Source organism: Oncorhynchus kisutch, linkage group LG30, assembly GCF_002021735.2.
Source record: "Oncorhynchus kisutch isolate 150728-3 linkage group LG30, Okis_V2, whole genome shotgun sequence".
In the NCBI taxonomy this organism is placed as follows: Eukaryota; Metazoa; Chordata; class Actinopteri; order Salmoniformes; family Salmonidae; genus Oncorhynchus; species Oncorhynchus kisutch.
The window spans coordinates 36152765-36224853 of record NC_034203.2 but is presented as its reverse complement, the minus strand read 5'-3'; the positions used below and the strand labels follow the sequence as shown (position 1 = coordinate 36224853).

The following is a 72089-nucleotide window of genomic DNA, read 5'->3' as shown; positions in this document are numbered from 1 at the left end:
CATGACTGGGGTGGCTGGCGTCTTTGACAATTTTTAGGGCCTTCCTGTCACGTCTGCTCCCGCTCTTCCCCCACTGGCACTTGAGGGCGCCTTCCCTCGTCACGCGCATCAGCGATAGTGGACTCACCTGGACTCACTCATCACCTGTTTACCTCCCCTATATTTGTCAGTTCCCCTGCTCTGTTCCCCACTGCTGCATTAATTGTTTGTTGTCTGTATTACTCGTTTACTGACGCTGTTCCTGTCTCGTTCTATATTAAATGTTTGACTCCCTGTACCTGCTTCGTCTCTCCAGCATCATGCATGTGACACTTCCTCTGACACCACCTGGTGTAGAGGTCCTGGATGGCAGGCAGCTTAGCCCCAGTGATGTACTGGGCCGTTCGCATTTCCCTCTGTAGTACCTTGTGGTCAGAGGCCGAGCAATTGCTGTAGCAGGCAGTGATGCAACCATGCTCTCGATGTTGCAGCTGTAGAAACTTTTGAGGCAAATGGTGGTCATATAAGGAAATCAGACAATTAAAATATATTCATTAGGACCTCCTCGAAATATTTCACATGACTGGGAACACAGATATGCATCTGTTTGTCACAGATACCTTAAAAAAAAGGTAGGGGCGTGGATTAGTAAACCAGTCAGTATCTGGTGTGACCACCATTTGCCTCATGCAGCACAACACATCTCCTTTGCATAGAGTTGATCAGGTTGTTGATTGTGGCCTGTGGAATGTTGTCCCAAACCTCTTCAATGGCTGTGCGAAGTTAATTAATATTGGCGGGAACTGGAACGCTGTCCAACACATCGATCCAGAGCATTTCAAACCTCAATGGTTGACATGTCTGGTGAATATGCAGGCCATAGAAGACCTGGGATATTTTCAGCTTCCAGGAATTGTGTACAGATCCTTGCGACATGAGGCCGTGCATTATCATGCTGAAACATGAGGTGATGGCAGCAGATGAATGGCAGGACAATGGGTATCTCACAGTTCTCTGTGCATTCAAATTGCCATCAATAAAATGGACGTAAAAATTGTGTTCGTTGTCCATACCTTATGTCTGCCCATACCATAACCCCACCGCCACCATGGGGCACTCTGTTCACAAGGCAACCATACTGTTAAACAGCCACCACTAGTACATTAGATGCTGCTGCCTATACCCATAGACTAGAAATCATTGGTCACTATAAGTAATGGAACACTAGTCGCTTTGATAATGTTTACATATCTTGCATTTCTCATCTCATATGTATATACTGTATTCTATACTATTCTACGGTATCTTAGTCACTTTAATCATGTTTACACATCTTGCATTTCTCATCTCATATGTATATACTGTATTCTATACTATTCTACGGTATCTTAGTCACTTTAATCATGTTTACACATCTTGCATTACTCATCTCATGTATGTCCTGTATTCTATATTATTCAACTGTATCTGAGTCCATGCGGCTCTGACATTGCTCATCCATATATGTATATATACTTCATTCCTTTCCTTAGTTAGATTTGTGTCTATTGGGTATATGTTGTGAAACTGTTAGATATTACTGCACGGTCGGAGCTAGAAGCACAAGGATTTCACTACACTCGCAATAACATCTGCTAAACACGTGTATGTGACCAATACATTTGATTTGATTTGACATCAGCAAACCTCTCACCCACACGACACCATACACACTGTCTGCCATCTGCCCAGTACTTGAGACATCTGTGGCATTGTGTGACAAAACTGCACATTTTAGAGTGGCCTTTTATTGTCAAATCAAATCAAATCAAATGTATTTATATAGCCCTTCGTACATCAGCTGATATCTCAAAGTGCTGTACAGAAACCCAGCCTAAAACCCCAAACAGCAAGCAATGCAGGTGTAGAAGCACGGTGGCTAGGAAAAACTCCCTAGAAAGGCCAATACCTAGGAAGAAACCTATAGAGGAGAACCAGGCTATGTGGGGTGGCCAGTCCTCTTCTGGCTGTGCCGGGTGGAGATTATAACAGAACATGGCCAAGATGTTCAAATGTTCATAAATGACCAGCATGGTCGAATAATAATAAGGCAGAACAGTTGAAACTGGAGCAGCAGCACAGTCAGGTGGAAGTTGAAACTGGAGCAGCAGCATGGCCAGGTGGACTGGGGACAGCAAGGAGTCATCATGTCAGGTAGTCCTGGGGCATGGTCCTATTGTCCTAGCATAAGGTGCACCTGTGTCATGATCATTCTGTTTTAACATCTTCTTGATATGCCACACCTGTCAGGGTTATATTGGCAACTGAGAAATGCTCACTAACAGGGATGTAAACAAATTTGTGCAGAAATGTAAAGAGAAACACATTTTTGTGTGTATGGAACATGTCTGGGACCTTTTGTTTCAGCTCATGAAACATGGGACAAACATTTTACATGTTGCTTTTAGAATTTACATTAACATGAAAGATGTATAGGGTGATTGATTTTGAGGTGAACTATTCGTGGGCAGTGCTTAATTTGTCAATTGGGAGGTGCCGGGAAAAAACAAGCCGAGCCCTGGTGGCTCTGATGTAACTGAACGTATGAAAGAGAGAAAGAAATCACCTTTATAATAAAGCATTCCATGCATAACATCCCTTTTGCGCGCTGGCATAGTTCACTAGAGTAGAGGCGCTTGGAGAAGATGCACGCATAGTGATTTTTTTTAAAGCCTATGTTCCGGGATAAAGGTTACCTTTTATAAACGCATTTCATGTAATTCTACATAATATTTATTAGATGACAAGAGACTTTAGCAGAATCTTTTTTAATACCTAAAAAATGTAGAATCTGAGATCAATAAAAAAATACCTCTTGCATCTATCAATAGCCTAGGCCTAGGTGTGTGGAGACATATATTGTACAAAATGAAGAGAAAATTATAGTCCTAAAAGAGCTTTCCAGTTTCACTGACTTACCAAATAATGCGCAGCTCACTCACCGGCGATGGACGATGCGCTCGTGCCAAAAGCCTCTCTCTCTCTTGTTTTACTTTCTAAAACTATGTTTTTCGCTTAACAGACCTATTTGAAAGTTGCAAACGTATTTGGTAGCCCAATAGATTGTTCCAAAATGTAACCTGAATTTTTTTTCTCCTATTAATGAAGTCGCGCAAAAACGTGTGTATTTTCCTACGAATTAAGTCGCACGAAAATGTGTCTTTTCACACGAATTTAGCCACACAGAAACGAACGAAATATGCTGAAATATTTTATAAATATTTGCACGAATTGAGTGTGGGATTATGTTTGCAAACGCATGCAGCCAAAACAGGCCTTTTGCAATATTTAAAATAGAAACATCGCGGGAAAACACAGGGTTGAAAGCAAATGGATTCCGTTGAAGAGAGACGAATCTGTCTGTAGGCTACTAGGGCAATGCTGTTCTACACTGTCTTTTTTTATGTCCCATATTTATTTACAGTCTCAATCAAACGTTTGGACACACCTACTCATTCCAGGGTTTTTCTTTATGTTTACTATTTTCTACATTGTAGAATAATAGTGAAGACATCAAAACTACGAAATATGGAATCATGTAGTAACCAAAAAAGTGTTAAACAAATCAAAATATATTTTAGATTCTTCAAAGTAGAAAAACTGTGCCTTGATGACAACTTTGCACACTCTTGGCTTTCATTGACAATTACATGAAGTTGATGCAAAGAGTCAATATTTGCAGTGTTGACCCTTCTTTTTCAAGACCTCTGCAATCCGCCCTAGCATGCTGTCAATTAACTTCTGGGCGACATCCTGACTGATGGCAGCCCATTCTTGCATAATCAATGCTTGGAGTTTGTCAGAATTTGTGGGTTTTTGTTTGTCCACCCGCCTCTTGAGGATCGACCACACGTTCTCAATGGGATTAAGTACTGGGGAGTTTCCTCGCCATGGACCCAAAATATCACGGTTTTGTTCCCCGAGCCACTGAGATATCACTTTTGTCTTATGGCAAGGTGCTCCATCATGCTGGAAAAGGCATTGTTCTTCACCAAACTGTTCCTGGATGTTTGGGAGAAGTTGCTCTCGGAGGATGTGTTGGTACCATTCTTTATTCATGGCTGTTTTCTTAGGCAAAATTGTGAGTGAGCTCACTCCCTTGGCTGAGAAGCAACCCCACACATGAATGGTCTCAGGACGCTTTACTGTTGGCATGACACCTTGTCTTCTCTGATGAATCCCCTTTCAGATTGTTTGGGACATCTGGGAAAAAAAGCTTGTCCGGAGAAAATGACTTTACCCCAGTCCTCAGCAGTCCAATCCCCGTACTGATGTTTTTCCTGGAGAGAAGTGGCTTCTTTGCTGCCCTTCTTGACACCTGGCCATCCTCCAAAAGTCTTCACCTCACTGTGCGTGCAGATGCACTCACACCTGCCTGCTGCCATTCCTGAGCAAGCTCTGTACTGGTGGTGCCCCGATCCTGTAGCTGAATCAACTTTAGGAGACGGTCCTGGCGCTTGCTGGACTTTCTTGGGTGCCCTGAAGCCTTCTTCACAACAATTGAAGTTCTTGATGATCCAATAAATGGTTGATTTAGGTTTTATTTTTATTTCACCTTTATTCAACCAGGTAGGCTAGTTGAGAACAAGTTCTCATTTGCAACTGCGACCTGGCCAAGATAAAGCAACGCAGTGTGACACAGACAACAACACAGAGTTACACATGGAGTAAACAATAAACAAGCCAATAATACAAACAAGTCAGATTCTACACATTAGAGAAAAGAAAGTCTATATACAGTGTGTGCAAAATACATGAGGAGGTAGGCAATAAATAGGCCATAGGAGCGAATAATTACAATTTAGCAGATTAACACTGGAGTGATAAATGAGCAGATGATGTGCAAGTAGAGATACTGGTGTGCAAAAGAGCAGAAAAGTAAATAAAATAAAAACAGTATGAGGATGAGGTAAGTAGATTGTGTGGGCTATTTACAGATGGACTCTGTACAGCTGGAGTGATCAGTAAGCTGCTCAGATAGCAGATGTTTAAAGTTGGTGAGGGAAATAAAAGTCTCCAACTTAAGCGATTTTTGCAATTCGTTCCAGTCACTGGCAGCAGAGAATTGAAAGGAAAGGCGGCCAAATGAGGTGTTGGCTTTGGGGATGATCAGTGAGATATACCTGCTGGAACGTGTGCTACGGGTGGGTGTTGTTATCGTGACCAGTGAGCTGAGATAAGACGGGGCTTTACCTAGCAGAGACTTGTAGATGACCTGGAGTCAGTGGGTTTGGCGACGAGTATGAATCGAGGGCCAGCCAACGAGAGCGTACAGATCGCAGTGGTGGGTAGTGTATGGGGCTTTGGTGACAAAACGGATGGCACTGTGGTAGACTGCATCCAATTTGTTGAGTAGAGTGTTGGAGGTTATTTTGTAAATGACATCGCCGAAGTCGAGGATCGGTAGGATGGTCAGTTTTACGAGAGTATGTTTGGCAGCATGAGTGAAGGATGCTTTGTTGCGAAATAGGAAGCCAATTCTAGATTTAACTTTGGATTGGAGATGCTTAATGTGAGTCTGGAAGGAGAGTTTACAGTCTAGCCAGAGACCTAGGTAGTTGTCCACATATTCTAAGTCAGAACCGTCTAGAATAGTGATGCTGGACGGGCGGGCAGGTGCGGGCAGCGATCGGTTGAAGAGCATGCATTTAGTTTGACTTGCATTTAAGAGCAGTTGGAGGCCACGGAAAGAGTGTTGTATGGCATTGAAGCTCATCTGGAGGTTAGTTAGTTAACACAGTGTCCAAAGAAGGGCCAGAGGTATACAAAATGGTGGTGTCTGCGTAGAGGTGGATCAAAGAATCACTAGCAGCAAGAGCGACATCATTGGTGTATACAGAGAAGAGAGTCGGCCCAAGAATTGAACTCTGTGGCATTCCCATAGAGACTGCCAGAGGTCTTGACATACTGAACGCTATCAGAGAAGTAGTTGGTGGACCCGGCGAGGCAATCATTTGAGAAACCAAGGCTGTTGTCTGCCAATAAGAATGTTGTGATTGACAGAGTCGAAAGCCTTAGCCAGGTCGATGAATACGGCTGCACAGTAATGTCTCTTATCGATGGCGGTGATGATATCGTTTAGGACCATGAGCATGGCTGAGGTGCACCCATGACCAACTCTGAAACCAGATTGCATAGCGGAGAAGGTACGGTGGGATTCGAAATGGTCGTTAATCTGTTTGTTAACTTGGCTTTCGAAGACCTTAGAAAGGCAGGGTAGAATAGATATAGGACTGTAGCAGTTTGGGTCTAGAGTGTCTCCCCCTTTGAAGAGGGGGATGACCACGGCAGCTTTCCAATCTTTGGGAATCTCAGACAATGCGAAAGAGAGTTTGAACAGGCTAGTAATAGGGGTTGCAACAATTTCGGCAGATTTTAGAAAGAGAGGGTCCAGATTGTCTAGCCTGGCTGATTTATAGGGTCCAGATTTTGCAGCTCTTTCAGAACATCAGCTATCTGGATTTGGGTGAAGGAGAAGTGGGGGAGGTTTGGGCGAGTGCTTTTGACGGGGGCAGGGGTAGCCAGGTGGAAAGCATGGCCAGCCGTAGAAAAATGCTTATTGAAATTCTCAATTATAGTGGATTTATCGGTGGTAACAGTGTTTCCTAGCCTCAGTGCAGTGGGCAGCTGGGAGGAGGTGCTAACCTTAGCTTTCCTAACAGCCTGTGTAAATTTGTTCCTAACTTCCCTGAAAAGTTTCATATCACGGGGGCAGTTCGATGCGAATGCAGAACGCCACAGGATGTTTTTGTGCTGGGCAAGGGCAGTCAGGTCTGGAGAGAACCACGGGCTATATCTGTTCCTGGTTCTACATTTTTTGAATGGGGCATGCTTATTTAAGGTGGTGAGGAAGGCACTTTAAAAAATAACCAGGCATCCTCTACTGACGGGGTGAGGTCAATATCCTTCCAGGATACCCGGGCCAGGTTGATTAGAAAGGCCTGCTAGCTGAAGTGCTTTAGGGAGTGTTTGACAGTGATGAGGGGTGGTCGTTTGACCACAGACCCATTACGGATTCAGGCAATGAGGCAGTGATCTTGGTTGAAAACAGCAGGGGTGTATTTGGAGGGCAAGTTGGTTAGGATGATATCTATGAGGGTGCCCGTGTTTACGGATTTGGGGTTGTACCTGGTGGGTTCATTGATAATTTGTGTGAGATTGAGGTTATCATGCTTAAATTGTAGGATGGCCGGGGTGTGAAGCACGTCACAGTTTAGGTCACCTAGCTGCATGAGCTCTGAAGATAGATGGGGGGCAATCAATTCACATATGGTGTCCAGGGCACAGCTGGGGGCAGAGGGTGGTCTATAGCAATTGGCAAACAGGTGCAATCTTACTGGCAGCAATATCCTTGCCTTTGAAGCCCTTTTTGTGCAAAGCAATGATGACGGCATGTGTTTCCTTGCAGGTAATCATGGTTGACAGGGAAGAACTGTGCCGGCCGTTAAAAGAAGAGGACCAAGGTGCAGCGTGGTGAGCGTACATATTCTCTTTATTTGGAAAATGATGCCGAACGAAACAATAAACACTACAAAACAAACCGTGAAGCTAAAGGCTATATGCCCTAAACAAAGTCAACTTCCCACAAGACAGGTGGGAAAGGGCTACCTAAGTATGGTTCTCAATCAGAGACAACGATAGACAGCTGTCCCTGATTGAGAACCCTACCCGGCCAAAACATAGAAATACAAATAATAGAACATAGAATACCCACCCCAAATCACACCCTGACCAAACCAAATATAGACATAAAAAGGATCTCTAAGGTCAGAACAATGACTCCAAGCACCACCCTCCTTTTCAAGCTTCCAGTCTGTTATTCGAACTCAATCTGCATGACAGAGTGATCTCCAGCCTTGTCAACACTCACACCTGTGTTAACGAGAGAATCACTGACATGATGTCAGCTGGTCCTTTTGTGGCAGGGCTGAAATGCAGTGGATATGTTTTTGGGGGATTCAGTTCATTTGCATGGCAAAGAAGGACTTTGCAATTAATTGCAATTCATCTGATCACTCTTCATAACATTCTGGAGTATATGCAAATTGTCATCATACAAACTGGGGCAGCAGACTTTGTGAAAATGAATATTTGTGTCATTCTTTTGGCCACGACTGTATATAAAAAATAAAAAGACGTGCTAACAACAACTGCCTGATTTAGCTTTTGGTATATTTGGCCTTTTTATACATGTTCTGTATTTTCACTGAAGAAAGCAATAATTAATCAACACACTACTGTGAATAAATGGACACTAGGTGTTATAAAACGGAAACTGCTGTCCATAAATAAATTGTGAGAAATGCTCAGTCTGAAGCCATTTGGCTATGGGTTTCACAGCCTTACAATAATAATAATACAAGTTATATCGCATTAAAAAGGGTTTATTTACAACCTATGGGGTATAAGATATATATAAGATAGAGAATAGTGGCATAGGAGAGTCTGAAATGAATGAAATACCCTAACCCTAAGATGTGTCCAATGTCAGCAGCAATTTCCATTGAGAAAAGCTCAGTATGAAGCCATTCGGCTATGGGTTTCACAGCCCTATATTAATGATATAAGTTATATCATCTTAAAATGATTTATTTATAACCTCTGGGGTATAACATGTAGAGCAAAGTAGTATAGGAGAATCAGACATATAACCCCTAACTTGAGTTCAGTCTTCACCAATGAGAACCAAGAGGGGCCTAGCTTCGTCCTTTATGAATGGGAAAGGCCTTGATTCTAGGCCGTAGAAAATTCTCCATCCATCTCATTAGATCAGAACAGGATGGATCAACAGTGATTCATATAACTGGTTTGCATCCTAAAAAAGTATAGTTGTGTTTTGCTGCATAACACATTATTTTGTCTACCCATATGATGTGGATCATCGTCAGGTTATTAGATGTATAAGCTTCTGTAACAAAAGATAATTGGGCATAGGTGAGGATAACAGAGCAGAGAGAGGGAGAGAGAACATAGACAGTTAATCTCATTCTAGTTCTGCGAGTGATACAGGTATGCTTCTCTCTCTCACCACAGCAATGGCCACACGTTGGTCTATGCAAGCTACAATGTTGCGCAAACCATAAACACGGGCCGGCCCAACACAAATCAATTCTTAGAATGCCAGGCACGTTTTCACATTACGTGTTTTAGGGGGCAGGAGAATTACAGAGAAGTCAACTTGAATTAACTCTGATTGATTTTATTATAATTTTTACATTGCAAACAGTGACAATTATTTTTCATGCCAAGAGAGGTACTGATCCTGGCAAAATGGGTTCTGGAACAAAGCAGTCTAAAATTGAGAGGTGCCAGATCCTGTTCTGGCAAGATCCGTCTCAAATTAAGCACTGGGAGTGAGCATAGGGAGAGAGGCGAGCTGTTTTAAACTCTTTGACACAACATTTATTTGAATTCTGAACACATTTGTGTGTGTGTGTCTTGCCTGCTCTGAGACCGCTATCCCCTTCTTTATTAAGTCGAGGAGACAAGAGTTGTCTTTGTTAGGAAGTGTGAAAGGGAAAGTTGGTCCCTTCTGGTTCATGACTGTACTTTGTACACAGACCCACAAAGAATTGGAAAACAAATCCAATTTTGATAAACTCCCATATCTATTGGATGAAATACCACAGTGTGCCATCAAAGCAGCAATATTTGTGGCCTGTAGCCACAAGAAAAGGGCAATCAGTGATGAACAAAGACCATTGTAAATACAACCTATATTTATGCCGATCCCTTTTTGTACTTTAACTATTTGCACATCGTTACAACACTGTATATAGACATAATATGACATTTGAAATGTCTCTATTCCTTTGGAACTTTTGTGACAATAATGTTTGCTGTACATTTTTTATTGTTTATTTCACTTTTGTTTATTTTCTATTTCACTTGCTTTGGCAATGTAAACAAATGTTTCCCATAGCAATAAAGCCCTTTGAATTTAACTTTGGATCCCTACAGGGGTGATAGTCGATAGTTGGTGAAAGATCTACCCCCCATCTAGAATAACAAAGATGTGACCATCCCCCACCTCACGGAATGCAATGTGGTTCACACTGGGGCAGATGGCTGTCCCATTCACAGTAAACTCTTGATTGTGTGGATGGAAATGAGAATTCTGGCCATGTGACCAAGATATATCCCCATGTAAATGAACAGCAAAACCCCCACAGAAGACACAGTAAATGCAAAGTTGTTGGGTGCTAGGGCACGCTATACGTGCAGCATAAGGGATAGTGTTTTAAATGGTGCCAAAATCATCAATTACAATGCAGGCCCTGAAGTTTTGAAGTATTGAATTAATTTTCAATTCTCTATCTAACTCGTTACATGTGGAATGTGGAGTATTTCCATTCACGCTGTTTCCACAAAGTACAACGGTTAGAGTATAATCAGTGTTCCTCTCCATAACCCAAAGTGTGCAACACCGCTATCTGCTGGCTTGAAAAGGTAGATTTTTCAGTGTCCTTAGAATTTCTATATAATGTTGACATTATATTTAAAATTTCAGTCAGTTAGCAGACGCTCTTATCCAAAGCGACTTACAATTAGTGCATTCATCTTAAGATAGCTAGGTGAGACAACAACACATCACAATCGTATCAAGTACCCTCAAGTTCCCTTAACAAATTATTTATCGGCAAAGTCAGTGGTCCCTTCTTCCTCCTCCTCCTCCGGTCCTTTATGGGTTCTATTTCTACAGGTTTATTTTTTCTTAAATTTTCTGTTGAAATAACATTGTATTTAAACGTACCGCCACATGTTATCCTCACCTATGCCCAATGAGCTACTTGATGGGGAAACAATTTACTGAGACCAGAAGAGTAATTAGATAAAACACCTAGCTGTTTCGACCTTTGAATGCCCGGCTATGAAAAGCCAAGTGACATTTACTCCTGATCTACTGACCCGCTGCACCCGCTACTGTCACCCCCCTCCAGGTGTCGCCCATCTTCCCCATTATCCCCAGTGTATTTATACCTGTGTTCTCTGTTTGTCTGTTTCCAGTTCGTCTTGTCTCGTCAAGCCTACCAGCGGTATTTCCGTACTCCTGTTCTTTCCTTTAGTCCCTGTTTTTTTCTCTAGTCCCTGTTTTCACCATTCTGCCTGCCCTGACCCTGCCGTTCTGTACCTTGTGACACTACCCTGGATTATTGAACTCTGCCTGCTCTGAGCCTGCCTGACGTTCTGTACCTTTCGGACTCTGCTCTGGATTACTGACCTCTACCTGCCCCCTGTTTTTATAATTAACCTTTGTTACTTTGAACTCTGTGCATCTGGGTCTTCTCCTGAGCCATGATACTCTACAATTATTTTATTATTTGACCCTGCTGGTCATCTATGAACATTTGAACAACTTTGAGAACGATCTGGCCTTAAACTGTTATAATCTCCATCCGGCACAGCCAGAAGAGGACCGGCCACCCCTCAGAGCCTGATTCTTCCAGTGGTGGGCCGTCAGGGCCAGCAAGGCCTTCTCTGCTGGCCTAAACATAATCAGAATATAATTTTTAAAAATATATATTTTCCCACAAATATGTATTAAATTATTCCCCAGAGTAAGAGTTATACTCTTCATTTCATAGCTTACTCTTGGTTGCACTGCTTCCAGCCCCAGGTTGAGATTTGGAGGGCTGGTCTTTATGTTAGATCTTTTATCCAATCATATTCAGCCATCATGTGTTGCCAGGGGTCTAAAATCTGCCCTCAGGCCTTCAGAATCAACAGTGCGGGGCGCTTGTAGCTTAAAGTGAATGGAAATTAAAATGTAGTGTCAACCAATCAGCTTTAGAGTTGGCTATTGTACGCCTGCTGGCTGGCTCCAGTGTTACACAGGAGTGTTACACAGGAGCCAGCTAGCAGGCGTAGTGCGTGCACGTCTTTTGATTGGATTACCAATATTGAGAGGCAGGTCCTATATGGGCAGGTATATGCAAACCTCAGAACTAGGAAACTGAATTTGATAAACTAATTCATTTGCGTACTACTAAGCTGTATTTTTTTAACCCACAATGGTGGAAGGAGGAGAAGATATCGATTTGGTCGAGGATATAACGCCATTCTCAAGACAAACTTTTCAAGAAAAGTTAGACATTGTCAGGAGAGGTCGCCCGACGCCGACGCTACAAAGCCTGTCACAGGTGGGAAAGGGGTTCGTTCGCCACATTCAAAGTTCCAACTACGAGCGCTATCAATGGCTTACAGGCTCCGAGAAGCACTGCCAACTGTACTGCTGGGAATGCCTATTATTTGCAAGTGATAGATTTGGTGTTTGGAGCCACACTGGCTTTGCAAACTTGAGTTGTCTAACCAAGGCAGCAATGAGACACGGCTGGGCACTTACAAGCAATGGTGCTTTTGAAAACTTTTGGGGAGACCCGAGTGGATCTACAGCTCAATGAACAAGCGCGCAGGACAATGGGAGCTGCACAATGAAAAGGTATTGTACTCTTCCCCTGCAATTCTATGAATAAAAATGTCAATTTTAAGGTGACGCAACGCCTGGTTTTATACTGCGTTTCTGTCTAAATGTATAGTGTCTAGAGCCATGGCATCATAATGATGGTAATAAGAGGTGGATTAATTCGGGTGGGACTGTGTTGGACCTCACTGAAGGCCCAGCCCCCAGGCCCACGGCACGCCACTGGATTCTTCTCTAGGTTTCTTTCCTAGGTTCCTGCCTTTCTAGGGAGTTTTTCCTAACCACCGTGCTTCTACATCTGCATTGCTTGCTGTTTGGGGTTTAAGGCTGGGTTTCTGTATAGCACTTTGCGACATCTGCCGATGTAGAAAGGGATTCATAAATACATTTGATTGATACAAAATTAATGTTCTATGGTTATCTAATCAAAGTTTAGTGGTCGTGTACACAGATCTGCAGGTGCAGCAAATTGCTTATGTTTCTAGCTCCAACAGTGCAGTAATATCTACCAATATAATAACAATACACACAATCCATAAAATAATAGTATGTACAGTAACAATACACAGTATGGACAGTTTATGAATATAAAAGGTGTGTACAGCAGTAGTTGCAGTGCTTTCAGAAAGTATTCACACTTTTTCCACATTTTGTTGTCTTACAGCCTGAATTTAAACTGGATAAAATGTAGATTTTGTGTCACTGGCCTACACACAATACCTGGTTCAGTCAAACATCTGGGCCGAAGGTATGCCGACCTCTTACTCCTGCTCAGGGAAGAGCGGGGGCTGACACCCCAGGGAACACTCAAAGGACGATAGACCCGTGGCAGAGCAAAGAAGAGTGTTGCAGGCGTATTCGACCCACACTAGTTGCTGGCTCCAGGTGGTGGGGTTGGCTGAGACCAGGCAGCACAGAGTCGTCTCCAGGTCTTCGTTGGCTCTCTCCAACTGGCGATTGGACTCGGGGTGGAACCCGGAGGACAGGCTGGCAAACGACCCAATGAGTGTGCAGAACGCCTTCCAGAACCGGGATGAGAACTGAGGACCACGGTCGGAGACCATGTCCACTGGCAGTCCATGGATCCGGAAGACGTGCTGCACCATGAGCTGGGCCTTTTCTTTGGCAGAGGGAAGCTTAGGGAGAGGAATGAAGTGGGTGGCTTTGGAAAACCGATCCACTATGGTCAGGGTGACGGTGTTGCCATCAGACAGGGGGAGACCCGTGACAATGTCCAGGGATATGTGAAACCAGGGATGGTGAGGGACAGGCAGAGGTTGAAGGAGACCAGCCGGAGCTTGCGAGGAGTCTTGTTCTGTGCACAGATCGTGCATACGGCAACGTCAGGAACCATGGTAGGCCATCAAAAGCACTGTCGCACAAAGACCAGGGTCCACTGGGTGCCCGGGTAGCAGGAAAGCCTGGAGGAGTGGGCCCATTCAGGACCCAGGAGCAGACCGCGTCAGGAACGAACATCCGGTTATCTGCCCAGAATTGAGGTGCGGAGATATTCCAGGTTCTTGTTGTCAGTCCACACAATGAACGGATGTTCCGCCCCCTCCAGCCAGTGCCTCCACTCCTCCAACACAATCTTCATCACGAGAAGCTCACGATTCCTCATATCGTAGTTCCTGTTCGTGGCATTGAGGCGGTGGGAGAAGAAGGCGCAGGGATGTAACTTGAGGTCCAGGGCAGAACGCTGGGACAGGACAGCCCCCACTCCGACATCCAAAGCATCGGCCTCCACCACAAACTATCGGGATGGGTTAGAATGAACCAAGATGGGAGCTGTGGTGAAGCGGTGTTTGAGATCCCGGAATGCCCGGTCAGCAGCTTGGGACCACGTGAATGGAAACTTGGGAGAGGTGAGTGCAGACAGTGGGGAAGCCAGGGTGCTGTAACCCCGGATAAAGTTCAGATAAAAGTTAGCGAATCCCAAGAAACATTGCAGCTGCACCATGGACATCCACCGCCGATCTCACCTTTCCGGGATCCATCTGTACACTCCCTGCAGTGATGATGTAACCCAGAAAGGGGATGGTTGAGCGATGGAATTTGCACTTCTCTGCTTTTACAAAAAGCTGGTTCTCCAGGATGTGTTGGAGAACCTGTCGGATGTGGAGCATGTGTTCTTTGACAGAACGGGAGAAGACGAGGATGTCATCGAGACGAGGATGTCAAAAAGACGAATGGGTTCAACATGTCACTGTGAAGTTGTTGAGACCGCGGAAGTCGATGCACGGGCACAGGGTTTTGTCCTTCTTCTCCACAAAGAAGAACCCTGCAACGGCAGGGGAGGCAGAAGGACGGATGAACCCTGCAGCTAGGGAGTCCTCAATGTAGGTCTCTATAGCCTTGGTCACCGGAACTGATAGAGAGTACAGTTGTACCCGGGGCGGAGTGGTGCCTGGGAGAAGGTCAATCCCGCAGTCATATGGTCAGTGCGGTGGAAGCGAAGTGGACCGTGCCTTACTGAACACCTCCCAGAGGCCCTGGTACTCCGCGGAAATGGCGGAGAGGGCCGGGGCAACTTCCGAGACCCCAGGAAGACAGGCAATGGCCACGGCAGAACGGGCTCCAGCCCATGATGGCACCAGCAGAACAGTCAATGAGGGGATTGTGTCACTGGAGCCAGGAGAATTCCAATACCACGGAACCTTAATGAGCAGGAATTGGATTGTCTCGCTGTGGTTCCATGACACACGTAGGTTGATTGAGGTGGTATTGTGGGTGACCCGGCTTATAGAGCTCCCGTCTAGTGCTCTAACATCCATGGGAATGGAGAGGGGCTGAGTGGGGATGTTCAGCTCGGAAGCCAGGGTAGTGTCCATAAAGCTTTCACCTGTCCCAGAGTCGATGAGTATCAAATCAAATGTATTTATATAGCCCTTCTTACATCAGCTGATATCTCAAAGTGGATAGTAGAGCATCGAAAACTTTCTTAACCTCTGACCCGAACTACTCCTGACTGATGCATACAGCCGAATGTTGTTCCTATACTGCCGTAGCCCAGGCGAGAGGCCTCCCGGACATCAGCATGATGAGGTACGCTATCTTAGAGTGGTCCGAGGGGAATGAGGAGGGCTGCAGCTCAATCAGGTGCCCGACTCTCCATCGAAGCGTTCTGGGGGAGGTAGGCTGGGTTCCCGGGAAACTGGGATGACAGGGGAGGCACCGCTGCTATCAGTCGGGTTACTGAGGGGCTGGGAGGTTACCATCGTGGAAGGGTGCCTAACAGACAAACAGCGGAATTGCTCCAGCAATGTGTTCAATACTTGGTCATGGTGTGCAGCCAAGGTCTGGAACCCTTTCATAAGACCACAAAGCAACTCCTCGTGCCATCCAATGGTGGCTCCTTGGGAGGAGATGGTGTTGCGGAGCTGGTCCGAGTCTGCTGGGCCAGTCATGGCCAGTTCGTACTATCACATTTCAGGTAAGACCCAGATGCAGACAGTGTCGAAATAACAAAGGTTTATTACTAGTACAATGGGCAGGCAAAACGACAGGTCAAGGGCAGGCAGAGGTCAATAATCCAGTGTGGTGTGGCAAGGTAGAGAATGACAGGCAGGCTCAGGGTCAGGGCAGGCAGATTGGTCAAAACCAGGAAAAACTAGAAAACAGGAACTAGAACAGACAGGAGCAAGGGGAAAAAAGCTGGTAGGTTTCACAAAACAAAATGAACTGGCAACCGACAGACAGAGAACACAGGTATAAATACCCTGGGGATTATGTGGATAATGGGCGACACCTGGGGTGGGGTGGAGACAAGCACAAAGATGGGTGAAACAGATCAGGGAGTGACACTAGAATATAGTATATACTGTACATATAAAGTGAGTAAAATAATATGTAAACATTGTTAAAGTGACCAATGTTCAATGTCTCTACATGGGGCTCTAAGGTGCAGGGCAGAGTACCGGGCAGTAGCCGGCTAGTGATGGCTGTTCAACTGCCTGATGGCCTGGAAATAGCTGTTTTTCAGTCTCTCGGTCCTGGCTTTGATACACGTGTACGTACTGTCTCCGTTTGATAGATGGTAGCAGGATGAACAGGCCATGGCTCGGGATGAGGGACAAACAAATATCAACTCATTCATTTTGATTCAATAGTGTAATGATAAAGTAAGTAATATCGATGTAAATCTGGGCCCGTATTCATCAAGCCTCTCAGAGTAGTAGTGCTGATCTTGAATCAGGTCCCCCCTGTCCATATAATCTTATTCATTATGACCTAAAATACAAAACTGATTCTATACTGAACAAAAATATAAATGCAACAATTTCAAAGATTTTACTGAGTTACAGTTCATAGAAGGAAATCAGTCAATTGAAATAAATTCATTAGGCCCTAATCTATCGATTTCACATGACTGGGCAGCCATAGGCCCACCCACTGGGGAGCAAGGCCCAGCCAATCAGAATAAGTTTTTCCCCACAAAAGGCCTTTACAAACACAATAACTATTTTGAGTGGAGGGCAGTATTGTTGCAACTCCCTTTTTCTTGTGTCCGAAAAACAACAGTGGAGGTCTGGAGTGAGGGTAATTTGGCCAGACAGGAAGACAATTCTGTTCATGCTGCCAGTACCTACAGATCTGCTATCCTAATTTGATCAATCTGTTATCGAGAACATTTTCAGGAAAATGCTAATTATAGTGTACTCAAGGTTTAAAAAGGTTCTAAATTTTGTAACTTCTACTTTAAAACGTCAGACTTGATTTGCCCTAACAAAATCGTATCAACCCCCTACAAAAATGTAAATTAATTATAATCCACATAATAATTCCCATTTCCTGTTGCTGGAGGATTATTTTCCTGTTGTCAGAAACAGGGTCAAATGAACAGTGCATCTGTATGTGTTTCTCTGTCTGCTGGAGGCTTGTCTGTGCTTGAGAAGACAGTGTGAGTGTGAGTATGAGTGAAGCGAGAGGACGATTTGTTCCAGACAAAGCCTGCTTGCATGATGCCACCCCCGTCTGTCACACACACACGCCCCCGTCTGTCACACACACACACACGCCCCCGTCTGTCCATCTCTGCCCACCATCCCGGCTGTCTCACAGTCTAGTGATATCGACAGGCATGCCCTCTCGCCTACTCCACTAGCTAGAAGGCCAGCATCCCGGAGTCACCTCTTTACTGTTGACGTTGAGACTGGACAGAGGAACTCTGCCTAGAAGGCCAGCATCCCGGAGTCACCTCTTTACTGTTGACGTTGAGACTGGACAGAGGAACTCTGCCTAGAAGGCCAGCATCCCGGAGTCACCTCTTTACTGATGACGTTGAGACTGGACAGAGGAACTCTGCCTAGAAGGCCAGAATCCCGGAGTCGCCTCTTTACTGTTGACGTTGAGACTGGACAGAGGAACTCTGCCTAGAAGGCCAGCATCCCGGAGTCGCCTCTTTACTGTTGATGTTGAGACTGGACAGAGGAACTCTGCCTAGAAGGCCAGCATCCCGGAGTCGCCTCTTTACTGTTGACGTTGAGACTGGACAGAGGAACTCTGCCTAGAAGGCCAGCATCCCGGAGTCACCTCTTTACTGTTGACGTTGAGACTGGACAGAGGAACTCTGCCTAGAAGGCCAGCATCCCGGAGTCACCTCTTTACTGTTGACGTTGAGACTGGACAGAGGAACTCTGCCTAGAAGGCCAGCATCCCGGAGTCGCCTCTCCACTGTTGATGTTGAGACTGGTGTTTTACGGGTATTTAATGAAGCTGCCAGTTGAGGACACCAGTCTCAGACTTGTGAGGTGTCTGTTTCTCAAACTAGACACACTAATGTACTTGTCCAGGGCCTCCAACTCTTTCTATTCTAGTTAGACCGTTTGCACTGTTCTGTGAAGGGAGTAGTACACAGCGTTGTACCAGATCATCAGTTTCTTGGCAATTTCCCGCTTGGAATAGCCTTCATTTCTCAGCAAGAATAGACTGACGAGTTTCAGAAAGTTTTGTTTCTGGCCATTTTGAGTCTAATCGAGCCCACAAATGCTGATGCTCCAGGTACTCAACTAGCCTAAAGGGGGACAGTTTTATTGCTTCTTTAAATCAGAACAGTTTTCAGCTGTGCTAACATAATTGCAAAAGGGTTTTCTAATGATCAATTAGCCTTTTAAAATGCTAAACTTGGATTAGTTAACACAACGTGCCATTGGAACACAGAAGTGATGGTTGCTGATAATGGGCTTCTGTAGATATTCCATAAAAATCTGTCGTTTCCAGCTACAATAGTCATTTACAACATTAATCAATTTGATGTTATTTTAATGGACAAAAAAAGTGCTTTTCTCTCAAAAACAAGGACACTTGTATGTGACCCCAAACTTTTGAATGATCGTGTACATCAGACTGCAATGAACTTTGCCTTCATATCCATTCTAACAGACTATTCAGCAGCTTACTCAGGACAACTTTGGAAATAAGCATTTTGATGAATGATTGATCAATTACACACCTTGATGGTTTTTGTACCTCAAATTAAAATCGGATTTAATTCAATAGTCTGCAACACAGAGATTTCTGTGCTTTTATATTCTACATTTACAAGGAGTGTAACAGATTATATACAAGGTGAAATCTGGTTGTGATAATGCAGCAGCCACAGGAATCCATAGAAACAGATAGACATGTCAACAGTACTCATTAGGACACAGTGTGATTGAAACTTGCTTAATATTAGCACCATGTGCGGTGTTCCTAAAATAGTTGCGTAGATAAAGTATCCCAACACACTGCTTTATGCGTGACTAGCTGCTATGACTCATAGTGATTAATGACACATCGTGACTCAAGCTCCTCTGTACTTTAGAGGGAGAGGACTTGCTTAATCAATGTTTCTCACCTCAACCCTCAGCCCCTGAACGGTTGTTCCACCAAAACTGTTTTTCCCATTGTTATCTAGTGTCTAAAAGGTATCAGTTGAAAATGTGTTATTGCTTGATCAATTTTCCAAAGGTATGCGTGTACATCTCCCATGTTGGCTATTGTGACTTGAACATAGTGATTCGTTGTGATTCTTCAGTTCAGAGGCTGATTTTCTCCTTGCAGTTCTGTGGTCATTGAGCACTGAGTATATTATGGTATTGACACAGTGAGACCAGCAGAGGGCTCTCAACTGTAAACTAATGGTCCGCGTCACCCCTTCCTCAGGATGAACTTGAGCTCAAGGGGAGAATCTGAATATCATTTCCTTGATTCATCTCATCCTCTAATTCCCTCCTTCTCAAAACCCATTGGATGAGAAGGTCAGAGGTCCTTAAACATCTGACCTCATACAATGGGTTTTTAGTAGGAGGCGAGGACAGGAGCAATCAAGGAAATGCAATTCAGATTCTCCCAATGTATAAATTGCCCTTCCATCTCAATGAGGGCAACCATAGAGATGGATAGAGTTCAGTACTTAGAAATAACCCGTTTTTGCATGAACATTGCCATTGCCCGGGCAACCATTATTTTGAAGTAGTCAACAATTATACTTGTGAGCAAACATTCCATAACTGCAGGTGGCAGTAAATCACCAACCTTGGCTTTATACCTGTTCAAACACCACATTCCAGGTGGCAGTATGCACCCTTTCAGTTTGTTTACCAACTCATAGAAGTAGAACATTGACTACTTCAAAATGGAGACAGCCTCAATGGCACTGCCCGTGCTCTCACAGGCACCATACTGGTACAGATACAAAGATGAGTCATCTAAGTCTATGGTTGCACTTATAACCACATACTTTATCCAGGACAAATGAGAAGGCATTGTATAAGATCAAGATGAACGGAATGACTGCCTGTTCCTGGAACTCTGTCAGCAGTGTCAAAGGATGCATGTCTGACTGTACGCCAAGTTTTCGGGTTCGTGCTTGCAGTGTGTGTATAAGTTTGAGTGTACACTAGATATGTTCCTGTGTGTGTCAGTATAGCACATTGGTGAAGTGTGTCTTTCATAGTGTAGGAAGTGAAGTGTGTCTTTCATAGTGTAGGAGGTGAAGTGTGTTCGAATGGAAGCATGTGTGAGGGGGAGGCCTAATGCCCCATCAGAGGTGATACTGTCGGTCTACAGTCTGTCTTGTCCGTTACTCAGACCCAACGCTGACAAACACTAGCAGGATATGGGACGAAGCAAGCAATAGGTCCCCTTCTCCCACGCCAACCCCTTCACCACTCCTTATCTATAATTTTTTTTATCCCCCATACAGTGTGTCTTCCTACCTAGCCCCATCCACTTCACGTATTTCAGAACTTCCTGCCCATCTCTCCCTCTGGTTTCATATACCCTCCGCCTCCCACACTATAGCAGGCTGATAAACATGTCTGCGTTGGTGTTTTGTCTTAGCCTCCAAAGGGTGTAGCATGACTGAGAAGGCTACAAAGAGGGCACAGCTTCAGCGACAGCTGGCCAGCCCACTCAAAACAGGGCTGCCAGATTAGCTATTCATTGCGCTATCTATATGAATGTCAACCGTATGCATCATCTCTCATGGCTTCGCGTTTAAAGCAAATTAGCAGTGGCGGAAAAAGTACACAATTGTCATACTTGAGTTAAAGTATAGATACCTTAAAACAAAGTAACAAGTAAAAGTGGAAGTCACCAAGTTAAATTCAAACTATTTGGTTCTAAATATACTTTTGTATCAAAAGTAGAAATAATTTCAAATGCCTTATATTAAGCAAAGCAGACCGCACCATGTTCCTTGGTTTCACGGATAGCCAGGGGCACACTCCAAAACTCAGACACCGTTTATCAAAAATGCATGTGTTTAGTAAGTCTGGCAGGCCAGAGGCAGTAGGGTGACCAGGGATGTTCTCTTGATTAGTGTGTGAATGGACCATTTTCCTGTCCTGTTAAGCATTACTCATGTAACTCTGCATGTCATGGAAAATGTAGGGAGTAAAAATAACATTATTTTCTTTAGGAATCTAGTGAAGTAAGAGTTTCCCAAAATATAAAATAGTGAAGATTAACTACTTACATACTTTAAAAGTATTTCACACCACTGCAAATTAGTATCCAGTCTTGATTTTCTGTAATAATTTAAGAAATCAAGTATTTTTCAGACCAATTAGAGTTTAATAGCAAAATAACTTAACCAGACAGGCAAGTTCAGGTCATCGGCTACCCCCCAGACCAAAGACAAAACTACAATAACCAGCGCCATCAGAGGAATTATTTACCCAATCACATTTGTCAGGCAAAAAGTAAATCCATCACTAATGGATCTAATGCAATCAACCATGACTAGACCTCTACTAATTCCACTGAAATGTTAAACATTACCTGTCAGGCATTAATTGTCTACTTTGCTTGTTAAATGTTTGCATTGTCTTAATGTAATATCTTTATTTCTGTGTTAAGGCTGCAACTAGCTTCTACCCCAAGCCATAAGACTGAACAGTTAATGAAATGGCTACACTATTTACACGGACTCCTGCACACTCCCTATCATATGCTGCTGCGTAGGTAATCAAGATACATTCACTTTTACCCCTACACCTTGTACCTGTATATAGTAATTTTATTGGGTTAACATTTCCTTCAACTCCGCATTGTTGGGAAAGGGGCTTGTAAGCAAGCGCTTCACAGTAAAAGCCACACCTACTGTAGCCATCAAGTGATGGATATTTTGATCTGATCTCCAGGTTAGATAACAGTAGATCTCCCTTAATTTAGTATGATACATACGTATTAGTTGGTGGATGTCCAGCCCCGTCATAAAAAACGAAGAATCTGCAACATGCATGATATTACGAATTCCAACATTAGCTACATGGCTAATGCTGACAAGGTAGCTAACATTAGCTTTTTTATTTTACCTTATTTAACTAGGCAAGTCAGTTAAGAACAAATTCTTATTTTCAGCTTAACAGTTGGGTTAAGGTTGGCTAACATGTTAAGGAGTTGCAAAAGTAGCCGTGATAATTTCCAAACATTTGGGATGCTTGACAGTTGAGGTACCCATCCACCTTCCTTTCGCCTCAAGTAACCTTCATTCTTATGCAACCACTGAGTGTATGGATTCATGTTTACTATGACACATCTGGTTTATGAGGAAACTGCATTGAGCCACAGGAAGATAAGCCAATGGGCAGCCTAATAATTCTCCACATCCAATGTTAAGTTCCAAAGATGTGAGCATCTAGTCAATAAAGAAAATTGGGGCTAAGTCAGTAGGGTTGCTATATTTAGACACGGGTAATCCACTATATACACATCATTCTCCAATCTGAATGGTGATAATGCTACACCTTCCAGAATTAGTCCCAGCAGACATCCTCCCCGAAAAAAGTTGTTAAAGTAGTAATATTACTCTTTGACAATTACGGGCCCAGGGTAGCTTTACCTTCCCACCGCAAATCTGAGGAGAGTAGACGCATATTACCAGTGATGAGCTAAAACAGGGAAATATGATATAGCTCTGGCTTTAACACCTACCTGAATCACTGTCCAGATCTCCAGCCTTCCTCACAGCACAGCGGAAGTCACAGCAGCCACAAACCAGGTCATCTCCACCTGCAGCCTTCCAGCTACAGATAAATATGAAGGTTAGTTTATATAGCAGCATGTCATAAAGGTACTATACCCACAACCCAGCTTATACATACCCATCTGTGAAAGAGCAGGCCTTGTTCTCAGCATCAATGGGGGAAGAGGCTGCAGATGCTTTCAGATGACATGTTATGTAGAGCTGTTGGGAATCATTCTGTGGTTGGAACCTGAAGGACTCCAGCTGAAACTGGATCTTGTCATCCTGGGATCTGGACAGGAACTGGGAGCTGGAGCCGGTCAACTTGGCATCAACCAGACACCTGAGGAGACCAAGGGTCAACGTTAGGCTTCAGGGGTTACATTTAAGGTAATATAAGAGGAGTCAAACTGACAACTAAACTCACCCATGGTCCTCAATGAAAGAATATCTAGGGATAATGTGGACATCAGGCGCCAAGGTGGCGACACAGCGGTCCACAAAGACACGGAGGGGAACGTGGTGGTACGGCATGACCGAGGCTTCCATGTTGATGATGTCACCAAGATAGTAATGGTTGGAGGGCCTCTCAAACTGCCAGTCAGCTGGAAAGAGGAGTGGCATGTCAGTGGGGGTTTACACAAAGGAAGAGGCTTCCAATCAGGTTTACCTACCAGTCATGAACCTCAGGGAGAAGTAGAGGAGTTCCTCTGGCACCATGTTGGAAATGTTGGGGATCCAGGTTGGCTTCAGGGCATTGCTGACTATGGCCTTACTCAAACCTCAGAATGATATGGGTTGTCAAAGTGAAGAACGCAACAATAGTTACCTCAAGTAGTGGCACTCAATATCAACCATAGCTGCACTGGTCTTCACTATAGAAGTGTTAACAAGAGGTTTTGCCTCAGACAAGAGTGAAGGTGTAGATCAGCACATCCTCAGTCATCTAGGAACAGGATCATAAGTCAAGCATCAGACAAGAATGATGAGTCACATTATTCAGGAAGTTAAACAATAAATGTGACATACCGTCAGCTCACTGCCACAGCCATGCAGCTCTGATTCAAAGGTGATCACATGAGCGTCAGCGTCCTCCTCAGTGGCAGCACAACCTCCTAGAGTGATACGCTGTGGCTGTATGAGCCGGCCAATCCCCAGCAGGTCCTGCTTCACGTTCACACGGACCAGACACCAAGTCACCACACTGTTGGTCGCCAACTGCGGCGGCCACTCAAGCACGGTAGGCTTGCGCTCAGGCTTTTCAACTTTATGATAGTTCAAAGTCAGAGGCTTCTCAAAGGCCTGCTTGGACTGGGAACCCTCAGGCTCTTCAACAGCCTCACTAGGGTCCAGCCTTGCAGGCTCCTCTTGCACTGGCTTCTGAGAGTCAAACCTGGCTGGGACTTCATCGAGCAGAAACCCTGATCTCGGATAAAACCGTCTGGAGTCCCACACATCACTAACAACACAGCCAAAGGCCACAACCAACAGAAGCCCTGCAAATGATTACCAGAAACCCATCAGTGGGAATACATCTTTGTTTTTCTTCTGCAGTTTGTCAAACCATTTTATAACCCCTTCAGCAATCAGCTTTATTCTGGCCCAGACCTGACTAACCAAACAGGTGCTGAGGAATGTGAGGTTGAATGTCATTTAGCTACCTTTGGCCACCTTCCTGCAGACAAAATCAAGTATACCTGGGGCTTTATTGAGGAGGGCTCAACTTTACAGAGCATTGATAGAAATGTATTATGTAGAACAGACATGTCTACATAGTATAAAGAATTATGTCAATTACATATATTGTATTTCTATCAGAAACATTTAAAGTTGCATATGCGTTGCAATTGCAACCTACTGAACCCTCAACTTATTCAGTGGGTACAGGGCAGAACAATCTATAGCCCTGCTCCACTTCAAATACTTGTATGTATCAGTCCCAATAATATATAAACTCAGAAAAAAAATAAACGTCCTTTCTTCAGGACCCTTTCAAAAATAATTTGTACATATCCAAATAACTTCATTGTAAAGGGTTTAAACACTGTTTCCCATGCTTGTTCAATGAACCATAAACAATTAATGAACATGCACCTGTGGAACGGTCATTAAGACTAACAGCTTACAGACTAGAGGTTGACCGATTAATCGGCATAATTAGGGCCGATTTCAAGTTTTAATAACAATCGGTAATTAGCATTTTTGGACGCCGATTACATTGCACTCCACGAGGAGACTGGTAAGTTGCTAGCTAGCATTAAACTTATCTTATAAAAATAAAAAAATCTATCTTAAATCACTAGTTAACTACACATGGTTAATGATATTACTAGTTTAATGTCCTGCATTGCAAATAATCAATGCGGTGCCTGTTAAATTAGCATCGAATCACAGCCTACTTCGCCAAACGGGTGACGATTTAACAAGTGCATTCATGAAAAAAAGCAATGTCGTTGCACCATTGTACCTAACCATAAACATCAATGCCTTTATTAAAATCAATACAAGTATATATATTTTTAAACCTGCATATTTAGTTAAACAAAATTTATGTTAGCGGGTAATATTAACTAGGGAAATTGTATCACTTCTCTTGCGTTCCGTGCAAGCAGTCAGGGTATATTCAGCAGTTTGGGCCGCCTGGCTTGTTGCGAACTGTGTGAAGACCATTTCTTCCTAACAAAGACCATAATTAACTTGCCAGAATTTTACATAATTATGACATAACATTAAAGAATGTGCAATGTAACAGCAATATTTAGACTTATGGATGCCACCCGTTTGATAAAATACGGAACGGTTCCGTATCTCACTGAAAAACATTTTGTTTTCGATATGATAGTTTCTGGATTTGACCATATTAATGACCTAAGGCTCGTATGTGTGTTATATTATATTTAAGTCTATGATTTGATTGAGCAGTCTGACTGAGCAGTGGTCGGCAGCAGCATGCTCGTGAGCATTCATTCAAACAGCACTTTCCTGAGTTTGCCAGCAGCTCTTTGCAATGCTTGAAGCACAGCGCTGTTTATGACTTCAAGCATATCAACTCCCGAGATTAAGCTGGCAATACTATAGTGCCTATAAGAACATCCAATAGTCAAAGGTATATGAAATACAAATGGTATAGAGAGAAATAGTCTTATAATACCTACAACTTCTTAACTGGGAATATTGAAGACTCATGTTAAAAAATAAACTTAAACGTCAGCTTTTTTACATGGCACATATTGCACTCTTACTTTGCACTCTTACTTTCCTCTCCAACACTGTTTTTGCATTATTTTAACCAAATTGAACATGTTTCATTATGAGACTAAAAAGATTTTTATTAATGTATTATATTAAGTTAAAAATAAGTGTTCATTCAGTATTGTTATTGTGATTATTATACCCATTAAATCGGCCGATTTTTATTTATCGGCTTTTATTTGGTCCTCCAATAAATCGGTATCGGCGTTAAATCAGAATTGGTCGACCTCTATTACAGACAGTAGGAAATTAAGATCACAGTTATGAAAACTTAGGACACTAAAGAGGCCTTTCTACTGACAGCTGATCGTCCTCGCAGAGGCAGACCACGTGTAACAACACCTGCACAGGATCGGTACATCCGAACATCACACCTGCGGGACAGGTACAGGATGGCAACAACAACTGCCCGAGTTACACCAGGAACGCATAATCCCTCCATCAGTGATCAGACTGTCCGCAATAGGCTGAGAGAGGCTGGACTGAGGGCTTGTAGGCCTGTTGTAAGGCAGATCCTCACCAGACATCACCGGCAACAACGTCGCTTATGGGCACAAACCCACCGTTGCTGGACAGGACTGGCAAAAGTGCTCTTCACTGACGAGTCGTGGTTTTGTCTCACCATCATTTGCGTTTATCGTTGAAGGAATGAGCGTTACACCACGGCATGTACTCTGGAGAGGGATTGATTTGGAGGTGGAGGGTCTGTCATAGTCTGGGGCGGTGTGTCACAGCATCATTGGACTGAGCTTGTTGTCATTGCAGGCAATCTCAACGCTGTGCGTTACAGGGAAGACATCCTCATGTGGTACCCTTCCTACAGGCTCCCTTCCTACGACCCCGGCTCTCAATCCCATTGAGCACGTCTGGGACCTGTTGGATCAGAGGGTGAGGGCTAGGGCCATTCCCCCCCCAGAAATGTCTGGGAACTTGGTGGAAGAGAGGGGGGTAACATCTCAAAGCAAGAACTGGCAAATCATCTGGTGCAGTCCACGAGGGAGATGCACTGCAGTACTTAATGCAGCTGGTGACCACAACATATACTGACTTTTGATTTTGACTCCCCCTGTTCAGTTTGTCTCAGTTGTTGAATCTTATGTTCATACAAATATTTACACATGTTAAGTTTGCTGAAAATAGAACATTAGATCTTACCTACAAAGAGGATAAGGCGTGCATAATACAATTATGAATATGGCCAGAGTTAAAACTCAGATTATTACATGTCTACCTGAAGCCTTCTGTTACACTGCAATATCTTAAACTCCCCAATTTCTCTTTGCGGCAATACGCTCACTGGGTTAATAGTATGGATCACTAACTACGTTTCCATCCAACAATTTCATGCGGATGAATTACATGGCGCATGAGAAGTCACGACCAGGCCGATGGAAACATGAAATACCGGTACAATTTTATAAATGCCGACATGCAATTTGTTTATTCGACATGGTGGGATCTTTTTGTGTGTAAAATGAATTATGCAAATAGCGGTGTAAGTGAACTTTGAGTCACACATGTTATGTGGTCCACCCATTACGACTCGGAAAAGCATGCAGTTTACTAGGCTACAGATAAAATAATTTATTAACTTCACAGGGTGGGGAATGTGCAAGGTGATGAGGTTGATGCCCATTTCAAATAAATATCGAGGCTACTATTCTGGTGACATGATAATCGATGCTTGGCTTCCGTTTGACAAAAACATTCACGCTCTTATCCATAATAATCTCATGTAGACTAGTCTACACACACTGTATCTGCGAGCTGTTGGCTAGAGTGCAGGTGCCAGGCAAGACCAGAGTAGGCATAGGTGCAATTTAAAGCAAGAGTTTGTGACAAAACCACTAGTAGAATAAAAAATGCGATGGAAACATATTGAACTTTAGATTTGTATTCAGAACGTGAAAATGTATGCACAAAAAAAATGACCACTGACTTTTATGGGAAAATGCGCATGTTTTCTTTATGCGGATTCTAGAGTATTCGCATAAACCTATCGCCAATTGGATGGAAACCTAGCTACTGAGACAAAAAAAGATTGCATAGTTAAACAAACCATAACTATTTTTAACAATTTCTACTCAATTTGACAAACATACCGATGCTAAATTTAAAAGAATGATGGCACAAACAGCAAAAACGTTCATACTGTTACCAAACTTTTGTGGATAATTGGATGTTATATATTTGCAATCATTGGCTTATTTGACAGCCTACATTAAGGTTAAAAAAACAAGTCTCATCTCTTACCATGGAAATGCCCATATATACTGAACCAAAATAAAGTGTTTATTATATGAGATTAAATAAAATGCCAGAAATGTTCCAAATGCAACATTTCCCAAAAATTTGGGCCACACATTTGTTTACTTCACTGTTATTGAGCATTTCTCCTTTGCCAAGATAATCCATCCACTTTACAGGTGTGGCATATCAAGATGCTGATTAAACAGCAGGACCATTACACAGGTGCACCTTGTGCTGGGGCCAATAAAAGGCCACTCTAAAATGTGCAATTTTGTCACAACACAATGCCACAGATGAGGGAGCGCGCAATTGGTATCTGACTGCAGGAATGTCCACCAGAGCTGTTGCCAGAGAATTGCATGTTAATTTCTCTACCAAAAACGGCCTCTAACATTGTTTTAGAAAATTTGGCAGAACATCCAACCAGCCTGACAATGGCAGACCACACCATCGCATCCACATCCAACTTTTTCACCTGCAGGATTGTCTGAGGTGGTGCTGAGGAGTATTTTTTTTCAAATAAAGCCCTTTTGTGGGAAAAAACTCATTCTGATTGGCTGGGCCTGGCTCCTCAGTGGGTGGGCCTATGCTCTCCCAGGCTGCCAAATGGTTGTGTCCTTGCCCAGTCATGAGAAATCCATAGATTAGGACATAATTTATTTGAATTGACTGATTTCCTTATATGAACTGTAACACAGTAAAATCTTAAATTGTTTTATATTTTTGTTCAGTATAGAAAAACTACTTAGACTGTTCTGTGTTTTGGCCTTGAACAGGGCTCTCCTGGAAAGCTACCCTGTAGGTTTTCACAACAACCCCAGTTTCAACAAACCAGGCTCAGTTTATCAAGCAGCTAATTGTTATACTCAGGTGCAGTGAAAACCTACAGGAGGGTAGCACTACAGGAACAGGGTTGGAGTGGCCTAGCATAGAATGATAGTTCTACACAACCTTGACCACTGCTTTCAATGATTCCAGGTATAAGACAATGCCTTCACATAACAAACCTGACAAGATTTACAGATCCTATATCCACATTTCTGTGGTAAGAGTAGGTTTTAATATACACAAATAAGTTAATATAATTTGGGGGGTACAACTGTTTATTAGAAACGAATACGTTGCGAAATCAGGAACCCATGTTTTATCATAGCCATTGATATGGCTGTTTAGCCGTAATCAGGAAATTTTAGACAAACCTTTACTTTGCGGTACATTCTTCATTCTCGATTCAGAAGGTTCCAGAGTCTTATAAACTAATTTGTCCAGTTGCAGATGGAACAAAAAAAAAACTAGAATATTCAGAAAAATATTAAATCCACTGTTTGTATCTAATGAGAAATGCCTCTTGCATGTGTATAGAACATTGTTTTGGTCGCACTGTGTGATGCGCTGTTGTCTACTTCTACGCGTTGCTGCACCGTGTCGCATAGAAAAGAGTAGTCCCTACAATATGTTGGGAAAGGCGAGGGAACTCCTCACTCCGTGCAAAAAGTTGATTTCATATCTTTCTGAATAGTCTCATTTTTGGAGTATCACCTGCAACTGGACAAGGACGTTTATAAGAGACACGTTTCTTCTGTATTAAGAAATTAGAAACAATCGCCAGGTAAAAGGTTCGTAGAAAAAGTACTGCCAGTGCTTTTCAATACCTACACTGTAATGGGTATGGAAGGACGGAATACATCATTTCATATCCTGCTACAAACTGTAGCTAGTATCAGTAGTTGGAAGGCTAGGCTGGCTTTTTGTCAACCAGGACCACTTCTCCACTGGAGACCACAGCAGTTTGCCTAGTCTTCCTCCAAGCAACATCTCTTCCTGTAAATCACAACCGAAACGGTTAAGAACAGAACCTGGGTCATATTCACAACCACAAAGCATCTGAGCCTAGGATTGTTGATTTAGGATCAGCTGTCTTTTAAATCATGCTAATGATTAAGGTTATGGACAGGAAGAATCTGATCCTAGATCAGCACTCGTACTCCGAGACACTTTAAATATGGGCTATAGTGTCCAAACAAGGCAGTTGTAAAGGGAGAATACTACCCACTTTGTTTGCTGCATTTTGGTTCACAGGAGTCCCATGGAGTAGGGTAGCACAAAGATGCACTACAGTGGATGAAAATCTGGCAAGAGTACAGCATAAAATCAGTTAGTGAAAAGCCAATGGCACATCAAGTTGTGTGTATTATATCAAATAGGTATGAATAAAGGTAGCCAATTACTGTATCTTTGCGGGGAGCCAGAGTGTGATCCACAAAGGTAAACATCTTGAGGATGAAGCGTTTGTAGTGGCTGGGGTACAGAAGGCCAGAGGAGAGTTCCACAGGGACCATGGTGGTCTGGTACTTATCATTCTGGTAGGAACATCTGGAGAAAGAGAGAGGAGTAGTAGAAACTTCATGTTGCCAAGCCTCAATTCCAAATATACTAAACAAAAATATAAATGCATTATACAACAATTTAAAAGATTTAACTGAGTTAGTTCATGAAGGGAAGTCAGTCAATTGAAATAAATTCATTAGGCCCTAATCTATGGATTGCACATAACTGGGAATACAGATATGCATATGTTTGTCACAAGATACCTTAAAGGTAGGGTGTGGATCAGAAAACCAGTCAGTATCTGGTGTGACCACCATTTGCTTCATGCAGCGCAAGACATCTCCTTCGCAGAGAGTTGATCAGGCTGTTGATTGTGGAATGTTGTCCCACTACATTTCACAGGTTGGGCCAACTTGCTATATACAGTATATTGTCGGGAACTGGAACACCCTGTCATACACGTCAATCCAGAGCATCCCAAACATGCTCAATGGGTGATATGTCTGAGTATGCAGGCCATGGAAGAACTGGGACATTTTCAGCTTCCAGGAAATGTGTACAGATAATTGCAATCTGGGGCTGTGCATTATCATGCTGAAGCATGAAGTGATTATGATGGATGTGTCATGACGTTGCCCTCTTTGGGTATAGCAAGCCACATCCCCCTCTCCCTGCCTCCCCCTTGCCTCCTTAAACTAGGCTGCTGTGGTCAGAGAGAGGTCGTACATTCCTGAGAAGACCCTGCCACATAGTATAAGAGGCAGAGTAAATTTTCATAGAGCACAAAGGAATTTCTTCCACCTCACAGAACTTGAGGTACGAACAAATTTCATTTTCCCGAGAAAGTATAAAAGATTGGTGAAAAATCCAGCTACGAACTGGTCCGTTTGTTACAACTTGGGGAAGCTCATGGGAGATGGTGTGGCCACATTACCATAACGCTGTTTATATAATAGCCTCATGAGGTTTACATCTCATTGTTGTATAAGATGAATGAGTGAGTATGATACTGTTTGTGAAATTGTGTAATATGATTTTGGACTGTTGAATGAAGGAAAATACAATTCCCTTTTGACTTGAACTAAATCAGAGGACCGACCCTGAGCCCAGTTAGGGTCAGGCATCCTGGGACAGCCCCTTTTCTGCAATTCCGAATAAAACCCAACTTTGGGAAATGATCACCAGACCATGTTTTTCTCCATTAGGAGAGGACGAAGGTTGCGGAATCTTTTAACCATACCACGTGGTTAAACTCTGAGACTATCGATACCGACATAATAAGAACAAGTCTTTGATATTAATTACTAGTCTGCAGCTAGGAATTCGGTATCATTGAACACGAAGAACAACAATCACCGAAACATCCATTCTATAACAAATGAATGAATGTCACTCTGAACTATCCCTTCTAACCAAGACAGAGAGAGAGAGAGAGAGGACGAAACTCTCCAACAGAAACAAACTTTTCACCAGCGATCAAGACGACACACTGAGCGTCAATATATATATTGATTGCAATTGTTCCCGAATGAGTGAGCATTCATGTGCAAAGGATTAGCATTTCAATTGTTATAATCATCAACTCTGTAGTGACTTCTTAGTCGACCCCCACTTCCCCTTTTGTCTAATAAGCCTCCATGCCGGTTTAGCCCACTAGGGCACATTCCCCTATAATTTCTTATAACCACATTTACCTTGTTTGTTTGTTTATGCATTCCTGTGAATTACTTAGTTAGTAATAAATAAGTTATTTAAGACAATTGATGTATGAATGACTCAGTGAAGACTGGGTTCGTGCAGATAACCAACAATTTACGACGTTTGGAATAAGACTAACGTGAGGTAAATTAAATAATTAATTAATTTGAAGACTAATTGATCAGATAAAATATCTGGAAAGTTATTTTAGGAAATGATAACTTTGTAATCTGAATCTTTTTCCTTGGTGCCCCGACTTCCTAGTTAATTACAGTTACATGATTAATCAGTTGATCGCGTAATACTAATTAGAGAATCTTTGATAAAAGCTATAAGTCTTCAATGTAATGATAGTAAAGACACGACAGATGAATGGCACAACAATGGGCCTCAGATACTCATCACGGTACTGTATGTCTGTGCATTCAAATTGCCATTGATAAAATGCAATTGTGTTTGTTGTCCGTAGCTTATGCCTGCCATAACCCCACTGCCACCATGGGGCACTCAGTTCACAACGTTGAATTCAACAAACTGCTCGCCCACTCGATGCCATGCAATCTGCACGGTACAGTTGAAACCGGGATTCATCCGTGAAGAGCACACTTCTCCAGCGTGCCAGTGGCCATCGAAGGTGAGTACTTGCCCACTGCAATCGGTTACAACGTCGAACTGCAGGCAGGTCAAGACCCTGGTGAGGACGATGAGCATGTAGATGAGCTTCCCTGTGATGGTTTTTGACCGTTTGTACGGAAATCCTTTGGTTGTGCAAACCCACAGTTTCATCAGCTCTCCGGGTGGCTGGTCTCAGACGATCCCGCAGGTGAAGAAGCTGGATGTGGTTCCTGGGCTGGCATGGTTACACATGGTCTTCGATTGTGAGGCCGGTTGGACGAACTGACAAATTCTCTAAAACAACATTGGTGGTGGCTTATGGTAGAGAAATGAACATGAAATGCTTTGGTAACAGCTCTGGTGAACATTCCTGCTGTCCGCTCCCTCAAAACCTAAGACATCTGTGGCATTATGTTTTGTGACAACTGCACTTTAGTGTCCTTTTATTGTCCCCAGCACAAGGTGCACCTGTGTAATGATCATGCTTTTTAATCAGCTTCTTGTTATGCCACACTGGTCAGGTGCATGGACTATCTTGGCAAAGGAGAAATGCTCACTAACAGGGATGTAAACAAAAATTCTGCATATGGAAGATTTGAGATCTTTTATTTCAGCTCATGAAACATGGGACCAATACTTTACATGTTGCGTTGACATTTGTGTTTAGTGTACATAGTGGTAGATGATGCAATCTGAAGTCACATAATGACGAAATGTCAAACATATTGTTCAAAATACATATTTGAAAAAATGAGCAAGACATGCATAATCAAGTGGATTAGTACTGTAGTTACTCACTTTTCAATGAGGAGGTCCCACTGGGGCATGCTGACAAGGCTGGGGTCAGAGGTGGTCCAGCAGCGCTCCAGCAATAGGACCAGGTTGGGATCCTTCTTCTCCAGGATGCGCACCTCAACGTATACAGGTTGTCTCAGGACTTTAGTGAGAGGGTAGTCTTCCTCAGTGTAAAACGATGTGAAGGCACTGGACTCTGGAAGTCAGACAGGATTCAAGAAAAAAAAAGAAAAAAAAAAGATAAAAGTCAATTATAAAAAACAATATGTTTGAAGTTCTACGAATTGACACAGAACAAGTCTGAAATTAAATAAACCTTACCATCTTTACATGTCTTGGTGTCACAAATTCCTTTGGCTAGTCTGAGTTCCAATCTGAGCGGTCCCATAACAGCAACCGGAGCGCGTGCAGGAACACTGTTCACCTCAATAACCAGAGCCTTCACCGCAGTATTGGAGTACTTACACTGGAACAGCAGCCTAGAGAAGGAGACCATGGCAGTGACTGATACAGTAGAATCTTGAAGCATATCAACACTTTATGGGCTAAATCTGGATGCAGGAAACTAGCTCTTGGGAATCAATCAAATTCAATCTTACAGAGAGAAGACTCACTCAAATTGGCTGTCTCTGGTGATGGCGCCTTGGGGTACGACCCCCACTTCATAGGAAGACACCATCCTGTTCTCATAAACCATATAACCATTTTCCTCCTGCAGGGGAGGGTCCACTGTTAAAGGGCAACTCCACCACCTTTCAATCCAATTTTCAGGATCTCCAGCATACTACCAGTGTCAACATTCAAAATTTGTTTAATCTTGTTGTGCTGGTGCCGTTCAATTTGAAGTATTGATTGAGGTCTTATTTGTGGATGAATGTAACAGTTTTTCTGGGTGATTTGAGAAGTTTATTTGTGCTTCCCATGACAGTGTTTTTGTATTATAATAACATTTCTATATATATACACACACACACAGTTGATGTCGGAAGTTTACATACACTTATGTTGGAGTCATTAACTTGTTTTTCAACAACTCCACAAATGTCTTGTTAACAAACTATCATTTTGGCAAGTCGGTTAGGACATCTACTCTGTGCATGACAAGTAATTTTTCCAACAATTATTTACAGACAGATTATTTCACTGTATCACAATTCCAGTGGGTCAGAAGTTTACATACACTAAGTTGACTGTGCCTTTAAACAGCTTGGAAAATTCCTGAAAATGATGTCATGGCGTTAGAAGCTTCTGATAGGCGAATTGACATCATTTGAGTCAATTGGAGGTGTACCTGTGTATATATTTCAAGGCCTACCTTCAAACTCAGTGCATCTTTGCTTGACATCATAGAAAAATCAAAATAAATCAGCCAAGACCTCAGAAAAAAATTGTAGACCTCCACAAGTCTGGTACATCCTTGGGAGCAATTTCCAACACCTGAAAGTACCACATTCATCTGTACAAACAATAGTATGCAAGTATAAACACCATAGGACCACGCAGCCGTCATACCACTCAGGAAGGAGACATGCTCTGTCTCATAGAGATTAACGTACTTTGGTGTGAAAAGTGCAAATCAAATCCCAGAACAACAGCAAAGGACCTTGTGAAGATGCTGGAGGAAACAGGTACAAAAGTATCTATATCCACAGTAAAACGAGTCCTATCAAGACATAACCTGAAAGGCCGCTCAGCAAGGAGCCACTGCTCCAAAAACCACCACAAAAAAATCCAGACTACTGTTTGCAACTGCACATGGGGACAAAGATCGTACATTTGAGAAATATCCTCTGGTCTGATGGAACAAATATAGAACTGTTTGGCCATAATGACCATTGTTATGTTTGGAGGAAAAAGGGGAAGGCTTGCAAGCCGAAGAACACCATCCCAACCGTGACGCACGGGGGTGGCAGCATCATGTTGTGGGGGTGCTTTTGCTGCAGGAGGAACTGGTGCACTTCACAAAATAGATGGCATCATGAGGGAGGAAAATGTTGTGGATATATTGAAGCAACATCTCAAGACATCAGTCAGGAAGTTAAAGCTTTGTCGCAAATGGGTCTTCCAAATGGACAATGACCCCAAGCATATTTCCACATTTGTAGCAAAATGGCTTAAGGACAACAAAGTCAAGGTATTGGAGTGGCCATCACAAAGCCCTGACCTCAATCCTATAGAAAATTTGTGGGCAGAACTGAAAAAGCGTGTGCGAGCAAGGAGGCCTGGAAACCTGACTCAGTTACACCTCAGGAAGAATAGGCAGAAATGTATTGTGGGAATCTTGTGGAAGGCTACCCAAATGTTTGACTCTAGTTAAACAATTTAAAGGCAATGCTACCAAATACTAATTGAGTGTATGTAAACTTCTGACCCACAGGGAATGTGATGAAAGAAATAAAAGCTGAAATAAATAATTCCTTCTACTATTATTTTGACATTTCATTCAATGGTATGATTGATCTCCGGAAGAAGCTATCCCTTTTCCTTTCTTTCTGTGTCCCCAAATGTTTGGATATACTGGTAAAGTTACTGGGGTGTTAGCTAGCCAATGATGGAACAATGTGTAAACAAATGTTTAACAACGCGCGAGTAGTTTTAGAACAGCCCAGGGCACATTTATATACAGTATTGTATAGATCTCTTATTGCTCAAATAAACAGCAAACCTGGTAAAGCAACACCTCGCGGCACAACGCCTCTCCCCTATTTGACCTAGATAGTTTGTGTATGCATTGATATGTAGGCTACGTGTGCCTTTTTTAATGTATGTAGTTCTGTCCTTGAGCTGTTCTTGTCTAGTTCTGTATTATGTTTCATGTTTCGTGTGGACCCCAGGAAGAGTAGCTGCTGCTTTTGCAACAGCTGATGGGGATCCTAATTAAAATACAAAATGACATGGTTTATGAATATAAATTGCAGTCCCGGCGATCCGCTCTAGGAAGATAAACCCCTGATTGGGCTAGATGCAAGCCATTTTCGCTGTAGTAATGATGCAACCATGACTATCGAATCTGCACTTGGAAACAAAGGTGCAGCGGAGCCTTATCATTACAACTATTATTATTTGGGAGATTAGAGTCCTGCTTGGGCTAGAAATTTGTTGCAGGTTTTGAATATCACCGTTTGTCCTTTTAATTCTACCCTGTGACGTCACAGAAGCACTTTTAAGGCTCGCTCTTTTTAACCACAGATCATAGAAACGCGCTGTTTTCACATATATAGACACTGGTTTGGTGCTGGAGATTATGAGAATGAAGTTGAAAAGTGGCGGAATTGGCCTTTAAACGTCCAACAATACAACCATTTTTATCTCTAACAAACCACTGGGAGTGGGGAGGGGAAAACTGAAAACGACCTGTGATTGGCAGAAAGGTTTGGAACTTTATTTCCTAATGGTCTGTTAACTAATTTACTACCAAAACTCCATCCCACCAAAACACTGACATTTCAGTCAGTCTTTTCAAACAGCTCTGACACTAAAAGGGCATTATCATAATTTTCACAATATTATTCCAACCTCATAGTGTGGAAATGTATATAAAAAACAGGAATCCTGTTTTCTACTACGCTGGGCCTTTAATACTGAGCCACTGTACACAATGAATATTCTGTCTCTCTACTCACCTTCAGAGTGGTTCCACAGGCTGTGACAGGGAACTGGTATATGGCAAAGGCTGAAGTGATGCCAACAGGACTGCAGGGGCCGTTGTTTCCCCCCAGCAGAATGATGGTATCAATGTCTATTTTGGGCCAAGTGGCATTCCTGGCCACCACCACCACAAACTGAGCATCCATGGTACACTGCACAGTCACTGGGGAAAGATACATTTGTTTATGTTTTGTTCAAATACAGAGCATTACAAGGAAGAAGATCTATCAGACGCTCACCTGCCTTCCCATAGTAGCACTGCTGTCCATTGAAGCAGCAGTCGATAGCCTCACATTGAACCAAAGTAATTTTAGGGGTTCCACATTGCACTGTATCCTTAGACTCGACTTGGCATCTCGGATTTTGAGTTTTAGTTACTGCTGGCCACTGGGGAGTTTGCTTATGTGGACCTTGTGGCTCTGGCCCCTGGGGAGTCTGCAGCTGTGGCGCCTGGGGAGTCTGTAGCTGTGGCCACTGGGGAGTCTGTAGCTGTGGCGCCTGGGGAGTCTGTAGCTGTGGCCACTGGGGCTCTGGTCTCTGGGTGGTTTGCTGCTGTGGCCCCTGGGGCGCTGGTCTCTGGGGAGTCTGTAGCTGTGGCCCCTGAGGAGCCTGCAGCTGTGTCCCCTGGGGCTCTGGTCCCTGGGGAGCCTGCAGCTGTGGCCCCTGGGGTGCTGGTCTCTGGGGAGTCTGCAGTTGTGGCCCCTGGGGTGCCGGTGCCTGGGGAGTCTGTAGCTGTGGCCCCTGGGGAGCCTGCAGCTGTGGCCCCTGGGGCTCTGGTCCCTGGGGAGCTTGCAGTTGTGGCCCCTGGGGTGCTGGTCTCTGGGGAGTCTGCAGCTGTGGCCCCTGGGGTGCCGGTGCCTGGGGAGTCTGTAGCTGTGGCCCCTGTGTCTCTGGTCTCTGGGGAGTCAGCAGCTGTGGCCCCTGGGGCTCTGGTCTCTGGGGAGTTTGCAGCTGTGGCCCTTGCAGCTGTGGCCCCTGGAGCTCTGGTCTCTGGGGAGTCTGCAGCTGTGGCCCCTGGGGCTCTGGTCTCTTAGGAGTCTGCAGCTGTGGCCACTGGGGAGTCTGCAGCTGTGGCCACTGGGGAGTCTGCAGCTGTGGTCCATGGGGCTCTGGTCTCTGGGGAGTCTGCGGCTGTGGCCTCTGGGGCTCTGGTCTCTGGGGAGTCTGCGGCTGTGGCCTCTGGGGCTCTGGTCTCTGGGGAGTCTGTAGCTGTGGCCCCTGGGGCTCTGGTCTCTGGGGATTCTGCAGCTGTGGCCACTGAGGAGTCTGCAGCTGTGGCCACTGAGGAGTCTGCAGCTGTGGTCCATGGGGCTGTGGCCACTGGGGCTCGGGTCTCTGGGGAGTTTGCTGCTGTGGCCTCTGGGGAGTCTGCAGCTGTGGCCCCTGGGACTCTGGCCTCTGGGGAGTCCGCTGTTGTGGTTTCTGGGGAGTTTGCTGCTGTGGCCACTGGGGCTCTGGCCATTGGGGCTGCTTAGGCTTAACTTGAGGTTGGGGGTTGTTGGTTGGAGGAAACCACCAGTTGGGCTGTGCATCAGCATAACATGCAAACACTACCAACATAACAAACCTATAGGAACACCACCTCACTGCCATACCTGCTCAATAAGATATAAGCTAAGTATCTTTCTTCAATAAGACATGTATCGGCAATACTGTCCTTTACAGCCTGTTCTGCCTAATTCAGATATATATACCCGATTGAGTATAATAAAATGCTAGAAACTGACCCTGTAATCAAAATCAATCCCTTTCTAACCCTGTGCAATTAAATAGTCAGCACCTTATTGGTTAGACTAGAGTCACTGGCCATATCCTGAAATAACCACTAGTAGTCCCAGTGGACATAAGAATACAATTCCAGTTGCAAAAATTGATCGCAACAAGGGAACAAAAATCAGCTTCAAAGCAGAAAAATTGTTCAACCTCCATTAGGAAGAACACAGCTTATATACCCTGAGCTATATGATGTAATACATCGCTATATGTGTACGTGTTCCTCTGTGTCCTCGGTCCTTGTACTAGGACCTTCAGCGATTAGCTGACGTCAATTACTATTATCAGCGAACAAGAGACATGTAAAACCATTCCAAATATTCAGTCGACACCTTGAGTGTCTGTCTGGAGACTACAGAGTCGATAAGTACTGTATGTGAATCAGGTAGGTTACAGAGACTCTGAATATGTTATACATTGTCAGTCACATGCAATTTAAATACGAACATTAGTGATCTTACATTTCTCCATTACACTTCTTATGCCCTTCAGGTACATCTGAATGATTGGATAGGTATAAACAATGATTGCAGCCCTGTTAAGCTTTAAACCTATCCAATACTTACATATTCCACAAGTGCTAGGGCTATGAAGGTTCATTGATTGATTTTATTTTAAAGTAAAAAATGCATATTACACACATTTCACATATTTTACACAAAATAAGTGACTTATTTCCATTGTGGTCCCTTAAACCTAGAACCTGCAGTTAGGCATTTCCAAGGTAACGGATTTATGCTTTTGACTAAGATTTTTCTCTTTAAAATGGATGCCAAAAAAAAAACATTAATTTCAAAGTTTAACAAACCATTACAACTCTACGCACAAGGACTACTTTGAATAACCTACACAGATCATTTCACAAAAACACATTTACTGGAAGAACTGTGCAGATGCAAAGTTTGGCAACAGAACTATGGTAAAATCTCCCTCTGTTATTTATGCGACCCTGTTTTTCAAAATATCTGTTTCACAAGTTTGTACTGTACTGTAGATGACTGTGCTGTCCAAACTTGTGAAACATCGGCATCTGTGATTGGTTCAGATTTGATCTGGTCCGGCCCAATCAAATTTGGTCTCTTTTGGGGGGCAGAGCTCATTAGAAATAATAGCCAGTGTTTAGAATAATACCCACATATGCAAAAGAAGGATAGTGCATATTTCTACCTTTGTGGACCTATTCAGGATACATCACCATGAAGAGAATGATATTCATATCCGTAATTATGCATTTCATTAGCTTATTGCAGTGCCAGAATAGGTGCAAAAAAGTTCCTTTCTCGGTCCTACATTTCGGGCAATTTGGTGAAGTGTCCGGGAACGTACAGTTTAATTTAACAGGGTTATTTATGAATTTGTAGTTTAGTCTTCTTAATATTTGGACTAGTAAGTAGGTAGTACCAGATCTTCAGCCATACCTCCTTATCAAATTCTGTACCTAAATCGTTTTCCCACATCCTTTGAAAAGGGATGAAGGCGGATCATGTAATTATTATACTGGACAAAGATATAAACGCAACATGCAACAATTTCAATGATTTTACTGAGTTAAAGTTCATATAAGGAAATCAGTCCATTAGAATAAATAAATTAGGCCCTAATCTATGGGTTTCACATGACTGGACAGGGGCACAGCCAAGGGTGGGCCTGGGATGGCATAGGCCCACCCACTTAGGAGCCATGCCCACCAACTTGGTAGCCAGGCCCAGCACAAGGTGCACCTGTGTAATGATCATGCTGTTTAATCAGCTTCTTGATATGCCACACCTGTCAGGTGGATGGACTATCTTGACAAAGGAGAAATGCTCACTAACAGGGATGGAAACATTTGTGAGAAATATGCTTTACATGTTGCATTTATATTCTTGTTCAGGATAGATGTTAGCAATTATTCATTTGATAAATATAGATGTGGTTAATTAATTCTTCAACTTCTTATAACTGAAATCTCAGCTTTCCTTCTTCAGTAAACATAAAGGTAGATTTGTTTAGGTACCAGGGATGTTGTATTCAGTCCAGATTTTGATAAATTACTTAATTGCATTCAATCCACAATGGAACAAGTCAACGAACCTCATAAGACCCAGCCACTTATAGAAGTCGACCTTTGAGAACACATTGGCAAGTCAGGGTTAAAAGCGATAGGAGGAAGTAAAGAATGCCTGTTTGAAATACCCAATTGCTTTCTACAGTCTGCCTATGCCATTAATTTGTTGTACATACTGTATTGAAGGTCTTCCTGTCATCACAAATGTGTTGAAACTGACTCACAAACAAAGAATTCTTCAGAGGTAAAGGATGTCTCGAATTGTGCTTCACTCGGAAACCGATAGGGATTCTGGTCTGTCCAAAGTCTAGAACAACAAATTGCGAGTTTGGGCAGACCCAGACCACCCATAGATTTAGGTTTGACCAGAGTAAAGATGTCAAGTGTGCTCTCTCTCCGGCCTTTAGGTCACCAGGCTGCTCATGATGGCGCACACCTGTCACCATCGTTACGGGCACCTGCGCATCATCACTCACCTGGACTCCATCACTTCCCTGATTACCTTCCCTATATATGTCACTCCCTTTGGTTCCTTCCCCAGGCCTTATTGTTTCTGTATCATGTCTGTGCGTTGTCGATGGTTCTTATTTTGTGTAATGTGTTTGTTTTTTTCTCATTTAAATACTCACTCCCTGAACTTGCTTCCCGACTCTCAGCGCACATCGTTACAAGAGTACTTAATTCAGATTTTTTTATTACGCCATATTAACCTTTTGTTGATTCTTATTTTTTTCAATGAATCTACAAACAATTGAAGGTAAATAACAGGGCAACATAAGAAATCGTTTCTGAGAGTGTGGACCAACAAATCAGGTGTTTTTTAATTTAGCTAACGATGGGAGTGTAATTTTCTTTAAACATTTTTTTTATTTTTAGAGTTGGGATAAGTTCTTCCCAGATATTTGGTTTCCAAGAGAATGGACAGACGGATCAGCTCCTCTGTTATCGGGCTATCTAGCAAACAAGCATTTGATATGCTTTGTATACAGAGAATTAACCGAATTGTGATATGGTATCAACATATGTGGAATGGATTTCACTGGGTTTACAACATAAAATGAAATGTCCTCTGCATAGCTTAAGTTCTTGTTCTGCAATAGTGGGACTTCTGATAATCTCGTTAGAACGTATGAATTCTGCCAGCGGTTCTACGACCATCAACAAGAGAAGGGTAGACAGAGGGCAGGCTTTCCGGGTCCCTTTACTCAGGTTGAATTCTTGAGACCTTAAAACAGGGGTGTCAAACTCTATGGAGGGCCTAGTGTCTGCAGGTTCTTTTTCTTCCTTTCAATTAAGCCCTAGACAACCGTGTGAGTGGAGTTTTTTTTACTAATTAGTGACTTTAATTCATCCAAGTACAAGGGAGTAGCGGAAAAACCTGCAGACACTCGGCCCTCCATGGAATGCGTTTGACATTTGCCTTAAACCATTACTAGAGACCATAGCCCTGGGACTAGTATAAATCACTTGGACCCATTTTCTGAAATTAGCAGCCATTTTTGCAAAACAGGGAATAGGAACTTCCATCGATCTCTGTCAAACACCTTCTCAGCATCTAAGGACAACAGTATATAACCAAAAAACCTGATCATATTACTGCAGTGCTAGACTCTCTACACTGGCTTCCTGTTAAAGCTAGGGCTGTTTTAATGTTTACTGCTAACCTACAAAGCTGTCACGCCCTGACCATAGATTGCCTTTGTTTCTCTATGGTTTAGTAGGTCAGGGTGTGACTGGGGGGTGTTCTCGTTTATTTCTATGTGGGGTTCTAGTTTATTATTTCTATGTTGGTGATTTGTATGATTCCCAATTAGAGGCAGCTGGTAATCGTTGTCTCTAATTGGGGATCATATTTAAGTAGTTATTGTTCCCACCTGTGTTTGTGGGATATTATTGTGTTTTGTGCACCAGGTAGTGAAGTTTCATTGTTAGATTATTTGATTTGTTTTGGCTAAATTTCACTTTATAATAAATATGCGGAACTCAACATCCTCTGCGCCTTGGTCCGTCTCTCCTCACGTACGTGACAAAAGCATTACATGGACTTGACCCTACCTATCTTACCTATTTGGTCCTGCTGTACAAACCTACACCTACGCTATGGTCACAAGACGCAGGCCTCTTTATTGTCCCTAGAATTTCTAAGCAAACAGCCGGAGTCAGGGCTTTTTCCTGTAGAGCTACATTTTTATGGAATGGTCTGCCGATCCATGTGAGCGACGCAGACTCGATCTCGACCTTTAAGTCCTTATTGAAGATTCACCTCTTCAGGAGGTCATATGATTGAGTATAGTCTGCGCCAGGGGTGCGAAACTGTCTCTGCCTGGCCAGCTTCCCTCTCTCCACTGGGATTCTCTGACCCTATTACAGGGGCTGAGTCACTGGCTTACTAGGTGCTCTTCTGTGCTGTCCCTAGGAGGGGTGTGTCACGTCATGCCAAGCTTTTTTGCGCTATACTCTACTCGAGTGGGTTGAGTCACTGGCGGGATCTTCCTGACCGGTATCTTGTCTCAGGGTAGTAAGTTAGTGGTCTGTTGATATCCCTCTAGTGGTGTCGGAGCAGTGCTTTGGAAAAGTAGGTGTGGTTATATCCTGTCTGTTTGGCCTTGTCCGGGGAATCATCGTACAGGGCCGGCACGGCCAGAAGAGGACTGGCCACCCCTCAGAGCCTTGTACCTCTGCCTTCCTAGGGAGTTTTTCCTAGCCAACGTGCTTCTATATCTGCATTGCTTGCTGTTTGGGATTTAAGGCTGGGTTTCTGTATAAAGCACTTTGACATCTGCTGATGTAAAAAGTGTTTTATAAATACATTTGATTTAAATTTGATGTAGAAGGAGTCAGCTAATTTCTCTAAAATGTTGTGCACAGATTTGTTTCCATCCCTGTTAGTGAGCATTTCTCCTTTGCCATGATAATCAATCCACCTAACAGGTGTGGCATACCAAGAAGCATGATCATTACACAGGTGCACCTTGTGCTGGGGACAATAAAAGGCCACTCTAAAATTGTGCAGTTCTGTCACAAAACACTGACACGAATGTCTAAAGTTTTGAGGGAGCGTGCCATTGGCATGCTGAGTGCAGGAATGTTTACCAGAGCTGTTGCCAAAGATTTGAATGTTAATTTCTCTACCATTTGAAAGAATTTGTCAGTTCGTCCAACCGGCCTCACAAACACAGACCACGTTTATGATATTGTGTGGGCAAGCGGTTTGCTCATGTCAATGTTATGAACAGAGTGCCCCATGGTGGCAGTGTAGAATGGGCAGTCATAAGCGACGGACAACGAACACAATTGAATTTTATTGGAGATTTGAATGCACAAAAAGTACCGTGATGAGATACCAAGGCCCATTTTTTATTAAGGTATCTGAGACCAACAGATTCCCAGTCATTTGAAATCCATTGATTAGGGCCTAATAAATTTATTTCAATTGAATGATTTCCTCATATGAACTTTAAGTCATTAAAATCAATAATCATTGCATATACACTAAATCATTGCATATACACTAAATCATTGCATATACACTATGTATACACTATACACTAAAAATGACATTTCAATTCAGACTCATCCTCTCACAGTAGTTGCATCAGTCTTCAAAAGCAGTCAATCAAAACCATCTAACCCATAGCTGAGTGCTTTTGTCACACTCACTCCTTTCCACACGCAAACTACTTTCCTTTTGACACACCCACCTGCCCTCACCCTGGCCGCCGCCCTCACCCCGAACGCCATATTGGGATGCAGCTACCCCCTTCTCCCAGTTATCCCTCTAGCTTAATTTCTTCCATATTTTTCCTAGAGTCCCCAGTTGTCTTGAAAGCACCATAAAGTCTTGTTCACACTGCAGGCCTTAGTGCTCAAATCAGTTTTGTTTTTGAAATCCATTTTGCAATACTGATTGTACAAACAGAAAGTTACAAGTGAACAAATTGGATTCGTGTGTGTTCAGACAGCAGTAATTTGCTGACATGGCTACGCTAGTTGTCATAGTAATGACGGGTGTGGGCGGAGTGGTGCAGGCTGATTGGTGGTGCTCGTGCTTCCTATCACACAGAAGTTATGTAGCAAGCTAAGGTGACAATGCCTGCCATGGACGGTTCTCAGATACTTTCAATGTTCAAAATCATGGTGCAAGAACACTTAAAGCCTTAAAGGAAAATATGATCCAACTTTCAAAACGAGTCCTTTTTGGCTAGCCAAGGCAATCAAATAGCTAGCTAGGTAGCTGTTTACCTTTTAAGTACATTTACTAATTTGTTTGTAAACAATTAAAAGCTAATTAGCTACCACATGTTCTTGTCAAACTGTCATGGTAGATAGCAAGCAACAATATATGCCAAATAACTAGGATTTGAGTCACACTTGTTTCCCTCCACGATGCTCACGAGGATGTAGGACACATTCGAAAGGACAGTTACAAAATCGCATTTGAAAGCAATGCAGATATTCTTTTCTACCAGATGATCCCAATACATTTGATGCATTTTAGTCACCTCAAACCATTATATCGTCTGTAGTCAGACTTTTCTTGTTCTCGCGAAGGAGAAGTAATGCTTTTTTGATGACATTATGAATCAAACCTTGCCGCGCTTTCGGCTGCTTCACACAGAGACAGAATCGGCATGGACACGACATGTGACATACAGCATAAAATAATGCGACTAGTAAATCAAAAACACTTTACACAACCTATGGTAGCCTAACACCCCATATCACCAATGGAGACGACAACAACAGTGTCACATCAAAGGTGACAGCCTAATGGTGCGGAAAGGACAGCGACTGTAATAACTGCACTCCATGGCGCTGAAGGAGAGACACTTTTGGTCAAACACAGACAAGGATGATAGACAGGGGACAGCAGTCACACACAGCATCAAATAATGTTAAAAAAATAAGCAGACCATTCAGTCCAGCAGGCCCCATGATCGTTTGTATAGACGGACCAAGGCGCAGCGTATGTAGAGTTCCACATATTTATTAGACAGTGAAACTTAGGAAAAAAAAGAATAAACGAAACGACAATGCAGTGCTAACCGGCAACTAAACATAAACAATATCCCATAACCCACAGGTGGGAAAAATGCTACTTAAGTATTATCCCCAATTAGAGACAACTATAACCAGATGCCTCTAATTGGGAATCATACAAATCACCAACATAGAAACTAGAAACTAGAACAACACCCCCACCCCCCCATGAACACTGGAGTGATAGATGAGCAGATGATGATGTGCAAGTAGAAATACTGGTGTGCAAAAGAGCAGAAAAGTAAATAAAAACAATATGGGGATGAGGTAGGTAGATTGGGTGGGCTATTTACAGATGGGCTATGTACAGCTGAAGCGATCGGTTAGCTGCTCAGATAGCTGATGTTTAAAGTTGGTGAGGGAAATATGTCTCCAGCTTCAGCGATTTTTGCAATTCGTTCCAGTCCTTGGCAGCAGAGAACTGGAAGGAAAGGCGGCCTAAGGGGGTGGCTTTGGGGACGACCAGTAAGATTTACCTGCTGGAGTGTGTGCTACGAGTGGGTGTTGTTATCGTGACCAGTGAACCGAGAAAAGACTGAGCTTTACCTAGCATAGACTTACAGATGACCTGGAGCCGGTGGGTCTGGTGATTAATATGTAGCGAGGGCCAGCTGACTAGAGCATACAGGTTGCAGTGGTGGGTGGTATAAGGGGCTTTGGTGACAAAAAGGATGACACTGTGATAAACTGCATCCAGTTTGCTGAGTAGAGTATTGGAAGCTATTTTGTAAATGACATCGCCGAAGTCAAGGATCGGTAGGATAGTCAGTTTTACGAGGGTATGTTTGCCGGTGTGAGTAAAGGAGGCTTTGCTGCGAAATAGGAAGCCGATTCTAGATTTCATTTTGGATTGGAGATGCTTAATATGGGTCTGGAAGGAGAGTTTACAGTCTAGCCAGAGACCTAGGTAGTTGTCCACATATTCTACGTCAGAACCGTCCAGAGTAGTGATGCTAGTCGGGCGGGCGGGTGTGGACAGCGATCGGTTGAAAAGCATGCATTTAGTTTTACTAGCATTTAAGAACAGTTGGAGGCCACAGAAGGAGTGTTGCATGGCATTGAAACTAGTTTGGAGGTTAGTTAACACAGTGTCTCAAGAAGGGCCAGATGTATACAGAATGGTGTCGTCTGCGTAGAGGTGGATCAGGGAATCACCCGCAGCAAGAGCGACATCGTTGATATATACAGAGAAAAGAGTCGGCCCTACTCTGACAGGAATGGGAGTGAAATTCTAGGGTCAAGTTCGGGGCAGGATCAACAGTCTACAGGAACGGGTAATACATTAATAGTTATAAACAGAGTTTTTTGGGCGGAAGTATGTAATGTGTGGAGCATATAATTGTGACCTCTATCTCACCAGCAGGTCATCATTCTGACCACTATATTATGTACCCTACATCACAATGTTTCACACATCTACATACAGTAATTGTTTCATAATTCACTCAGACATTAGATGCATAGAAAGACTGGGACAGAGTATATAAAGGCCCATTGTTTTATTTGATTAATGATTCATCAGAGCGGTGTGATGGGGTAGATCCTCGTCAAGGAGCTCTGAACACAGAAGGCGATCTGGAGCCTAGTGGCCCTCTTGAAGAGTCATGTGATGGGTCAGATCTGCAGTGAATATAATCAGCGCATTACAACTTGATCAATTTGAGAATTTTAAGAGAACTAGAAAAGGATGTTCTTTTTGTGGCAGTTATAGCTTAGAGATGTCTTTAAAAAAAGAGAAACTTGCTCATATACATACTTTGCGTCCTTCTCCACCACAGCAGTCAGGGCATATTTTAGAACTTTCCAGAGGGCCTGAAAGACACACCAACCTCCCGAGTTTTCTGGCTTTCATGACACTTACTGTAAAAAGAGAAGAAAATAAATGAATGATTTGCATAATGTGGGCATGCAGGACACGAGAGAACAGTAACGAACAGTAAAATATCTTTAACAATCTACGAAAAGTGGTAGCAAAGGCATGTTTGCTCCTCTGTCCCTTTTATATTGAAGTGGGACATTAAATGCATTGGTCATCAATCTGAAACATTTTAAGAAAGAGGATATCAAAATTAGATAGAAGTTAGATAATGACCATTTTTAACTCATCTCAGATTGTTGAGGGGGAAAAAAATGCATAACCTGGCGGGGGGTCTAGGTGTTCTCCCCCAGAACTTTTTTGGGCATCTAAAGTGCATTTCCTGAAATTGAACACAATCCAATATGCTGTCTATATTTTGAACAAAAAGTAATCAAAAATGCCCACATTCATTAAACTAGGTAAGAGATCATTATTAAATATGTTTAAGTGATTAATAATACTGAACGAGATCAAAGGTAATTTAATAATAAATATTGTGTTGCACCTTTAACCAAAACCTTTAACCTTTATTTAACTAGGCAAGTCAGTTAAGAATACGTTCTTATTTACAATGACGGCCCACTCCGGCCAAAACCGGACGACGCTGGGCCAATTCTGCGCCTCCCTATCACAGCCGGATGTGATACAGCCTGGATTCAAACAAGGGACTGTAGTGATGCCACTTGCAATGAGATGCAGTGCCTTAGACCTCTGCGCCACTCGGGATCCCAAATGAACAACTGTTGAAAACATACACACTTTTGATTGTCTTTATTAAGACATCCTCTATATCAAATTTCAGCCAGACCGATCAGCCAGACCGATCAGCCAGACCGACCAGCCAGACCGATCAGCCAGACCGACCAGCCAGACCGATCAGCCAGCCCGACCAGCCAGACCGACCAGCCAGACCGATCAGCCAGCCCGATCAGCCAGCCCGATCAGCCAGCCCGATCAGCCAGCCCGACCAGCCAGCCCGACCAGCCAGCCCGACCAGCCAGACCGATCAGCCAGCCCGACCAGCCAGCCCGACCAGCCAGCCCGATCAGCCAGCCCGATCAGCCAGCCCGACCAGCCAGCCCGATCAGCCAGCCCGACCAGCCAGCCCGACCAGCCAGACCGATTAGCCAGCCCGATCAGCCAGACCGATCAGCCAGCCCGACCAGTCAGACCGACCAGCCAGCCCGACCAGCCAGCCCGACCAGCCAGACCGATCAGCCAGCCCGAGTCGCCTGCACACCCGACCCCCAGAAGTCTAGTCAATAACTCAACTCTCTCCCAACTCAATTTCTTTCCGAGGGGACACCTTGATTTGGAAACTAAATTTGAAACAAAAAAACCCACATAGACCTCAAATATACATGAACAAACAGAAACATCTCATAGGACTGATAATACCGTAGAGCACTTTTTTTTTACTGGCAATATGGCTGGGTCGCCCCGTCCTGTCCCTAGGGGTCCAACACCCTGCAGCCCCCGAACCCAACACACCCCACAAAGCTTTAGGATCTTAGTGAAACATTCTTTATTTGTTTTGGGTGTGTTAGGTCAAGGCCATAGTGACAACCACAGGGTGGCAGACCCCCAGGAGCCAGGACTAAGCAGCCCAGCAGCTTGGTATTGTTTAAAAAGGTATCTCCCTTGACGTGGGCATGTTTTCAATACAGACTCCTTTAGTCCTACTGTATTCCATATAAGGCATCCAGACCTTATGAAAGTTGCCCAGTATACCCTTAATCTTGTAATAAATCAAATCTAGTGATACATAACTTGACATTGTGGAAAGATAACCAATCTTCCAATTAATGGCAATGCATTTCTTAGCCACTCTAAATGCTTGGTTACACAGTTTCTTCAGATAACAGTCTCCAGTATCAACATTTCCAATCAAACAAAAACAGGGAAATAAAATGCTAAAATAAAAGAAACATACTCATAACATCACAAGACCCTAACATATGCAAACATGTCCCCTGAGTGCATGTCATTCAGTTTCACTGGCATATAGTATGTTCTATGGATGGCCTTAAACTGCAGTCATTTATGTCTGAGATGATATGAACATGACTGGGCCTTCAACAATATCTGTAGGTTAGGCTACTATGGTGAGCGAGCGATGCACCTTTTCATTTTCAATAAGTATTGATTAACCATTTATTTGTCTCTGCCTGCAAATTGTCCTCATAAAAGGTAGGCTATATCCTATAGGGCAATTAAATAGAGCATGCTTATAGCCTATGCATGGGCGGAGAAGCATGGGGCAGTTTTCTTTCCAAGGAAAAGTTCTTCCTAAACAGGGTTATGATTAGGCTATAGTTTACTACATTTCCTTGAAATAGGTCTAAATAGTGATCACCCATATTTCTGTCTGAAAATCTTCCCACTCCTAAAAGGTATGCTATGAAAATAGCTCAAGCGAATGTGCAAGTCTGTCCAACTCTGCTCTCTTCAAGCTACACCTATCATCTTGGCTGATATGGTCCAGTAATACAAAATAAGGGCCATGCGAGAATCTCTGTTAACTTAACCTATTTCTTAAGTTATTTTTGGCCATTTTATATTACCTATAGTGTTGTGTCACATACGCCTAAAATAACATTGTGGGACTACGGTTGGGTTTGGGACCAGTTCTTGTGCTAGCAAGTGGGAGTTGGATAGAAAGCCAGCTGGTGAGGGCAGGAGCTGGATGAAGAAAGCAAACCTCTACTGTGCAATGTAACATTAGAGCTGTTTATTACTGTGTCAGTGTGAAAAGTAGGGAATTTGATAGGGAAACGACCAATAATGTTACATTGCCATACATAATAATAAAACTCACATTGCACTTGTTTTGTAAATTCAACACCAGGGACAGCTGAAGTCAATATTATATATTGAATGAATCACTCTTTATTATCAGCAAGCTGGAGAGGGTACAACAAATTCGGCACACAGTACAGGTCGATCAGAAAAAGCTCCTCCGGGGTGGTCGCTTCAGTTCTCTTATATACTGCTTACGCAGAAATACAGTATTTGCATGATTCACATGATTCATTATTCATCATTAACGTTAGCTCCTGCATGTGACTGACCAATAGCCTCACAAGGCTTCCTCTCTCCAAGTTGAGACCTTGAAACTGAGATACCTCGGTTCCCATAGCAATGTTCTGGGCATACTGCCAAGTTGCTTATCAGTGATAGTGAGGATTCCTCCATGCACAATCAGTCAGTCACCTGCATGAACCCATCTAATTGATTATTAGAAAAGTAGCATTGGTTTGAAACACAAACATCAAATTTTCCCTCACACACTGAAAAAACATCAGAATATCAATCTTCAATCTTTTGTTTAGCCAATGATTTCAATGTTTGATTCAGGTCTAGCGTGATTGAGGCAAACAAATAATAGCTAATGTTAGTTATTAGTTAATTTACTTCTGAAATGGGACAAAACAAAGGCTTACTGTCGTGTTTTTGACATCATTAAAGTGAAGAATGTTATTTTATCAAACCAATTCTCTGTAATTATTATTACGTGATTAAACTATTCATGTAAATGTAATTAACTAGGAAGTCGGGGCACCAAGGAAAATCTTCAGATTAAAGTTATAATTTTCCTAATATAAAACTCTTCAGATATTTTAATATCTGATCAATTAGTCTTCTAATTAATGAATTATTCTTTACCTTACGTTAGTCTCCTTCCAAACAAAGGGAAGTGGTGGACAAAGGGAAGTGGGTGTGGACTGAAAAGGGCGGGAAAGACAAAAGGAGTCACTACACAGTTGATAATTATATTAATTGAAATGCTAATCCTTTGCACATGAATGCTCACTCATTCGGGAGTATTTGCAATCAATACATATTTACGCTCAGTGTGTCGTCGTGATCTCTGTTGGAATCGTCAGTCCTCCTGTTGGAGAGTTCATCCGAGTCTCTCTCTCTCTGCTTCCCTGAAGGTCTTTTGTGGTTAGAATGGATACTTCAGAGTACCATTCAGAAATGTTCTCATAGGATAGATGTTTCAGCGATTGTCGGTCTTCACATCCCAGGTTGACATAATTTCTAGCTGCACTAGTAATTAGTATCTAAGATTTGTTCTTTAGGGATCGATAGTCTCAAAGTTGAACCATTTCCAGCCGTGTAGCCAATGCTCCACGTGGTATGGTTAGGAATTAAATAACTATTCGCAATCACAGCTCACGCTTTGCCCCCTCAGCTGACCGAGGTACGCATGGTCTGAAGAGGATTTCCTCAGGAGGGGTTTTTATTCGTAACAATAGAAAAGGCGTGTCTATGACGCCAGATCATGTCTGTGCTCACGGGGGCGTGGCCAATTACTTAGTTAAAATTTAAAGGGACTACAATTCTTTCACATTAAAGGTTTATCATATTACATCATTTCACAAATAGTTCCATCTTTACTCATTCATTTTATACAAGAATTAGATGCAAACTCCATTATTGAGGACATATTCAGAGATATAGTTATGTTTGTTTCCTGTCCTCTTTAAGGTCACCAAATGAAACACACGGACCATTCCCACCTTCTCAAGTGGACATTTTGTATCAAATCCCAATTTTGGGGATTTAGGAGTTCACCATGTCAAATCCTTTGTTCTCTCTTTCTGCATGGCCAGGGGGAGAGTCTCCTCCAGGAATTTACGACCTGAGATAACAGAACCTGGGTGTAGGCGAGCGATAGGGATGCCACGATCTATACCCAGAAAGGGCCACGTCATGACACTACCAAACATTTCCATATAAACAACATCTGTTAGATAGCGATATGAGGTGGCTATTATTACTATCTGACAGAAAACTACAGGCTAGAGCTGACTTGGCTGTGGTAGCTACTAGCTAGCGTAGCTTATTCATTCACCTCAGTTGAGAGGGGACAAAACATTAGCTAACCTTTACTGTACATGTTAGTTACAATACTAGCTCATCCCTGCAAATAAACACTAGTTAATTTTCTTTCTGTTATGTTGAACAGCAGTTACCTTGCCAGCTACATAAGTAAACTATAGAGTAGGCAGTTTCTGCTCTGCTTGCTTTTACAACTCGGTGAAAGAGCACAACATACACACTGAACTATGCTCAACTCTCCGATGTTCAGCCAACCTTCCAGAAGCTTTGCCTTCCCACAGCCTGTCAGCCCGCTCTGTGGTGTCCAGACGGTTGAACACTCCAAACAGCCTACCTGACTGCTCAAAGTTGTCCGCATGGTCCTAAAGCACACCAATGCTGCTTCTTGTATCACATTGCAATGATAAAACTGGGGGGGGGGGCAAAAATGCTATTTCAGAATGTGGGGGGGACATGACCCCGTCCCACCGTCCCGTCCCCAGTGAAAGTTGCACCACTGTGTAAATGTTAATGTGTTGTAAAAGATCATATGTGCTCAGTGCTCAGCTGTAGGCTACTGATTTATGCCGGAGCTTTTATGAGTAGACCATCCTGCTGGGGTCTGTCTCTGTCCTCAATATGGTATCCTTCTGCATGGCAGGATGCATTCCGAGTAAGGATTTCAGAGGCACCGTAGAACACCGACAAAGAGGATTGGTATCACCGTACCAGCGGATGGTCCACTAATGCCTCTAAGAGGCCAAGCCCGAAGCTGGAGGCAGTGCAGGTCCGGATGATAGGGGACAAAACAGTGTCCCCACAGTCTGAAAGAGCAGGTCAGGCTTCAGGGGCAGCTGCCATGGGGCCCCCAAGAGGAGGGACAACAGGGGGCTGAACCATGGTAGTCTCGGTCAGCATGGCACTATCAAGAGCAACTGGTGGTCCATCAAGATTACCCTGTCTGGCGTAGCTGTGATCAGGGGAAATTGTGGGAACACATAAAGCATAGTTTCCAGTCAATCGTGAGCCAGGGTATCCAGACCCAGAGCGTCTGTATGGTCCGGCATCGAGAACAAGCTGGGGCAATGAGTGTTCTCGTGAGATGCAAACATGTCCACCTGTGCTTTCCCGAAACTGTTCCAAAGCTGTTGCACCACCTGAGGGTGTAGATTCTTGTTCCCCTACGGCGGGCCGTCTCTCAGGAGCATTTTTGCTGCATTATTCAGGGCCCCGGGGATATGTGCTGCTCGCAGTGATGCCAAGCTTGTCTGGGCCCACGGCAAGAGCTCCGGGGCCATTGGACCAGGAAATGTTGTACTGCCAGGTAGGGTTGGAACTGTTGGAAAGCTAGGCGAACCACCCTGACCACTCCATTGGGGGCTCCAGCGGCCGCTGGCCACCATGCCTCTAACCACGGCACCCTAACCCCAATGAAGAGGCATCAGAGCACACCAGTTCTCTATGTTGGACTCTGATCAGGCTCACAGGAAGAAGCGAGATAGCCAATTCGATACGGTCCGGTGACTCCTCATCTCCCAGAACTTGAATAAGGTTCAAGAAACTCCTTGTGTCTGTTGTGGCCTATTCCCTGGATGGGGAAGACTATCCAATCTTCCAGGTAAAGCAGTTACCCCTCCAGTAGAATGTGCCATCACAGTGAAAGGCAAAGGCCAGCAGGCCAGCCAAAATGCTGTAGTAACCGTGTCCACCATGCAATGTGAGAGTCTGGTCGGATAGGCCCAGAGCTCTCTCACCATAGTAAACAAAAACGCATAAAGCTTTCTTATTGCCTGTGTCTGTGAAAAGTAAGTGTCTATTGCCCTAGCCGGGCACAACACACTGGGAGAACCCTCTAGTTCACCCACAACAGCGAGAAGGGCATGTGTGGACAACTATAACGGCTGGTTAACATGTCTGGCAGACAGAGCCCTTAGCCCGAATGAGGGGTTAGGATGAAGCTTGGTACTCCTTTCATCTGAACTCATTAGGGCTTCAACACCAGAAGACCCTGAGACATTAGATGCCCTAGAACTATAGCAGTGGCCGGCATCGGAATTGGCGTTCATAGCCTTCCATCACTGTATTCGGTAACCATGGGGACTCCACTTACCTCTCACAGTTTGGCCTTTGGCGATGGCAAGCACCTCAGGATGACTGCCGAGTGCCACCCTTCATGTGGGTTGCGACACCTTGCATTTCTCAAGGCGAAATGCCATACTGGAAATGGTAGTGTATATCCTGCAGTGTAACAGAAAAATCAGTCATCCCCAGCTACACACTACGTAAGACCAGCAGTGTAATCTAGCTGTTATGTGAGTTTCTAGGGAAAACTAGGATATTTAATGTCTGTACTGTAAAGTAGTGTAACAGAACTATAGAAACCCAGCAATACAGTAAAACCCTCAGTGTAATAGAGCTGAGTTGTGAGTTTCCATGGGAAACTAGCTAGGATAGTTACGGTACGTACTGTAAGGTAGTGTAACAGAACAACTATTGAGCATCAACCCAGCAGCACACTGCTGGTTTTCACACAGTACAATACAGCTGTAATGTGAGTTTCCAATGGAAACTAGAACAGTTACTGTCTGTACGGTGAAGTAGTGCAATATAAAACTATAGTAAACCCTGCTACACACTGTGCAATACCACAGTGTAATATAGCTGAAAAATAGGTTCTAAGAAAAACCAGGATAGTTACTTACAACCAGGATACATACTGTCTGTACTGTAAAGTCGTGCAACAGAACTATAGTTAACACGGCTACTCAATCAAACCCTCAGTGTAAAAGAGCTGAGATGTGAGTTTCCAAGGGAAACTAAGATAGTTACTATTTTACTGTAAAGTAGTGCAAAAGAAAACTATCTTAAACCCCACCGTCACCCCGTGTGAAAACAGAGAGAAGGTCTAGCTAGACACATCAATGTTTTTTATGGCCCCACCCATTGCAAATCAAAATGTGATTGGTTCATTCCACTGTCACTCCAAAATTCTGCTCTAACACAGTGTCCAGCTTCTGAGTACCTAGCTAATGGCTGACTGAGCTAGCTAGATGTTTCTACCAAGAAACCAACAAAGCAAATCCTGATTGGATATGTTTTTTTTCTTCAGTATTAACCCTTCTCTTTCCAACACAAACTGAAGAGATTAACTCAGATCATTAAAATTATTGTAAAGATGAACTAGAAATTAAAACAACATTTTATTTAAATAATATAACACAGAAAGAAACCATGTTGCCTTACCTTGCAAGTAGTGTAAACAGATAGTGGCCAGCTATGGACATAAACACTCATGAAAATACGAAAGGTATTGTCTATCACAGAATGTCCCTTCCGCCATAACAATTTGTCATTTTTGAAGAGACGTTTGACACATACAGCATGTCTGGAACCAATTATAAATAATATATAATAATATATGCCATTTAGCAGAGGCCTTTAGCCAAAGCAACTTACAGTCATGCATGCATCCATTTGTTTGTAGGGGTGGCCCAGGAAATCAAACCCACAACCCTGGTGTGGGCCATGTTCTTACCAACTGAGCCATACACGACCACCCAACTGATTGGCCTTCTGGTTAAAGTGTCTGCCCTGAGATTGGAAGGTTGGGGTATCGATCCCCAGTCAAATCTAACCAAAAGACTAAAAATGATATATAATAAGACCTGATGCCTCTACTTGGCACTCATAATTAAGGAAATGGATTAGTGGTAAGGCCCTTTAACAGACTAACATCATGTCCAGGGGATGAACTTGTTCAAGTTGCCTCATGTGAAGACTTGCTTGTCCAAGGTTTACTTACTTAAAGGAGTAGTTCATGATTTTTCTACTTATTGTAACATGGTTCCTCACCCTGTAAGTATTCTATGGGCCAGGATGAATTGTAATGCATGGTTTGGTTTTCAATTGCGGATTGTAGCTTTAAAGGGCAGCTGAACTAGAAAACCAACTTCTCTGGCTGAAAACAGCCAGTGTTGCATCAATATTAGTCAGAAACATTGATTCCAGTGTAAAACTGTACGACAAAGTATATGCATATTCATGAGGTCTGTAAACAACAGACAGTGTCATCAACCGATGGATGAAAACTTTCTGAGCTAAGGTTATTACTGGTAGCTGGTGAAAAATGTGGCAAACTCCCCCGGGATAGCTGTACGGGCCTGAATTTTAAAACACACAATCCATCTGTAGTGAAGCCGCTCAACAATTCCATTACATTCCAATAATTTAGCAGACGTTCCCATCCAGAGCGACCCACAGGTGCAATCAGGGTCAAGCTCCTTGCCCAAGGGCACATCCACAGATCCCCCAGCCAGCCGACTCGGGGACCCAAACCAGCGATATTTCGGCCAGCAGCCCAACCGTTAGGCCACCATCTAAGACTCACACACAGATTGTTAGTAGGAACTAACTGTATTGAGGAAAATAATCAACTAGATAGCTAGCTGACACTAATGTTAGTGTTCCTCAACAACTGAATAAAAAAATATTGATAAGTGAAAAATTACAACTTTTATGTAGCTGACATTGCATGACCGCTAAATGAATGACTGACTTACCTTTCCAAGAAGTTGGAGTTGGTTCTCACTTATTTTCTCAATGAATTTGAAATACCTTCGCCTTAGAATTCGGTGGTTGACGACAACACCGCTCGTCCAATATTCAAAACCCCACATTGAATATTCAAAGCAAGTTCAAATAAGGGTACGTATCCACTAATCCAAAAATAGGAATTGTGGGCAACGATCCCCATTGTTAGGGTGGAGACAAGACCATCTCGTCATTATATAGAGTATCTCTGGTAATAGATAGTGAGAAAGTTGTAAGCACAAAATGTCACTGAAACACTTTGCCACTAGCCAGTGACTTAGCTAACGTGGCCTGCATGCCCTGGGACTGAACACCTCCCTCTGCAACTGGATACTAGACTTCCTGATGGGCCGCCCCCAGGTGGTGAGGGTAGACAACAACACATCCGCCATGGTGACCCTCAGCCACGGGGGCCCCTCAAGGGTGCGTGCCTAGTCCCCTCCTGCACTCCCTGTTCACCCACGACTGCATGGCCGCTCATGACTCCAACACCATCATTACATTTGCCGACGTCACGATAGTGGTAGGCCTGATCACTAACGACGATGAGACAGTCTATAGGGAGGAGGTCAGAGATCTGGCAGTGGGGTGCCAGGACAACAACTCTCCCTCAAAGTCAGTAAAATAATGGAACGAATTGTGGACTACAATAAACAGAAGGCCGAGCATGCCCCCATTCACATCGACAGGGCTGTAGTGGAGTGGGTCTAGAGCTTCAAGTTCCTCGGTGTCTACATCACTAAGGATCTATCATGGTCAAAACACACCAACGCAGTTGTGAAGAGGGCACGACATTGCCTCTTCCCACTCAGGAGGCAGAAAAGATTTGGCATGGGCCCTCAAATCCTCAAAAAGTTCAACAGCTGCACCATCGAGAGCATCTGGACTGGCTGCATCACCGCTTGGTATGGCAACTGCTTGGCATCAGACCGCAAGGCGCGACAAAGGGTAGTACATCACTGGGGCCGAGCTCCCTGCCATCCAGAACCTCTATACTAGGCAGTGTCAAAGGCCAAAAAAATGTCAAAGACTCCAGCCACAGACTGTTTTCTCTGCTACCGCATGGCAAGTGGTAACAATACACCAAGTCTGGAACCAACAGGACCCTGAACAGCTTCTACCTCCAAGCCATAAACAAGACTGCTAAATAGCTAACGAAATGGCTACACAGACTACCTGCATTGACCCTTTATTGCACTAACCCACTTGCACTGACTCTGTGCACACATACTGGACTCTACCCACACACTCACACATACTTTCACTAACACCCCAACACACCCACACACACAAACATGCCCACACACACATAACATGCACACACATGCATACTGACACCACACACACACACACACACACACTGCTGCTACTGTCTATTATTTATACTGTTGCCTAGTTACTTTAGCTCTATGTACAGCACATAGCTACCTCAATTACCTTGCACCCCTGCACATCAACTCGGTACTGGTACTCCCTGTAGGTAGCCATGTTATTTTTTCTCATTATTTTTATTTGTTTTTCACTGTGTATTTATTCCTTGTCACTATTTCAATTTTTCATGTTAACTTCAGCTCTGCATTGCTGGAAATGGACCCGTAAGTAAGACGTGACACATACAATTCCATTTTTTTGAGCAATGTGCCTGCTGCTGTTAGCAAGCTTCATAGACAAACACAGGGATGGAACTTATCTAGATAGTGATTCTGGGCACTGGTCAACTATGTATAGTTTGTTCTTTATTTCTGATAGTTTGACAGCTTGCTGATGAAGTTGTAGACATGTTCTCAGAAATCAGTTCTGCACTGCAGCAGCTGACTAGAATCTGTCTTGAGAAATACTGCACCAAACACCTTAGCTAGATGTAAAATTGTGTGACTAAGACTTCCTTAGCAAAACATCCATATAAAAAATGTCTTGATTCATCAGATTCATTCAGACTATTTTGATGGTGACACACTGATACTTATTTTTTATTACCCACCTACTAACCCTATACTCATTAAAACCCATCACCTTAATCCACTACTTGAACCCTATCTGATCCTACCCCACGCCAACGACCTGAGAGGATGGGACGCTATCACTCCACACATGCAGTAACTCATAAGAATTCAAATGTTGTACCCCTAAGTTTTTCTCTGCTGCTGCCACCACAACATCTATTTCCTGTGATTTACATTCCATTTCTGTGGTACAGTTGATAATCATTGCTATGAACGCTAAAAAGCCAACCTTACTCAAGCTTATATTCCCGCCCCATGATGCAACACAAGGTGTGTGCTTAAATTATAGTCAACTTTATTATCGTGAGCACCTGTGTGATCCTATAGCAATACAATATATAGAGCAGCGGAGGCTGCTGAGGGGAGGACGGCTCATAATAATGTCTTGAACGGTGCGAATGGAATGGCATCAAACCATGTGTTTGATGTATTTAATAACATTCCACTCATTCTTCTCCAACCATTACCACTATCCGTCCTCCCCAATTAACGTGCCACTAACCTCCTGTGATGTAGAGCTCACACCATTATAGAAAAGAAAGTATTCTTCTTCTTCTATGATATTTTGGCAGTCCGCAAACAGATGTTAAAAGGTGCATGCTGCAACCCACTGTGCTGGAGTCAATCACTATTTACAACATTAGCTCCACATTTCTAAATCCTCCTACCTAACTCAGTACTATTTACAACATTAGCTCCACATTTCTAAATCCTCCTACCTAACTCAGTACTTCTGAGAAAATTAAAAAGAGCCCTACGAACTTCTAATAGACCCTCCCCCTTCCCCGAAATCTCTTCCAACCCCCCCATCCAACCTCAATGACTCTACAGTTCAGTGTTTCCCTCCCTTAAACAAACTTACAACAATATAACACCTACTTTTTTGATTAATTGAACATACACTACAAACACAAAATCCATTCACTAGCTTGCCTACCAAATATAATGACGATTTCAATGTACAATGTCATAGGCGCAATCGAGCAAACACCACCTCTTCCTTCCTAATCTGACCTTTTGAATATTGGTGAACCAACCTTTCTTTGGAGAGCATATAAATGCCGGCCCTTGGGATCAGATTCCAATCTCTACTGCCACACATCTATCAAAATGTCTCTGCTGCACAGGAGCAATCAGGATCAAGGGCACATCGATGTTGGTGGTAGGCTTGATTACCAACAACGACGAGACGGCCTACAGGGAGGAGGTGAGGGCCCTCGGAGTGTGATGTCAGGAAAATAAACTCACACTCAACGTCAACAAAACTAAGGAGATGATTGTGGACTTCAGGAAACAGCAGAGGGAACACCCCCCTATCCACATCGATGGAACAGTAGTGGAGAGGGTAGCAAGTTTTAAGTTCCTCGGCATACACATCACAGACAAACTGAATTGGTCCACTCACACAGACAGCATCGTGAAGAAGGCGCAGCAGCGCCTCTTCAACCTCAGGAGGCTGAAGAAATTCGGCTTGTCACCAAAAGCACTCACAAACTTCTACAGATGCACAATCGAGAGCATCCTGGCGGGCTGTATCACCGCCTGGTACGGCAACTGCTCCGCCCTCAACCGTAAGGCTCTCCAGAGGGTAGTGAGGTCTGCACAACGCATCACCGGGGACAAACTACCTGCCCTCCAGGACATCTACACCACCCGATGTTACAGGAAGGCCATAAAGATCATCAAGGACATCAACCACCCGAGCCACTGCCTGTTCACCCCGCTATCATCCAGAAGGCGAGGTCAGTACAGGTGCATCAAAGCTGGGACCGAGAGACTGAAAAACAGCTTCTATCTCAAGACCATCAGACTGTTAAACAGCCACCACTAACATTGAGTGGCTGCTGCCAACACACTGACACTGACACTGACTCAACTCCAGCCACTTTAATAATGGGAATTGATGGGAAATGATGTAAATATATCACTAGCCACTTTAAACAATGCTACCTTATATAATGTTACTTACCCTACATTATTCATCTCATATGCATACGCATATACTGTACTCTATATCATCGACTGTATCCTTATGTAATACATGTATCACTAGCCACTTTAACTATGCCACTTTGTTTACATACTCATCTCATATGTATATACTGTACTCGATACCATCTACTGTATCTTGCCTATGCTGCTCTGTACCATCACTCATTCATATATCCTTATGTACATATTCTTTATTCCCTTACACTGTGTATAAGACAGTAGTTTTGGAATTGTTAGTTAGATTACTTGTTGGTTATTACTGCATTGTCGGAACTAGAAGCACAAGCATTTCGCTACACTCGCATTAATATCTGCTAACCATGTGTATGTGACAAATAAAATTCGATTTGATTTGATTTGATTTGATATTTCCCCACCCAGCTGACTTGGGGATCCGAACCATGACATTTCGGCCAGGCCAGGCCACCCCTAACCATCCATGACCCCATATTGTTAGTAGAAAACTATTGTGCATTGGGGAAAATAAGCTAGTTAACGGAGTCAGTTATCAAGAACCAAACGGCAACTTCATCTGAAGAAAAATTTGTAATTTACACACCTGACTTTATAGGTGAATGACCGACATACTTGCAAGAAGTTGGTGTTGATTTTCACTTCTCAATTTGAATTACCTTCGTCCTAGAATTCAGGAGGTTGACGACAACACCCCTCTTTGAATATTCAAAGCATTTTCAAATAAGGTTGTATCCAAAAAGCGCAAAAGCTGAAGCTTGACCGCTCCCAATTCTGAATTTGTTAGCAACGATCCCCATTGTTAGGGCAGAGACAAGACCATCTCATTATGTATCTCTGGCAGTGGTGTGAAGTACTTAAGTAGTTTTTGGAGTAGCTGTACTTTGTTTTTACTATTTATATTGTTGACTACATTCCTAAAGAAAATGGATCTACTTTTTACTCCATACATTTTCCCTGACACCCAGAAGTTCTAGTTAGAATTTGAATGGTTAGCACTAATGGAAAAAGGTCCAATTCACACACTTATCAAGAGAAGGTCCCTCATCTTCCCTACTGCCTCTGATCTAGTGGACCCATTCAACAAATGCTTCCTTTAAATAAATTGTGTTGGAGTGGCTGTCTAAAGGAATATATGAAATTGTGCCATCTGTTTTGCTAAAGATGAGGAATAGGATGTGTAGCTTTTACTGTGTACTTTCACTCAAGTATGACAATGTAGTACTTTTTCCACCTCTGATCTGTTTAATCGAAAGTTGCTGGCACTGAAACACTTTGCCGCTAGCCAGTGACTTGATACGTTTATTTAGCTAACGTGGCCTGCCTGCTCTAGGACTGAACACCTCCCCCTGCAACTGGATCCTGGACTTCTTGACAGGCTGCCCCCAGATGGTGAGGGTAGGCAACAACACATCCGGCACGCTGACCATCAACACGGGGGCACCTCAAGGGTGCGTGCTTAGTCCCCTCCTGCACGACTCCAACACCATTAAGTTTGCCAACGTTGGTAGGTCTGATCACCAACGATGACACAGCCTAGCAGTGTGGTGCCAGGACAATCTCTCCCTCAACGTCAGTAAAACAATGGATCTGATTGTGGACTACAGGAAATGGAAGGCCGAGATACGCCCCCATTCATATTGACAGGGCTGTAGTGGAGGGGGTCCAAACACAACACAGTTGTGAAGAGTGCACAGCAATGCCTCTTACCCAAAGATACTGATACTCAAAGTTCGTCAGCTACACCATAGAGAGCATTTGGAATGGCTGCATCACCACTTGGTATGGCAACTGCTTGGCATCCGACCGCAAGGCGCTACAGAGGGTCATGCGTATGGCCTAGTACAGGGGGGGGCAGAACATAATTAACAAATCATTTGTAGACTGCAAATTGACCTCAAGAAACCCAAACATACGTTTGAATAAAACATAATTTCAAACCGGTCACGTGTCTCTATGCGTGGGAATACCTTGGAACATAGTTCTTAAATTAAAATCACTTGGAGCTGATTTACTGGTGTTTTTAGTCTTTCATGTTTTGCTCAGAAAACTTGGGAGGGCAGATATGACCATCCGCGTGCGAAATTCGGCCCACGGGCCGCCAGTTGGGGAACCCTACTCTGTGCGCACACACTCACACATACTTTCACTAACACCCCAAAACACACACACACACACACACACACACACACACACACACACACACACACACACACACACACACACACACACACACACACACACACACACACACACACACACACACACACACACACACACACACACACACACACACACAAACACACACACATAACATGCACACACATGCATACTGACGCCACACACACACTGCTGCTACTGTCTATTATTTATACTGTTTCCTAGTTACTTTAGCTCTATGTACAGCACATAGCTACCTCAATTACACCCCTGCACATCGACCCAGTACTGGTACTCCCTGTAGGCAGCCATGTTATTTTTACTCATTATGTTTATTTGTTTTTCACTGTGTATTTATTCCTTGTGTCACGATTTCAATTTCTTGTTAACTTCAGCTCTGCATTGCTGGAAATGGACGTGACACATACAATTCCATTTTTTTTATTTTTACATTTGCTCAATGTGCCTGCTGCTGTTAGCAAGCTTCATTGACAAACACAGGGATGGAACATAGCTAGATAGTGATTTTGGACACTGGTAAACTGTGTGTAGTTTTTCTTTATTTCTGATAGTTTGACAGCTTGCTGATGAAGTTGTAGACATGTTCTCAGAAATCAGTCCTGCACTGCAGCAGCTGACTAGAATCTGTATGTAGTGTACTACTGGTTTTCAGGCAACTTTTTGTACTTGAGAAATACTAATCTGACCATTGAATATTGGTCTACCAACCTTTCATTGGAGAGCATATAGTTTGATATGAATTATAATTTAATTCATACGTTCATTCATTCATCACTCCCTGTCTCTCAATTCTCCATGATAACATGAATAGCTCCTATTAGATTAGCCAGAAGATAAACAATTCTATTCAGACAGGGAATCTGAGCGTACTATAATTCTGACAGGTTGTATGTCCTCCACCCACTGGAGGGAAACTACTATCGCCAACAGTTTAATGATTATACTGACAGTTCATCTGTTAGTCTTCTACATATCTGCACATCAAGTTCAGGAACGTAAACACCTGCTAGCTGTGCGCCCACTTTCTGGGTCCTTGGATTCATCTGTGAAAAGCGGTAAAAATGCATAAAAACTTCCACCATAGTAATTGTGTATCAGTTTCCCAATATCACTGATGTCTGACCAATCCTTAATTTTCTCTACCAAGGTTAGCTCAACAGGATCTGGGAGTAACATCCACTATAGAAAAGCATGTCTGTCCTACATATTACATTTCTATGAACACTCTCTAAAGTTGAGCCCTCCTCAATAAAGCTTCAGGTGTATGTGATTTTGTCTGAACAAAGGCAACCAATGGACAATCAAATGACAATTAATTAAATGACAATCAACTTCACATTTTTCAGCCCCTGTTTAATTAATCAGGTCTGGACAATAATCAAGCTGATTTCTAAACGGGGTAGAGCCTTTGTCAGACAATGTGGCTATAAAATGGTTTGACAGACTCTGTGGAAGAATTGACGAGAATATCTTATGTCTATTTGGAGTGATGGGTTTCAGGCAAGTGTCTGCAGTGTCTGCAGTGCTGCTGTTGATCGTGGCGTTTGGCTGTGTTAGTGATGCTTGGATCTCCAGATGGTTTTATCCGAGATTGGGGTTTCTGCATGACGGTGGAGTTTCAGCCCAGTTTGACACTCAGAAACCAGTGCAGGAGGACCCTGCGGGAGAGGACCCTGTGGGACAAGAACCTAGTGAGCCCATTGTCGAGCCTGTGGGGCAGGAGCCCGGCATCAAAACTAGCCAGGCTGAAGACCCTGAGAGCTTCCAGTCCAAGCAGACATTTGAGAACCCTCTGACTTGGCTCTATCCTTCGATTGAGAAGCATGAGTGCAATTCTACAGTGTTTGAGTGGCTAAAGCAGGTGGCGGCCAACAGTGTGTCGGCTCAGTGTGGGGAGAGTGTGGTCCGTGTGGAGGTGAAACAGGAACTTCTGGGGATTGGCCGGCTCGTCCAGCCAGAGTGTATCACTCTAAGATGCTGTGCTGCCATTGAGGACGCTGAAGCTCTTGTGCTCACCTTTGAATCAGAGCTGCATGGCTGTGGCAGTGAGCTGACGGTATGTCACATTTGTTGTTTAACTTCCTGAAGGATGATATCATTATCTGATACATGATTTGTGATCTGTTCCTAGATGACTGAGGATGTGCTGATCTACACCTTCAGTCTTGTCCATGAGCCAAAGCCTCTTGCTAACATTTCTATATTGAACACAAGTAACGCTATGGTTGATATTGAGTGCCACTACTTGAGGTAACTATTGTTGCATTCTTCACTTTGACAACATCTATAAATCTGAAGTTTGAGTAATGGTTTGTTCTGTGTTTCTAGGAATCATGAAGTGCGCAGCAATTCCCTTAAGTATGCTGTAGAACCTAGCAAGCCTGTGGGCCGGGAACCTAGCGTAGAGCCTGTGGGCCGGGAACCTAGCGTAGAGCAACCTATGGGCCATGAGCCTGTGGGTCAAGAACCTAGTGAGCCTTTGGGACAGCAGCCTGTTGGAGAGCAGCCTGTGGGCCAGGAACTTAGCCAGCAGCTTGTTGGCGAGCCTTTGGTACAGGAACCTAGTGAGCCTGTTGGAAAGCAGCCTGTGGGCCAGCAGCCTGTTGGAGAGCAGCCCGTGGGCCAGGAACCTAGCCATCAGTCTGTTGGCGAGCCTTCGGGCCAAGAACCTAGTGAGCATGTTGGGGAGCCTGTTGACCATGACCCTGTGGGCCAAGAACTTAGCGAGCCTGTGGGCCGGGAACCTGTTGGAGAGCAGCATGTGATCCAAGACCCTGTGGGCCATGAACTTGGAGAGCAACCTGTGGGTCATGAGCCTGTGGGTCAAGAACGTAGTGAGCCTTTGGGCCAGCAACCTGTTGGCGAGCCTTTGGGTCAAGAACCTAGTGAGCATGTTGGAGAGCCTGTTGACCATGACCCTGTGGGCCAAGAAACTAGCGAGCCTGTGGGCCGGGAATCTAGCGAGCCTGTGGGCCGGGAACCTAGTGAGCGTGTTGGAGAGCAGCCTGTGGGCCAGGAACCAAATGAGATTTTGGGTAATGAACTTAGCGAGCCTGTGGGCCAGGAACCTAGCCAGCCTTTGGGCCAAGAACCTAGTGAGTATGTTGGGGAGCCTGTGGGCCAGGAACCTAGCGAGCCTGTGGGCCAGCAACCTGTTGGAGAGCAGCATGTGATCCAAGAGCCTGTGGGCCATGAACCTGGAGAGCAACCTGTGGGCCATGAACCTGGAGAGCAACCTGTGGGTCATGAGCCTGTGGGTCAAGAACGTAGTGAGCCTTTGGGCCAGCAACCTGTTGGAGAGCAGCCTGTGGGCCAGGAACTTAACCAGCAGCCTGTTGGCGAGCCTTTGGGTCAAGAACCTAGTGAGCATGTTGGAGAGCCTGTTGACCATGACCCTGTGGGGCAAGAACCTAGTGAGCCTGTAGGCCAAGAACCTAGTGAGCAGCCTGTTAGTGAGCCTGTGGGTCAGGATCCTGGCAAGCCTATGGGCCAGGAACCAAGTAAGATTTTGGGTAATGAACTTGTGAGCCTGTGGGCCAGGAACCTTATCAAGCAGCCTGTGAGCCAGCAGCCTGTGAGCCAGCAGCCTGTGGGAGAGCAGCCTGTGGGCCAGCAACTTAGCCAGCAACCTGTTGGCGAGCCTTTGGGCCAAGAGTCTAGTGAGCATGTTGGAGAGCCTGTGGGCCAGCATCCTGTTGGAGAGCAGCCTGTGGGCCGTGACCCTGTGGGTCAAGAACCTAGTGAGCCTGTGGGAGAGCAGCCTGTGGGCCAGGAACCAAGTAAGATTTTGGGTAATGAACTTAGCGAGCCTGTGGGCCAGGAACCTAGCGAGCAGCCTGTGGGTCAGGAACCTAGCCAGTCTGTGGCCCAAGAGCCTGTGGGCCATGAACCTGGAGAGCAGCCTATGGGCCAGCCTTTGGGGCAAGAACGTAGTGAAGATGTGGGCCAAGAACCTAGTGAGCAGCCTGTTGTCGAGCCTGTGGGCCAAGAACCTAGTGAGCCTGTGGGAGAGCAGCCTGTGGGCCAGGAACTTAGCCAGCAGCCTGTTGGCGAGCCTTTGGGCCAAGAACCTAGTAAGTATGTTGAAGAGCCTGTGGGCCAGGAACCAAGTGAGATTTTGGGTAATGAACATAGCGAGCCTGTGGGTGAGCCTGTGGGCCAGGAACCTAGTGAGCAGCCTGTTGGTGAGCCTTTGGTTCAGGAACCTAGCGAGCCTGTGGGCCAAGAACCTAGTAAGTATGTTGAAGAGCCTGTGGGCCAGGAACCAAGTGAGATTTTGGGTAATGAACATGGCGAGCCTGTGGGTGAGCCTGTGGGCCAGGAACCTAGTGAGCAGCCTGTTGGTGAGCCTTTGGTTCAGGAACCTAGCGAGCCTGTGGGCCAAGAACCTAGTAAGTATGTTGAAGAGCCTGTGGGCCAGGAACCAAGTGAGATTTTGGGTAATGAACATAGCGAGCCTGTGGGTGAGCCTGTGGGCCAGGAACCTAGTGAGCAGCCTGTTGGTGAGCCTTTGGTTCAGGAACCTAGCGAGCCTGTGAGCCAAGTACCTAGTAAGTATGTTGAAGAGCCTGTGGGCCAGGAACAGAGTGAGATTTTGGGTAATGAACATAGCGAGCCTGTGGGTTTACCTACAGGTGAGCCTGTGGGCCAAGAGCCTAGTGAGCAGCCTGTTGGTGAGCCTTTGGTTCAGGAACCTAGCGAGCCTTTGGGCCAAGAACCTAGTGAGCGTGTTGGAGCACAGCCTGTGGGCCAGCAACCTGTTGGAGAGCAGCCTGTGGGCCAGGAACCTGTTGATGTGTCTAGCCAGGATGAAGACCTTGAGCGCTCCCAGTCCAAGCAGACGTCTGAGAACCCTTTGACTTGGCGCTATCCGCAAGTTGCAAAGCCTGAGCACAGGCCTACTGTGTCTGAGCGGCTGAAGCTGGTGGCGGCCAACAGTGTGTCGGCTCAGTGTGGGGAGAGTGTGGTCCGGGTGCAGGTGAACCAGGACCTGCTGGGGATTGGCCGGCTCATACAGCCAGAGCGTATCACTCTAGGAGGTTGTGCTGCCACTGAGGAGGACGCTGAAGCTCATGTGATCACCTTTGAATCAGAGCTGCATGGCTGTGGCAGTGAGCTGACGGTATGTCACATTTGCTGTTTAACTTCCTGACTGTGAATCATTATCTTTGTGCTAAATCACTTGTGATCCTGTTCCTAGATGACTGAGGATGTGCTGATCTACACCTTCACGCTTGTCTATGAGCCAAAACCTCTTGCTAACACTTCTATAGTGAAAACCAGTGCAGCTATGGTTGATATTGAGTGCCACTACTTGAGGTAACTATTGTTGCGTTCTTCACTTTGACAACCCATATCATTCTGAGGTTTGAGTAATGCCATAGTCCATGTTTGTTTCTAGGAATCACGATGTGAGCAGCAATGCCCTGAAGCCAACCTGGATCCCCAACATTTCCAACATGGTGGCAGAGGAACTCTTCTACTTCTCCCTGAGGTTAATGACTGGTAGGTAAACCTGACTGGAAGCCTCTTCCTTTGTGTAAACCCCCACTGACATGCCACTCCTCTTTCCAGCTGACTGGCAGTTTGAGAGGCCCTCCAACCATTACTATCTTGGTGACATCATCAACATGGAAGCCTCGGTCATGCCGTACCACCACGTTCCCCTCCGTGTCTTTGTGGACCGCTGTGTCGCCACCTTGGCGCCTGATGTCCACACTGTCCCTAGATATTCTTTCATTGAGGACCATGGGTGAGTTTAGTTGTCAGTTTGACTCCTCTTATATTACCTTAAATGTAACCCCTGAAGCCTAACGTTGACCCTTGGTCTCCTCAGGTGTCTGGTTGATGCCAAGTTGACCGGCTCCAGCTCCCAGTTCCTGTCCAGATCCCAGGATGACAAGATCCAGTTTCAGCTGGAGTCCTTCAGGTTCCAACCACAGAATGATTCCCAACAGCTCTACATAACATGTCATCTGAAAGCATCTGCAGCCTCTTCCCCCATTGATGCTGAGAACAAGGCCTGCTCTTTCACAGATGGGTATGTATAAGCTGGGTTGTGGGTATAGTACCTTTATGACATGCTGCTATATAAACTAACCTTCATATTTATCTGTAGCTGGAAGGCTGCAGGTGGAGATGACCTGGTTTGTGGCTGCTGTGACTCAGGCTGTGCTGTGAGCAAGGCTAGAGCTCTGGACAGTGATTTAGGTAAGTGTCAATCAAAGCCAGAGTTTTATTACCAGTTTAAAATGTAATGTATTCCATCACTGTTCTCATCTCCTCAGATATGCAGAAGGAAGGTGAAGCTACCTTGGGCCCTATCATGGTCCAAGAGTAATATTATAAGGATCTTGCCTATTTTTAACGAGAATAAATCCATGTTACAATGTTCACATCTGACTGGATTTATTTGGGATGTACAATTCAGGAATTTTATGATATCAAATAGGAAAATGTGTGTAGCTGATCACTCTTTATTCACAGAACTTTGTCACGAGCTACATTTCTCAGGTTTGTAACATTGCTACTGAACTGTTCCCCTAGGCCCCATCAATTTCCAGGAGTGATTTGTCAATTGACTAGATTTATTTTCAAAATAAACATTTTAAAGTGTTTGGATTCATGTGCGATCAACTTGGATGACATTTGTGAGGGAATGTCCAATATGTCATTTTAGGCAGGAGGCATTCATGTCTAAACTGACCTCGGAACCATTGCAGCTGTAACAGACGATTATGGCGTGGACAAGAGGCATGATCTGTAGTGCTGAGAAACTGCCTGTGTTGAACTTTCTGAGCTAAGGTTGTTACTGGTAGGCAGCTAAAAATGTGGCATACCTCTACGGACCTGAATTTTAAAGTGCAGTGAAGCTACTCAACGTTTACATGAATTTCTAGTCATTTAACAGACGTTCCCATCCAGAGCGACCCACAGGAGCAATCAGGATCAAGGGCACATCGACAGATTTCCCCACCCAGCTGACTTGGGGATCCGAACCATGACATTTCGGCCAGGCCACCCCTAACCATCCACGACCCCATATTGTTAGTAGAAAACTATTGTGCATTGGGGAAAATAAGCTAGTTAACGGAGTCAGTTATCAAGAACCAAACGGCAACTTCATCTGAAGAAAAATGTGTAATTTACACACCTGACTTTATAGGTGAATGACCGACATACTTGCAAGAAGTTGGTGTTGATTTTCACTTCTCAATTTGAATTACCTTCATCCTAGAATTCAGGAGGTTGACGACAACACCCCTCTTTGAATATTCAAAGCATTTTCAAATAAGGTTGTATCCAAAAAGCGCAATAGGTGACGCTTGACCAGTCCCAGTTCTGAATTTGTTAGCAACGATCCCCATTGTTAGGGCAGAGACAAGACCATCTCATTATGTATCTCTGGCAGTGGTGTGAAGTACTTAAGTAGTTTTTGGAGTAGCTGTACTTTGTTTTTACTATTTATATTGTTGACTACATTCCTAAAGAAAATGGATCTACTTTTTACTCCATACATTTTCCCTGACACCCAGAAGTTCTAGTTAGAATTTGAATGGTTAGCACTAATGGAAAAAGGTCCAATTCACACTAAGAGAAGGTCCTTTATCTTCCCTACTGCCTCTGATCTAGAAGACCCATTCAACAAATGCTTCCTTTAAATAAATTGTGTTGGAGTGGCTGTCCAAAGGAATATATGAAATTGTGCCATCTGTTTTTGCTAAAGATGAATAGGATGTGTAGCTTTTACCTTGTACTTTTACTCCAGTATCACAATGTAGTACTTTTTCCACCACTGTACTTAAATACATTTAAATCTGATAATTTTACTAGTGTTTGACTCCAGTTAAAGTAACCTAGTTAATTTCTATTAAGATATCGTGACTTTTAATAAAGTATGACAATGTAGTACTTTTACACCTCTGATCTCTAATCAAAAGTTGCAAGCACAAAATGGCACTGGAACACTTTGCCACTAGCCAGTGACTTGATACATTTATTAAGCTAATGTGGCCTGCCTGCTCTGGGACTGAACACCTCCCCCTGCAACTGGATCCTGGACTTCTTGACAGGCTGCCTCCAGGTTGTGAGGGTAGGCAACACATCCAGCACGCTGACCGTCAACACGGGGGGACCTCAAGGGTGCGTGCTTAGTCCCCTCCTGCACGACTCCAACACCATTAAGTTTGCCAACGTTGGTAGGTCTGAATACCAACGATGACACAGCCTAGCAGTGTGGTGCCAGGACAACCTCTCCCTCAACGTCAGTAAAACAATTGATCTGATTGTGGACTACAGGAAATGGAATGCCGAGATACACCCCCATT

At 43.8% G+C, this 72089-nt stretch overlaps 3 protein-coding genes and 1 long non-coding RNA gene across 6 annotated transcripts in view; 1 reads left to right on the top strand and 3 right to left on the bottom strand.

Annotated features, from left to right (window-relative positions):
- Nucleotides 1-13200: 13200 nt before the first annotated feature.
- On the bottom strand, nt 13201-29618 carry LOC109874770 (zona pellucida sperm-binding protein 3-like). The gene is made up of 11 exons (XM_031810114.1): nt 29600-29618; nt 23922-24313; nt 23803-23838; nt 23567-23663; nt 23320-23497; nt 23032-23235; nt 22862-22953; nt 14647-14846; nt 14422-14547; nt 14011-14117; nt 13201-13426 (listed from the first exon to the last, which is right to left on the bottom strand). Exons 1-11 carry the CDS (start codon nt 29616-29618, stop codon nt 13201-13203), a joined length of 1677 nt encoding a protein of 558 aa, XP_031665974.1.
- Nucleotides 29251-39995, bottom strand: LOC109874769 (zona pellucida sperm-binding protein 1-like). Its single transcript, XM_031810867.1, has 8 exons — nt 37718-39995; nt 37454-37641; nt 34445-34542; nt 34152-34309; nt 33834-34026; nt 30623-30767; nt 30448-30523; nt 29251-30215 (listed from the first exon to the last, which is right to left on the bottom strand). The coding sequence occupies exons 1-8, from the start codon at nt 39069-39071 to the stop codon at nt 30130-30132; spliced, it is 2298 nt and encodes a 765-aa protein (XP_031666727.1). The 5' UTR covers nt 39072-39995; the 3' UTR covers nt 29251-30129.
- Nucleotides 39996-47822: 7827 nt separating this feature from the next.
- On the bottom strand, nt 47823-52398 carry LOC116358661 (uncharacterized). The gene is made up of 4 exons (XR_004206446.1): nt 52046-52398; nt 51863-51921; nt 48095-48198; nt 47823-47958 (listed from the first exon to the last, which is right to left on the bottom strand). It is a non-coding gene; the product is annotated as an uncharacterized LOC116358661 (long non-coding RNA).
- A 12808-nt stretch (nt 52399-65206) lies between these two features.
- LOC109874768 (protein piccolo) overlaps nt 65207-72089 on the top strand; it is a 14682-nt gene continuing 7799 nt past the window's right edge. The window contains exons 1-4 of one of the 3 annotated variants that reach the window (XM_031810846.1): nt 65207-65818; nt 65894-66012; nt 66091-66569; nt 67005-68545. In XM_031810846.1, the coding sequence (XP_031666706.1) occupies nt 65252-65818; nt 65894-66012; nt 66091-66569; nt 67005-68545 (2706 nt within the window). In that variant the 5' untranslated portion in view covers nt 65207-65251. Of the gene's footprint in view, nt 65819-65893; nt 66013-66090; nt 68546-72089 lie in introns of all 3 variants that reach the window. The other 2 variants (XM_031810844.1, XM_031810843.1) reach the window with 2 other exon arrangements.

Bases quoted from the DNA above. Each gene is read 5' to 3' on its own strand.
- LOC109874770 (XM_031810114.1), bottom strand. The intron at 23,839-23,921 runs GTATGTCACATT...TCCTGTTCCTAG, and splicing joins GCTGTGGCAGTGAGCTGACG to ATGACTGAGGATGTGCTGAT. The intron at 14,118-14,421 runs GTGAGATCGGCG...CTGGACCTCAAG, and splicing joins TACAGATGGATCCCGGAAAG to TTACATCCCTGCGCCTTCTT.
- LOC109874769 (XM_031810867.1), bottom strand. From the start codon at position 39,071: ATGGCAGTGAGGTGGTGTTCCTATAGGTTTGTTATGTTGGTAGTGTTT. The intron at 34,310-34,444 runs GTGAGTCTTCTC...CTCCTTCTCTAG, and splicing joins ACCAGAGACAGCCAATTTGA to GCTGCTGTTCCAGTGTAAGT. The intron at 30,216-30,447 runs GTGGGTAGTATT...TGTGATTTACAG, and splicing joins ACCAAAATGCAGCAAACAAA to GAAGAGATGTTGCTTGGAGG.